We start from the raw sequence: 67,128 nt of genomic DNA on the forward strand, positions 1-67,128 counted from the left end.
GAAGGGGAGGGTTTCAGATTCCTGGGACCGGTTCTGGGGGAGGTGGGACCAGTACAAACTGGATGGGTTACACCTGGGCAAGACCGGGACTGATGTCCTAGGGGGAACATTTGCTGGAGTGGTTGGGGAGGGTTTAAACTAAAATGGCAGGGGGATGGGAACCTATGCAAGGAGTCAGAGGAAGGGGAATCAAGGACGAGAACAAAAGACAGAAAGCGGAATAAGAAAAGTGATAGTCAGAGAAATCAAAGGCAAGAATCAAACAGGGCCTCAGTAAAAAATAGTGGGAACGGGACAAGTAATGTTAAAAAGACAAGCCTTAAGTCTTTGTGCCTTAACGCGAGGAGCATTTGCAATAAAGTGGGTGAATTAACCATGCAAATAGATGTAAACAGGTATGATATAGTCAGGATTACAGAGACATGGCTGCAGGGTGACCAGGGATGGGAACTGAACATCCAGGTGTATTCAATATTTAGGAAGGACAGACAAAAGGGAAAAGGCGGTGGAGTTGCATTGCTGGTTAAAGAGGAAATTAACGCAATCGTGAGGAAAGATATGAACTCCGACGATGTGGAATCTGTATGGGTAGAGCTGAGAAACACTAAGGGGCAAAAAATGTTAGTGGGGGTTGTATATAGACCCCCAAACTGTAGTGGTGATGTTGGGAATGGCATTAAACAGGAAATTAGAGATGCATGAAATAAAGGAACATCTGTAATTATGGGTGACTTTAATATGCATATGGATTGGGCAAATCAAATTAGTAACAATACCGTAGAGGAGGAATTCCTGGAGTGTATACGGAATGCTTTTCTGGACCAATACATTGAGGAACCAACGAGAGAACAGGCCATCCTCAACTGGGTATTGTGTAATGAATAATTGGCAATCTAGTTGTGCGAGGCCCCTTGGGGATGAGTGACCATAATATGATAGAATTCTTCGTCAAGATGGAGAGTGACCTGGTTAATTCTGAGACTTGGGTCCTGAATCTTAATAAAGGAAACTATGATGGTATGAGGCGCGAGTTAGCTACGATGGATTGGGAAACGTTACTTAAAGGGATGACGGTGGATAGGCAATGGCAAACATTCAAAGAGCGCATGGGTGAACTGCAACAATTGTTTATTCCTGTCTGGCGCAAAAGTAAAACAGGAAAGGTGGCCAAACCATGGCTTACAAGGGAAATTAGAGATAATATTAGATGCAAGGAAGAAGCATACAAATTGGCCAGAAAAAACAACAGACCTGAAGATTGGGAGCAGTTTAGAATTCAGCAAAGGAGGACCAAGGGATTGATTAAGAAGGGGAAAATAGAGTACGAGAGTAAGCTTGCAGGGAAATAAAAACTGACTGTAAAAGTTTCTAGAGGTATGTGAAAAGAAAAAGATTGGTGAAGACAAATGTAGGTCCCTTACAGTCAGAAACAGGGGAATTTATAACGGGGAACAAAGAAATGGCTGACCAACTATATACATACTTTGGTTCTGTCTTCACAAAGGAGGACACTAATAACATACCAGAAATGTTGGGGAACACATGGTTTAGTGAGAGGGAGGAACTGAAAGAAATCAGTATTAGTAGGGAAATGGTGTTGGGGAAATTGATGGGATTGAAGGCCGATAAATCCCCGGGGTCTGATAATCTACATCCCAGAGTACTTAAGGAAGTGGCCGTAGAAATAGTGGATGCATTGGTGGTCAGATTCTGAGATTCTATAGACTCTGGAACAGTTCCTACGGATTGGAGGGTAGCTAATGTAACCCCACTATTTAAAAAGGGAGGCAGAGAGAAAACAGGGAATTATAGACCAGTCAGCCTGATGTCGGTAGTGGGGAAAATTCTAGAGTCCATTATAAAAGATTTAATAGCTGAGCATGTGGAAAACAGTGGCCGAATCGGACAGAGTCAGCATGGATTTATGAAAGGAAAATCATGCTTGACAAATCTACTGGAATTTTTCGAGGATGTAACTAGAAGAGTTGATGAGGGGGAGCCAGTGGATGTGGTTTATTTGGACTTTCAGAAGGCTTTCGACAAAGTCCCACATAAGAAATTGGCGTGTAAAATTCAAGCACATGGATTGAGATGGATAGAAAACTGGTTGGCAGACAGGAAACAAAGAGTAGGAATAAACGGGTCTTTTTCCAAATGGCAGGCAGTGACTAGTGGGGTACCGCAGGGATCGGTCCTGGGACCCCAGTTATTCACAATATATATTAATGATTTAGATGAGGGAATTAAATGTAATATCTCCAATTTGCAGATGACACAAAGCTGGGTGGGAGGGTGAGCTGTGAAGAGGATGCAGAGATGCTTCAGTGTGATTTGGACAAGCTGAGTGAGTGGACAAATGCATAGCAGATGCAGTATAATGTGGATAAATGTGAGGTTATCCATTTTGGTAGCAAAAACAGGAAGGCAGATTATTATCTGAATGGCTATAAATTGAGAGAAAGGAATGTGCAACGAGACCTGGGTGTCCACGTACACCAGTCGCTGAATGTAAGCATGCAGGTGCAGCAGGCGGTAAAGAAGGCAAATGGTATGTTGGCCTCCATAGCCAGAGGATTCGAGTACAGGAACAGGGATGCCTTGCTGCAATTGTACAGGGCCTTGGTGAGACCACACCTGGAATATTGTGTGCAGTTTTGGTCTCCTTACCTGAGGAAGGATATACTTGCTAAACAGGGAGTGCAGTGAAGGTTTACCCGACTGATTCCTGGGATGGCGGGACTGACATATGAGGAAATGACTGAGTCGATTAGGATTATATTTGCTGGAGCTCAGAAGAATGAGGGGGGATCTCATAGAAACCTATAAAATTCTAACAGGACTAGACAGGGTAGATGCAGGAAGGATGTTCCCGATGGTGGGGGAGTCCAGAACCAGGGGTCACAGTCTGAGGGTATGGGGTGGACCATTTAGGACTGAGATGAGGAGAAATTTCTTCACCCAGAGAGTGGTGAGCCTGTGGAACTCGTTACCACAGAAAGTAGTTGAGGCCAAAACATTGTATGTTTTCAAGAAGGAGTTAGATATAGCTCTTGGGGTGAAAAGGATCAAAGGGTATGGGGGGAAAGTGGGAGCAGGCTATTGAGTTAGATGATCAGCCATGATCATAATGAATGGTGGAGCAGGCTCGAAGGGCCGAATGGCCTACTCCTGCTCCTAGTTTCTATGTTTCAAAATTTCTCCATCTCTGTAATCTTCCCCAGCACTAAAACTGTTTCCCATCCCAAACTGTCCATTCCTCTGAGGCAGCTGTTTGTATATACTCATCTCCCTTCACCTATCCATTAATAGCCTTTAACCAGCTGGGCCCATACTCTAGAATTCCCTTCCTAATACCTTCTGCTTCTCCACCTCCTCTTCCTAATATCTCCTTGTGAGTCAGCCTTAATCCACTTGACAGCACTCACATCTGAGTCAGGTAGCAAATGATTGAAGCAAGCACCTACCTTTAATTCATTAATTTGTGTCTTCTTTAATATCTCTATCTCCTTTTTCTTTCTCTGTTCAGCCTCAAGCAAAGCCATTTTCACTGCCTCTTCTTTCTCCTTTTTGGCCTGGACAAGCATTTACACAAAAAAAAGAGTAAAAAGTGCTAATCACTCTGTTTATTTCTTATGAAAAATCATTATATTGATTTTAAATCTTTATGAGTAGAGATCTTTGGCAGCCATCATTAACTATTCACACTCATCTTTCCTCACTGGGTAAGATTCACTAGGTCTTGGCCATATTCCGAGACAGAGAGACAGTGGCTTGTCCATAAAGAACATCTATTATGGTGCAACACTGATAACAGCCAGGGTTAGTCTGTGGCTCGGATTATTTTGCCTTCTGTCTGAAGGGGTAAGCGTGCAGCAGTGTGGAGAACTAGATAGGAAAGTAAAGACATATCCACACGTTACTTACCACTGACAATACAAAGTGAAAGCCGATCAAAATTATGACTTATAGGCAAAATCCATCCATCAGGAGAATCGCTTTTCCAAAAAGAAAATTTGTTAATAGGTTTATATGTGCAGTATACCTTAACTTTACAGTGCTTTAGGGTTAGAAGGGTATATCTTTTTGTTGCCATGATAGGTGGCTCAGAAAACTGGGTGGTGATCAATCCTGATAAGTCTCTTTTTGCTCTGCACTACACTTTAAGTTGTGGTCGGGGCTTGAGGTCTAAAGCACGCTACTTCAGTTTAATGTTTAAATCCATTTAATTGATGCATTTTAAGTTTGCACAATTTCCTGCAATTTTCATTCAGATTGTGTTGTGTGTTGAGCAAAATTTATGATGGGGCCTGGCATGTTTTGGGCACATGGGAAAGCAGGGACTTGCAATGTTTTCAGAAGAATTTCAGCGAATGGGATTTCTCTCCAACAATGTGTTGGGTGTTATTTTCAGTACTATTTTCTCTTGGTTTATTTTTTGAAGTTTTGGCCAAGAATTTTACCTGTTGCAATTATAATTTAGAAAATAGGAACTCTAATAGGGATCCCTCATTTTGCAGGAGGAAGAATGACAAAAAGGTGTGTTAGGCAGGTGAGATTGTCCTTAACGATACTGAGGGGATAGGTGAGCAACAGTAAGGAGAGCACTGCAAGAGGGATCCTCAGTGGAGTGGCCATTTTCTAAACTATAATTGCAGCAGCTAAAATGCTACTTACCAAGGGAGACACATCTACAAGTAGAGGCACACCCCCGTCAAAATGCTATGGGACGAAAGTCTTTGCCAGTTCTGCTTCACTATGGAGACTGTGACAGAGTTGTACTGCCTCCTGGAACGTGACCACCACCACAAAGATAATCAGTCACCACAGCCTTGTACTTTTAAAAATCTGATTTATCCTAAACGGCCCAGGAGACATCAGAATTACTGATCAACAGATGCATCAAAGCAGGAGACTGATGTGTTATTTGCCATGGCAAAGAGCTTCGTCACAGATTGAGAGGCTATTCAATTTGTTTCTCATGACTGAGTTCTTGAAAATCTAGAAATTCACTGAAGGCACCCACACGCTGCTATCATAAAACACTATTGGATCCTTCTCTCCTCTGCCAAAACTGCTCACTATTCCAGGGTCATCTCAGAATGCAAAGTCAACCTCCAGCTTCTCTTCTCCACTACAAGCTATCTTGAGTATTGCTGAAAAAAGACATGTTGTCGAAACTTTTCGTCTTACACACATCAGGACAATTTGCAAGAATATCAACTGTAAAGGGAACGGCAATTTATACTTCATGAGAAGAGAGCGCTGGTTGGTTTGCAAGTGGACTCTGATTGCTTGAGGTGTTGCCATGGAGAATGTGCCAGTTAACTGATGACTGATATCTGCAAAGCTTTGTTTAAATTTAAACCAGGCAGGTTGACTCTGATTGGTCAAAACATTGCCCTGGGGAATGAACCAGAGAATGGCTGTAGTCTATTTTGTTTAGTTGAAACAGGTGCTATGTGTCTTTTTTCAGCAAGACTCCAATTCTGTACTACCAAGCAACTATATACAAACCATCTTCTTAAATTCCATTCCCATGCCACCTTCTCTATCAGCAAAATTGAGACCGTCCATTCAGCTATCCTGGCTGCTTTCCTCCTTCCTCTAACTCACATGGCCAAACATCCTCTAGGGTTGTCTCCTGTCCTAGCCTGAATTTTCATCTTTCTCTAGTTTTTCTTCAGTTGTTCTACATGCTATTTCTGACATTATCATTCCCATGAGACACATCTCCTGCTCTCTCAACCCACCAAAATGCTGACCACCTAACTTCCTTTTCAGCCCCATGTTAGCTGATATTGTAATTAGTTTTCTCTGCTCAGGTGCGGTTCCCTCAAATTTGCCATCATCATTCCCTCCTCAAATGACTTCACCCCTCTGGCCTTGCAAACTAACACCCCAGCTCCAGCCTCCCTCTCTTCTCCAAAGTCCTTGAACATGCTGTCACTTCCCAAATCTGTGCCCATCTATCCCACACCTCCTTATTTGGACTACTTTAATCAGGTTTCCACCTCTGTCACAACATGAAAAAAATCACAAATGACATTCAATGTGACTATGACCAAGGTAGACCATTCCTTTTCACCCTTCACTACATGCAGTCTTTGATATGGTTAAACACACCATCCTTCTCCATCGCCACCATGGTCCAGTTGAGTGTAACTGCTTCCATTCCTACCTATCCAGCTATGGCCAAAAAATCACCCGTAACAGCTTCTCTTCCCACTCCTGCATTACCTCTGGGGACACCCCAAGGATCTATCCTTGGCCCCTTTCTATTTCTCATCCACATAGTGCCCCATGGGAACATCATCTGAAAATACAACATCAGGTACTATAGGTGCGCCGATGATACCCAGTTCTACCTCACCACCTTCTCTCTCAACCTCTTTGTTACATTGCTTGTCTGACATCTAATATTGGATTACCAAATGTTTTTTCCAATGAAATGTTGGGAAGACCAAAGCCATGTCTTAAGCCCCCATCACAACTCTATTCCCGAGTCACTGACTCCACTCCCCTCCCTGGCCACTGTGTGAACATGTGTTTGTACGTTTGAATCAGACCATCTGCGACTTTAGCACCCATTTGACCCTGAGCTGAGCTTTTGACCTAATACGTGTTCCATCACCAAGGGCAGAATTTCGCCCATGTTGGGCGGGCTTGACGGGGGCGGGCAGGGGGCGGTTGGGAAGCCGACCACTGCCTGCGATCGGGCTGGAAGGCAATTTCATGCTGGCGGGCCAATTAAAGCCCACCCATCGTGAAATGTGAGTGGCAGTGCTGAGCGCTGCCTCTGCGGCTAGGGGAGGAGTGTGAGCCGGCCGAGCATGACCTTGGCGCATGTGCGCAAGTGCGCGCGTCATAATGCCTCAGGGAGATGAAGAGTTATATAAAAAAATAATGAAAATAACAATGTAATGAAACATGTCCCCTCATGTGACCCTGTCACATGAGCAGGGACATGTTATTAATTAAGTTTTAAAGTTTTTATTGTATTTTTATTTGCTTTAGGAAACCTCATCCCGCCCGTGGATGAGGTTTCCTAAAAAGTGCAAAGGTCGCTTGGCCGTTTTGCCTGCCCGCCAACCATAAGTTTGGGCGAGCAGCGAAAAGTTTAAGTTAATTGATAATTTAATGGCCTCAACAGACCTTTTAATTGTCGGCGGGCGCACTGTCGACTTCGGTGTGTGCACGCCGAATGAAATATTGCGCAACTGCATGTTGACGTCGAGATGCTCGCCCGACATCAACGCGCATCATTTGATGCTTGAGTGGGTCAGGCGCACGCCCGCCCACCAAACTAAAAATTTTACCCGTAGTCTGCAAACTGACACTTTCATAACATAGCCCATCTCTACCCTGCATCTGCCCATCTGCTCCTGAAATTCTCAGCCATACATTTGTTACCTCCAGACTTGACTATTCCAAGGCTCTGAAGGCTGGCCTCGCACTTTGTACCCTCCATAAACTTGACATTCAAAACTCTGCTCCCATATCATGCACCAAACTCCATTCTACCAAAACCCATATGCTCACTGGCCTACAGTGGCCCCTGGTCTGGCACTGCCTCGACTATAAAATTCTCATTATTGTTTTCAAATCCATCCATGGCCTTGCTTGTCCCTTACCTCTGTAACCTCCTCCAGCCCAAAGCTCCACCAGAATCCTGCGTTTCTCCAATTCTGGCCTCTTGCATTTCCTGACTTTAATTTCCCCATCGCTAAAGTGCTTTCAACTGCCTAAGCCCAAAACTCTGGAATTCCCTCCCAAAACATCTCTGCCTCTTTATCTCTGTTGCTTTGATGTATCAGGTGGGAAAATAGGGTTGAAATGCTAAATAGGTAAACATGGGTGAAGTTTTAGAATGTGCAGTGTAAAAGGAACATTTACATTTTAAAATAAACCAGAATAGCTTGAATTCTAAAAAGAGGGTGAAACGTTACACCTAGCCAGAAGAAGTTAAGAAACAGTGGGCAGAATTTTACCCTTGGCGTGCGGGATCGGCGGGGGCGGGCGGGCGGGCTTCCCGATCACCGCCCACGAACAGCAATGCTCCCTGATTTTACGCGGGCAAGCCAATTAAGGCCCGCCCAGCGTGATAAGCAGCCTGGAATGTGCGCGAAAGGGCAGGCGGGGGTGGGGACATGATGTCCACCAGGTCCAATGGTGGCCCGGCAGCCGACTCAAATGTGGTCTGGAAGCTGCCACCACAGGACGCGGAAGTGTTGCGAATGGAAACCGTAGTGGGTGGACACGGTAGGCGGAAGGGCAAGTCGGCCCCGTGTTTGTCGGACGAGTGCTTGACAGCCGTCCTGGAGGAGGTGGCAGCACGGAGAGAAACCCTTGACCCCAGGAACAGGAGGAGGAGGCCCCCCACCGCCCCCCGCCGCCGCCATCCCAACCTCACGATAAAGACCTGGGAGGAGGTGGCATCCAGGGTCAGCAGCCACGACGTGGTGAGGCGCACATGGGTCCAGCGCCAGAAGCACTTCAACGATCTGCTGTGATCGGGAAGGGTGAGTATCATGTTGGCATGGGTCATTTTGCAGAACAGTTAAGAGCTGCCCATCCTCCCCATGGACCTACCCATCCCCCCTTGTTAGAGTGTGCGTGCCAAATGTCAGTGAGGCAGGAGCTGGCCAAGGGGGTGAGAGCTGGCTGCTTTGACTGAGTGCCTTGTGGCTTCAGGGTCATGAATTGGCTGATCCCTGCAAGGTGTTCCTCAGCTGGGGTTGGCCAGGCTGCAATGGCGCTGCAGGTAGAGAGTGGACTAATCAATGCTCCTCTGTCCTTTCAGGAGAAAACATCCTATAACAATGGTGAGAGGTCGCAGACTGGTGGGGGACCCTCACACCTCCTAATCCTCTCACAATATGAGCAGGAGGCCCTGGAGCTGGAGAGGCCCATGCACCTTGGTCAAGTAGCCGTGGTGAGGTTGGGGCGCCAGAGGAAGGTAAGAGTGCAGTGCACTGAGATGAGAATGTCAGTTATTGCAACCATTCCAGTGTAGTCCCTATACTGATGTGAGCCTGGAATCTGGAATCCCTATTGATAATCAAAAGACGAGGGCAACATGATGCAAATCTCTGTCTCACCAGGGTGCCAGGCATGCACAGTGACAGGTTCATGACTTAAAGTAATGACATGTCCTTCTTCTCCCTTTTAGGTTCACCAGCAGGCGGTCATCATGAGGACCCTGAAGGCCCACCTCTGACCCCTGAGGACCACCATGCTCACCATGCACCTGTGTCACACTCTCTCTGTCAAGCAGGCATCAGCACAGATACCAGTAACTCGGTGGGCACATCGCCGTCTAGTCTACTGGTGCACATTGGAGAGGGCACTTCACCTTTGCTTGAGGTGCAGGTGGAGGCAGAGAGTGCCCAGGGCACTGGCAGTCGGAGGACTGCTGGAGACCAGGACAATGCTCAGTCAATGGCTGATGATGGGCCTCTGGAGTCGTCTGTCAGGCACCAGATGCTGGAAGTCCAGCAGGGTGTGCGGGAGGATCTGGCGGAGATACATGAAGGAATGCGTGCCATGGTTTCCATTGTGGCAGAGTCCCTGCGGAGCATGAGCAATGCAGTAGCCCTCATGGCCAAGTGCACTGCCTTCTCCAGGGAAAGAGTGGCGACTCTCATGGAGAGGCTCCGCCAAGGATTCAATCAGGGGTTTCTGGGGTTGCGCTCGGAGCTGCAAACCCTCACACTGGCAATGGCCTCAGCTGGTCAGTGTGGGAGATGGATTGGGCACCCAGCATCCCAGCTGGGTGCCCGTCCATCAATGGTGAACAGGGAGGTCCAAAGTGACCTCACGTTGGCGCACGAGCTGCCTGTCATCTCTGCGGGCTCCTCTCATGGGGGTTCCGGATGATGGTAGCAGCTCCTCCGCCCCTCTGCCAGTGACCGTGGCATCTGATGAGGCTGCGGCAACTAGGGAGATGCCAGCCATGACACTGGCCGCTCCCTCCCGGGCGGGGCCAGCATAGGATCCACAGGCCAGAGGACGCCCGCCAAGGTCATCGAGGCCAACAAGACAGCAGAGTGAGCAGGCTGTCTCCAATGCCGGTGCCAGCAAGGGGGAAGCACCTAAACGTAACGCTTGCAAGCAAAAACTTAAAGCACCTTAAGCACAACATGGCCTGATCACGTGTGATATTTGGTGCCCCCATTTTTCTATTTTTTAATGCTGTGTTGGAAAACACCGGACAATGCTAATTTCTGCAACGATTAACATTAACAAGTAAATGATATGTTACTTTGTGCAACTGGCCTTTGTGTGCAGGTTAGGCCATGATGTTATGATGAACGTGTGTCTCCTGAAACTTTATTGCAAAGGCACATAGTTTATACTGTTGACCAAGGAACTGGTCCTGTCAGGGATCAAGTCTGGAGTCTGCAGCCCTGGCATATGGTAGTGGTTTTTATTTGATAGATTAGCTGAAGGAGTGTAGGATCAAAGTATCCCGGGTGTCCCTGCCTCCTTGGAGATTACCCAGGTCAGCGTCTATGCCCTCAGCATTCTCCTCACCGTACTCATCCTCAGACTCACGACTGGACTCATCATCTGTTGCCTGTGCAGCTGCGTCAAGATCTTCTTCCTCCACTGCGCCGCCCCTTTCCAGCGCCAGGTTTTGCAGAGCGCAGCATGCAACCACTATTAGTGACACATGATCTGGGGGGTATTGGAGTGCACCCCCTGAATGGTCCAGGCATTGGAAGCGCATCTTGAGAGGACCGATGGTTCTCTCTACCACAGCCCTTGTGGTGCCGTGGCTCCTGTTGTATCATTACTCAGCCCCTGTTCTTGGGTGGTGGAGAGGCATCATGTGCCACCTTCTGAGGGGATAGCCCTTGTCACCCAGCAGCCATCCATCCAGCCGGGCTGGAGCACTGAAGAGCCCCGGCACCTGGGAGTGCCTCAGGATGTAAGCATAATGGAAGCTGCCTGGGTACCTTGCACAGACTTGCAGAATCTGCATCCTGTGATCACACACTATCTGCACATTCACGGAGTGGAATCCCTTCATGTTGATGAAGGCATCGGGCTCACTCACTGGCACCTTGATGGCCACATGTGTGCAGTTCGTTGCACCCTGGATGTGGGGGAGCCGAGCAACCACTGCAAAGCCTCTGGCTCGCTCAGCCTGGCCGGCCTCATCCGTATGGAAATGAATGAAAGTCAATGCATGCCTGAATAGAGCTTCTGTCACCAGTTTGTCGCAACTATGGACAGCTGAAAGGTCCCCCACTGACCCCTGGAAAAAGCTGGAGACATAGAAGTTGAGGGCCACCATGACCTCCAGCGCCATTGGCATGGGGTGTCCACCCACACAGTTGGAGCTGATCTCAGGGCCGATCCTCAGACAGATGGAGGTCACTGTGAGCCTCCTTCGGCGTTGCACCTCAGACATATTGAGGCCGCCTGTAAACCCTGCCAGCAGGATATTGGCATCTTCTGCAGCCCCTTTGGCCTTGGACTTCCTTTTGGCCCTGCGCCCCTTGTGCCTGTGCCTCTCCTCCCACAGATTGCTCCCCTGGAAGTTGCAAAGGGACACCTGGCCTCCTCTCCCTTCTGTTCCTCTCTTCCTCCTCAGAGGAGGTGCCTCCTGGAGACCACAATCCCCATTCCCAGAGTAAGGGAAGGCTGTCTGATACCTGGAAGGGTCCACGCGGTGTGAATCCTCTGGGGGCCTAGAAAACAACACTGAGTCCTCAACTGAAGCTTCTAAATTCTCTGAATTCAGCTCTGAAGCGAAATGAAGCTGTCCTGTTCACAGAAGCAACCAGCAGCGAGTGATATCCTAAACTCCACACTAATCACTTTGACAAGGCCACTGAGCCCTCTTATCCTGCCCATGGATGAGGTTCTGAAAATTGTGGCCTATCCACCTGCCCGTTTTGCCCGTGCAACAGCCTAAAAATCGCACGGGCTATGTAAAGTTGGAGACAATTAGTGTCTCAAGGGCCTTAACTGGCCACTTAATTAATGGCGGGAGCGTCTCCGTCTCCTTCGTGTGCCCGCCTAGTGAAATATCACGAGAGTGCGCGTTGACTTTGGCACGCTCGGCCGACGTCAACACGCTTTATTTAACGCTCAAGTGGGTCGGGCGCTTGCCTGCTCGCCAAGCTAAAAATTCTGCCCAGTGTGTTTATTTTTCCCAGAGATTACTGGTAAAATTAGTACTATGATAGATTTTTATTATTGGAGTTAATTTTTATTATTAGAGAGGTAAAGTCCAAAGACATAGTGAAACAATCGGAATTTGCATTCAAAGGGGAAAATATGTATAAAGGAAAGAAGGCTTTGTGTAAGGGCAGGCGTTTTAGGATCTATACACATGTGAAAAGCCTCTGGCATCTAAGCCTCAAGCTGCTGTCTGCAAGAATTGAAGTTAAGAAAACTCACTTTGAATTTGACTGTTCAGGGTATCATGTTATTTTGCCTGGGTCTTTTAAAAATCTATGTGTTTTTACTGTTGCCTTAACGGAGGTGTAACTGGGAGTTAGATTAATCAGAGGAGCTAGGAGTTATCATAGTAGTAATTTGTAGACATATGCCTGTGCTTAAAATTATTTCTTTTATTAATAAATATTTAATTTAGTTTTGTAAAAACCCTCTAAGAATCGGTGGACTTACCACTGAATTCAGGCACGCATTTCGAAATAAATATACAAATTGCAAAAAAGTTGTGGCAGTTGTTTCAAGTTTCCCTTTGGGATTTGAGCAGCTCAGCATTTACCATCAGCTGTGCCTTAACACCCTCATATGTTTGTCTAGCTTCTCCTTAAATGTGTCTATACTTTTCGCTTCAAACACTGCTCCTTTGAATTCTATAAGCTCTTCCACACAGTTCCACAGCATTCATGAATCACAAAGCCTTCTACTACATTGACAGGCATGTCATCTGTGACAACATCATGTTTCCAAGGCAGCAGTCACACTGCCTTCATTTTAAGGAAACCCACTTGGTGTCTGATAGAGCAAGAAGACTTCAAGGATAGATCGTAAGAAACCTAAGGTGCCTTCTTCAGGCCTGGCTTCTGAAATCTGTGAAACTCCCATGGACAGCAGCAGAATGCCAACACAATGAAACCCATGCAACCCAGGATCATAATCAAACACACAAGAGGCACAATAATATACCAAAGTAGCTTTTTAGATTAGGTGAAGAGTATACAATTTAAACCATGAGTAGACCCATTTGTAGGGGCCGCAAATTGCACTACGAAGGTTGCCACATTTCTTTCATATACTCTGTGCTGACACCATGGAGCAACATTGCCACTGATAGCTGTAACTTGAAATCAAAGTAGAAACATGTGGTAAGACTGTGCTGACACAAAGTAAAGTACATTAAAGTAAAGAAGGTGTGGATACCCCCTTCACATGTAAATGCTAAAGCTTTGAAATTAAATTAAAGGATCTCTGAAGCCTTCCAATTTGTAAATACAACATGGTGGGACACAGTTTACTCAACACTACCTTACATAAACATACCTACACATTGATTTTACCGGGATATATTTCCCCTCTGGCACTCCCCGCAAGAAATCAATCTTTATTATCTGTGCCTAAGCTGCAATTGGCAGCATTCTGATTGACCCTGGCAGGAAAAAGAAGGATGATGTTAAGTCTAATCCTCCCTCACCACTAATAATTTATACCCTCTTCCAGACAGGCCTTCTGGATGCCAATCAGGAATAGGAACCCTTTCAAACCATGGACACAGTTCAATTGTAGTTAATTACTGTCTGAGGTAAATAATAGCAGCTCAGAACAGAGATCAAACCTGGGATCTTTCTGGTCTGCTTGTCTCAATTTCTCACTGCCTTTACCCACTGAGTAAAGCTCTATACATATTAAGATTAATAGTGATTCATATGCTTATTTTTTACACAGACAATTGAGAAAGATATATCACGTAAATCTATTATTAAAGAATCTTCTTTCAGTTTGATCCAATCTCCTTCCCCCTCCTTTCTCTTCTTTTTTCAGTGTCAAATCTCAAATCTTAAATCTGTGCTGTTTCATCCTTCAGAAGTGATGTTTGGTCATTTCTACTGGAAATATGTGTGTTGGGTGGGGATGAAATTGAACTCAGCTGTGATGCCCCTCTTGATGGAATAGCTCCGCAATACTCCATGTGCTGCCAAGCTATTCCAGCAAGAGATGTTTCACAGTTGAGCTCATAACATAAGCACACAGATGAATAGAGGACATTTGGGTAAGGTATCAGACAGTAAGCAGCGCTAATGCTTTTAGAAAAGGAGGGGACGAGAGAAAATTGGGAATGGAAAAAGATGTAACTTTTATACCCAATATAAAATTGCTGCTCTTGTTTCCTCCACATGCTGCCTCTGTTCACCAACAGCTTCTTCCATGTATCGTTGATGAATCTGTGATCCCAGTTCTGTAGTTGTAGAAAAACAATATTTTAATGAACGAATCTATGAAATTATATTAGATATGAGCACCAAACATATTCATGAAGCAATAAACAGGATATTGTTTGTGCCTAATGGAGAGGTGTGGAAAATGCGTGAATGGTTTACTGTCACCTGCTCTATGCTACTGTTCAAGACATATTTATACCCAGAATATCTTAGCACAACCAGCGGAAATTGAACAAATGCAACAAGAGGAGGAATGCTAAAGGATACCGGGAAAAGCTGGAGTGCTGTAATCAATTTGAAGTAGATATTGCCAATGCAGAGATAATGCAGGCACGGTGGGCTGAATGACCTCCTTCTCTAGTGTAATTTTGGTCTGAATTTTACCCTTGGCGTGTGCGTGCGATCGGTGGGCCCACGACCCGATTTCATGCTGGCTGGATATTTAAGGCCCGCCCAGTGTGAAACGTGTCTTCCCAATGGTCAGAAAGGGCGGGGGGGGGGAACAGGAGGTTGGGGGGCCCAGTCCAATGGCGACCAAGAGGTTTAAAAACGTCACAGGCAGCTCCTTGAAGGCTGCTAGGGAAGAACATATCTTCTGTGTTCTGGACAGTGAAGCAATGGCTTGAACAGCAGCTGGAGATGCCAGGCAGGAGGGCAGGTTGGGTGGGCACTCAGCCCCCCCATTTTTCAGACGGGTGCCTCACGGTGCTGTTGGGGGAGGTGGCTGCCAGGATGCAAACATTCTTGTGTAGTCTCTTCATTGATGGGAAGCTCAAAACTGGATTCCCCATTGATCATTGAAAGACGATGGCACCATGATGCAGATCTCCATTGTCTCAGCAGGGTGCCTGGCATGCACAGTGACAGGGTGGTGGCTTTAACTAATGACATGTCTTTGTTCTCCCTTAGATTCACCAGCGCGCACTCATTCGCAGGACCCCGAAGAGCCACTCCTGACACCAGAGGACCACTGGGCTTCAGCTGCATCTGTGTCACGCCCACTCTCTGAACCAGGCACCAGCGCAGATACCAGCACCTCAGTGGGTGTTAGATCTTTGACTAGAATGTCAGTGGACAGCAGTGAGGGCACTTCACACTCGCTTGAGGTGCAGGCAGAGGCAGAGAGTGCCCAGGGTGCAGGCAGTCGGAAGACTGCTGGAGACCAGGACGATGCTGGGTCTAAGGCAGGTAATGAGCCTCTGGAGTCATCTATCAGGCGTCAGATGCTGGATGTCCAGCAGGATGTGCGGGAGGATCTGGCGGAGATCCATGAGGGTATGTGTGCCATGGTCTCTGTTGTGGAGGAGTCCGTGCGGAGCTTAAGCACTGCATTGGCCCTCATGGCCGAGTGCACAGCTTCCTCCATTGAGAGAGTGGCGACTCTCATGGAGAGGCAACTCCAGGGACAGAATCAGGGGTTCCTGGGGTTGCACTCGGACCTGCAAGCCCTCACACAGGCAATGACCTCAGGCGGTCAGTGCTAGTGTGGGAGATGGATGAGGCATCCAGTATCCCAGCTAGGTGCCCGTCCATCAATGGTGAGGAGGGAGGTCCAGAGCGACCTCACGTTGGCACATGACCTGCTTGTCATCTCTGCGGGCTCCACTCAGGGTGCTCTGGATGATGGCAGCAGCTCCCTTGCCCCTCTGTCAGTGACCGTAGCACCTGATGAGGCTTTGATGACTGGGGAGATGCCAGCTGTGGCACTGGCTGCTCCCTCACAGGCTCCACTGGCCAGAGGACGATCGCCAGGGCCAACAAGACAGCAGAGTCAGCAGGCTGTCCTCAATGCTGCTGCCAGCCAGGTGGGGGCACCAAGATGTAACACACGCAAACGTTAAGTTTAAGGCACCATGAGCACAAGAGGGACTGGTCACGGGTGATCTTCTGTTCTGTAATGTTTTGTTTATGCTCATTGGTGTGGAAGTGAACACCAGAGATGGTAATGTTATTTTGTTTTGATTGTGAAAATTACATAAATTTTGTTTTTGTCATGATGGCCTGAGTATGTTTCACCTTATTTGTTGGTGCAGGGTACGCCAGTATGTAATGCTGGACGTGAATGGCTCTAAACTTTATTGCACAGGCACTGAATGGACTTTGGGGTCAAAGGAAAGGGTCATTTCAGACACCCGGGATGGAGGCGGCAGCCCTGACGTGAGGTGGAAGATCTTTGGCAGCCTAGCTGAATGAGCATTGGATCAAGGTGTCCTTGGTGTCCTTGCCTCCCTGAAGGATACAGAGGTCTGCCTCCACATCCTCAATTTTCTCCTCACTGTGCTCCTCTTCTGACTCACCACTGGATTCATCCACTGTGGCCTGTGGAGCTGCCTCAAGATCTTCTTCCTCCAGTGGGTCCCCCCTTGCCAGTGCCAGATTGTGGAGAGTGCAGCATGCAACCACTATCAGTGACACACAATCTGGGGGGTATTGTAGTGATCCCCTTGAACATTCCAGGCATCGGAAGCGCATCTTCAGAAGACCTATGGTCCTCTCTATCACAGCCCTGTGGAGGCATGACTCCGATTATAATGCTGCTCTGCCTCTGTTCTTGGGTGGCAGAGAGGTGTCATAAGCTACCTTTTTATTGGATAGACCTTATCACCCAGCAGCCATCCATCCAGTCGGGCTGGAGCACTGAATATCCTCGGCACCTGGGAGTGACTCAGGATGTAAGCATCATGGGAGCTGCCAAAGTCCCTGCACAGACTTAAAGAATCTGCATCCTGAGGTCACATAACTATCTGGATGTTCATTGAGTGGAAGCCCTTCCTATTGACGAAGGCACCGGGCTGACCCGCTGGCACCTTGATGACCACATGTGTGCAGTCGATTGCACCCTGAACACGGGGAAGCCCAGCAATCGCTGCAAACCCTCTGGCTCGCTCAGCCTGGCTGGCCTCGTCCGTATGGAAATGAATGCATGTCATTACCTGCCTGAACAGAGCTTCTGTCACCAGCTTGATACAACTATGCACAGCTGATTGGGAGACTCCACAAAGATCCCCTGGAAAGAGTGGGAGGCATATAAGTTAAGGGCCACTGTGACCTTCAGAACCACTGGCTTGGGGTGTCCACCAACGCAGTTGGAGGTGATCTCAGGCTCAATCATATGACAAATGGAGGTCGCTGTCTCCCTGGCATTGCACCTTGGATATATTGAGGGAGCTGCACTGCAGCCTGTAAACCCTGACAGCAGGGTAGTGGTGTCTTCTGCGACCCCTTCTGACTTGGACCCTGCGCCCCTTGTGCCTGTGCCTCTCCCCTGGAAGCTGCATAGGGACACCTGGCCTCTTCTCCCTTCTGCTCCTCTCTTCCTCCTCAGAGGGGGTGGGTGCCTCCAGCGGAGAGCACAATGCCCATTACCAGGGTTACAGAAGGCTGTCTGATATCTGGAAGGGTCCACACAGTCAAAATTCTCCGGGGGCCTTGGAGACACCAATGAGTCCTGAAATAAAGCCTGGAAATGCTAAGAATGAAGCTCAGAACAGAGATGAAGCTGTCAAGTTCAAATAAGTAACCAGCAGCAAACTATCTCCTAAACTCCTCACTACTCACAATGGCAATGCTGCTGATCCTTTTTATCCTGCCCTTGGATGAGGTTTTGCAAAATGTGGGCTGCCCACCTGCCCATTTTGCTTGTGCGACGAGTGTGAAATCTCACGGGCAATGTAAAATCTGGATCAATTGGCTTTCTAATGGCCTTAAGTGACCTTTTAATTATTGGTGGTCGTGGCTCTGACACCCACGTGTGTCCACCGATCTGAAGATTGTGCGCATACGAGATGATGTTGGGACGCTCGCCCGATGCCTTCTCGCACTATTTTATGCGCGATCGGGTCAGGTGCGCACCCGCCCGTGAGTCGTAAAATTCTGTCCTATGTAATACGTGCATCAAACTGCAACTAAAAGAGAATGTCAACTGATTAGAGTGAATTTCAAATTTGAAAGCTATGAGTACAGAACAACATATCTACTAACATAGACAAACTAGGAGCAGGAATAGGCCACTTGGCCCCTCAAGCCTGCTCTGCCATTCAATAAGATCTTGGCTGATCTGAATGTAACCTCAGCCTCAGTTTCCTGCCTACTCCCGATAACCTTTCACCCCCTTGTTAATCAAGAATCTAGCTAGCTCTGCCTTAAAAATATTCGAAGACTCTGCTTCCACCACCTTTTGAGGAAGAGAGTTCCAACTCACAACCCTCAGGGAAAAAAATTCTCCTCATCTCTGTCTTAAATGAGCAACCCCTTATTTTTAAACAGTGATTCCTTTTCTAGATTCTCCCACAGGAGGAAACATCCTCTCCACATCCACCCTGTCAAGACCCCTCAGGATCTTAAAGGTTTCAATTAAGTCGCCTCTTACTCTTTTAAATTCCAGTGGATACAAGCCTAACCTGTCCAGCTTATCCTCATAAAACAACCTGCCCATTCCTGGTATTTGTCTAGTAAACATTCTCTAAACTGCTTCTAATGCATTTACATCTTTCTTTAAATAAGGAGCCCAGTACTGTGCACAATACTCCAGATGTGGTCTCACCAATGCTCTGTACAACTGAAACATAACCTCCCTATTTGTGAAATCAATTCCCCTCACAATAAATTATAACATTCTATTAGCTTTCCTAATTACCTGCTGTACTTGCATACTAACCTTTTGTGATTCATGCGCTAGGACACCCAGATCCCTCTGAATCTCAGAGCTCTGCAATCCCTCACCATTTAAACAATAAGCTTCTTTTTTATTCTTCCTGCCAAAATTAACGATTTCACATTTGCTCACATTATACTCCATTTGCCAGACCTTTACCCACTTACTTAACCTATCTATGTCACTTTGTAGTCTCCTTCGCCCTCTTCACAATTTACTTTCCTACCTATCTTTCTGTCGTCAGCAAATTTAGCCATCATTCCTCAGGACCCTTCATCCAAGTCATTTATATAAATTGTTAGAAGTTGAGTCCCCAGCACTGATCCCTGTGGCACACCACTCATCACATCCTGCCAACCAGATAAAGACCCATTTATGCCAACTCTCTGCTTTCTGTTAGCTAGCCAATCTTCTATCCATGCCAATGTTACACCTACACCATGAGCTTTTATTTTCTGCAATAACCTTTGATGTGGCACTTTATCAAATGCCTTCTGGAAATCTAAATACAGTACATCCACTGGTTCCCCTTTATCCAGAGCACATGTGACTCCTTCAATGAACTCCAATAAATTGGTTAAACACGATTTTCCTTTTACAAAACCATGTTGACTCTGCCCTATTGGCTTGAATTTTTCTAAGTGCCTTGCTATAACATCTTTAATAATAGCTTCTAACATTTTGCCAATAACAGGTGTTAGGCTAACTGGCCTATAGTTTCCTGCTTCCTGTCTCCCTCCCTTTTTGAATAAAGGAGTTATATTTGCTATTTTCCAATCTAATGGAACTTTCCCCGAATCTAGGGAATTTTGGAAAATTAAAACCAGTGTATCAACTATCTCACTAGCCACTTCTTTCAAGATCTTAGGGTGAAGTGCATCTGGACCTGGGGATCTGTCAGCCTGCAGCCCCAACAATTTGCTCAATACCACTTCCCTGGAGATTGTAATTTTCCCGTGTTCCTCCCTCCCATCCATTTCCTGATTTACAGCTATTTCCAGGATGTTACTTGTGTCCTCTATAGTGAAGATAGAAGCAAAATACCTGTTTAATTCATCCGCCATCTCTCTGCTTTCCATTATCAATTCCCCAGATGCACTCTCTATAGAATCAAAGCTCACTTTGTAAACACTTTTCTTACTTAAATTTCTATAGAAACTTATACTATCCGTCTTTATGTTACTAGCTAGCTTTCTCTCATACTCTAATTTTTCCCTCCTTTTTAATCTTTTAGTCATTCTTTGCTTTTCTTTATATTCTTTCCAATCTTCTGACCTGCAACCCATCTTTACATAATTATATGCTTTTTCTTTAAGTTTGATACTGTCTTTAACTTTTTTAGTTAACCACAGATGGTGAGCCCTCCCCATGGAATTTTTCTTTCTCATTGCAATGTACATATTGTGTGTATTCTGAAATATCCTTTCAAATGTCTGCCACTAAACTTGTATTGACATATCCCTTAACCTCATTTGCCAGTTCATTTTAGCTAGCTCTGCTTTCATGCCCTCATAATTGCCCTTATATAAGTTTAAAATACTAGTCTTATGCACATTAGTTTCTCCCTCTAAATGAATGCAAAATTCTATCATATTCTGATCGCTGCTACCTAGGGGTGCCTTCATTAGGAGGTTATCAATTAATCCTATCTCGTTGTTCAATAGCAGGTCTAGTATAGCCTGTTCTCTGGTTGAATATGCTGTTCTAGGAAACTATCCCGAAAACATTCTATGAAGTCGTCATCTACGCTACCTTTGCCCATCTGATTTTTCCAGTCTATATGTAAATTAAAATCCCCCATGATTATTGCTGTACCTTTGTGGCAAGCTCCCATCATCTCTTCTTTTATACTTTGTCCTACTGTGTAGTTACAATTAGGGGTCCTGTATACCGCTCCCACAAATACTTTCTTGCCTTTATCATTCCTCATCTCAACCCAAACCGCTTCTACATCCTTGTTTCCTGAACTTAGGTCATCCTTTTCTAATGTGCTAATACCATCATTAATTAACAGAGCTACCCCTCCACCTTTTCCTAACTTCCTGTCCTTCCTAAATGTCACATACCCTTCAATATTCAGGTCCCATTCTATGTCATCCTGTAGCCATGTCTCTGTAATGGCTATCAGATCGTATTTATTTATTTCTATTTGCACTATCAGTTCATCTGTTTTGTTTTGAATACTACATGCATTTAGATACAGAGCCTTTAGTTTTGTTCTTTTATTATTTTTGTAGCATCTAGCCTTATCTGCTGATTTATTCTTAGATTTGTACTCTCTGTCCCTTCCTGTCACAGTCTGTTTATCATTTCCCATATTAATACTTGTCTCTACTCTTTGGTTGACCACATCTTCCCAAATTTGATCCCTTGCCCCCACTATTCAGTTTAAAACCCTCTCTACTTTCCTAGTTAGGTGGCCCACGAGGACACCAGCCCCAGCACGGTTCATGTAGACTGTCTCAACAGTACAGATCCCACTTTCCCCTATACTGGTGCCAGTGCCCCACAAATCAGCACTCACTTCTCCCACTTTGAGCCACACATTCAATTCTATAATCTTATCTTTCCTATGCCAATTTGCACGAGGCTCAGGTAATAATTATTACGTTTGAGGTTCTGCTTCTTAACTTGGTTCTTAGCTTGTCATACTGACTATGCAGAGCCCTCTTCCTCATCCTGCCTTTGTAGTTGGTATGTACATGGACCATGACCACTGGATCCTCCCCCCCTCACTGCAAGTTCCTCTCCAGCCCTGAGCAGATGTCCCGAACCCTGGCACCAGGCAGGCAACACAGCCATCTGGACTCTCGCTCTTTGCTACAGAGAAGTGTCAATACCCCTTACTACACGGTCCCCTACTACCACTATGTTTCTTTTTGCTCCCCCCACTTGGATGGCTTCCTATACCATGGTGCCATGGTCAGTTTGCTCATTCATCCTGCAGCCCCCACTCTCATCCAAACTAGCTGAGAGAGCCTCAAACCTGTTGGACAATTGCAGTGGCTCACATTCCTGCACTCCTGCCCTCTGGGTCCCCTTACCTGCCTCACTCACAGTCAGACCCTCCTGTCCCTGGCCACTGACCAAATCAGAAGACCCTATCCTAAGTAGTGTCTGCCTCCTGGTATAAAGCATCCAGGTAACTTTGCCCCTCCCTGATATGTTGCAGAGTCTGCAGCTCAGCCTCCAGCTCAATGACTCTGAGCCGAGTTCCTCAAGCCGCAATCACTTACTGCGGACGTGTTTGCCCTGGATCACAATGTTATCCAGGAGCTCCCACATGCTGCAGCCTTGACACATCACCTGTCCTGCCATTCTTAATGTGTTTTAAATAATTACTTAATTATATTAATCAGTTATTTATGTTGCATTCTTATATATTTTATTAACTTTACCACCAAATTATGTACTATTTTAAACCTTAGGGATAGAATAGAACTTACCCACTTACCAGATACTTACCAAACAGCTAGCTCCTCTCCCTGTAGTAGAGCAAGAACCAATTTCTATGGGGTTAGAAAGGTAGAAAGAGGAAACGAACAAGTCCTTCCCCTTTTTCACCAAATCCCCCCTCTCACCAAACTCCAAACCTTCACTCAGTTAGTTGGCTGCACTTGGTTTGCCCATAAAGGCAATTGTTTGTGATACTTAATAAAAAAGTTGAATTATACCAGAATTTATATTTTTATTTGCTCTTTTCAAAACACCTCTTTGTGATGTCACCATGGACAAGGCCTGGTAGATCACATAAAATTGTACATCACAGACTGTTCTGATAAAAGAGTGATTCCCTTTTTGAATTTATATGCCACGTATGAATTTGAGAAAAGTATTATTGATGGACCAAAAAATGCCGCATCAGTAGAATAAAATTCTGCAGAAGTTGTTCTAAGGCCATGTGAAATCTACTGGTCAAGCACACGTGGGCAATATGTTCAGTTTTAGTTATATCATCATGAAAAGGATGTACTTACAAAAGAGAGGAACAGAATAGGCCTATGTGATTTCTTCCAAGTGTAGGAAGGATGAGCTCTGAGCAAAAATGAAAGACGTTGAAGATTTTTAGAAAGAACGCAGTTAAAAGAGGCTGTTGACAAATCATGTAAAATATTAAATGGTGTAAAGTAAATCTAGATTGTTTCTTAAAAGTTTGTCAAGAAAATGATATCCAGACTTGGGCTAACTAGTGGCAAGCGACATTCACGCCAGACAAGTGCCAGGCAATGACCATTTCCAACAATAGAGAATCTAACCATCGCCCCTTTTGACGTTCAATGGCATTGCCATCACTGAATCCCCCACTATCAACATCCTGGGGTTACCACTGACCAGTAACTGAACTGGGTTAGCCATATAAATCCTGGGACAAGTAACTCACTTCCTGATTCCCCAAAGCCTGTCCACCATCTACAAGGCACAAGTCAGGAGTCTGATGGAATCCTCTCCACTTGCCTGGATGAGTGCAGCTCCCACAACACTCAAGAAGCTCGACACCGTCCAGGACAAAGCAGCCCAGCTTGATTGGCACCACATCCACAAACATTCACTCCCTCCACCACCGATGCACAGTAGCAGCAGCAGTGTGTACCATCTACAAGATGCACTGCAGGAATTCACTAAGGCTCCTTAGACAGCACCTCCCAAACCTACCATCTAGAAGGACAAGGGCAGCAGATGGGAATACCACCACCTGGAAGTTCCCCTCCAAGTCACTCACCATCCTGACTTGGAAATGTATTGCAGTTCACTGTCGCTGGGTCAAAATCCTGAAACTCCCTTCCTAACAGCACTGAGGGTGTATCTACATCACATGGACTGCAGCAGTTCAAGAAGGCAGCTCACCACCACCTTCTCAAGAGCAACTAGGGATGGGCAAAAAATACTGGCCCAGCCAGTGAAGCCCACATCCCGTAAATGAATAAAACAAAACTTTAAGGCAAGAAATATTCCCTGGGTCTTCATAGGTAGATGTAAGGAAATAGACATTGTGAAAGTTAGAGGAGGCAACCTAAAGCTTGATTGAAGAGGTGGATGTGGAGGAGGATTCTAAAGATGAAGAGGAAAGTGGATCGATAAAGAGGGAGTTCCATAGAGTAGGACTGAAGTGACTACATGCTCCCCCACAGATGCTAGAGCAAAGGGTGGTGGTGTTGTTTTACAGTTCACTCAGGGAGTCCAAGTTGCTTTGGCCTCATGCACTTATGCATGTTGTAGTCTGGAGCTATGGATCATGATGGTAGAGGCTCCAACTTTCTTTCCACCTCATGGCTGACAGAAATCTATTCAACCTACTTGGCTGCATTATAGATGCATCTTCCTTGGTCTTCAAGTCCTGGGTTGGGACTCAAACCCAGCTCTTCAAGCTTAGAGGCAGGGATGCTACCCACAGCACCACAAGACTTCCTCAGAGCAAAGGGAGACAGATGCAATAAAAGCCAGAGTCAGCGAAACAGAGTTTTTGACAGATGATAAAGAGCTGAAGGATATATGATGTGACCAAATTATGTGCACATTTATAGACAGTACAAAGATTTTAAATGTGATGTGTTAGGGAATTAGGAATCAGGCCATCAAGATCTGACCTTCAAGTAAGGTAGGCTATATTGTTAAATGGAGAACTACCCAGATTGGCACTTATCTGTCAATCACCTGAAAGCTGTTGGTTTATGTGATGTTAATGACTGTAGCAGGAAGTTAAACTAGCTAATGAATCATCAGAGGGGCTATAAAAGAGACAGCCTTTTCAAATTGCATGATCAGTAAGGGGCAAGTGAGGAGACAGTTCACTATGCCAAAGTGAGATGGAGATTGAATAAGTAGCAAAATACGTTCATGTGGAAATTCAGTGCATGGGATAAAGAGGTGTGGTATACATAGGAATTATTCTAGGTTAATTAAGAGACTAAATTAAGTTAATTAAATAACATAAGTAACAATGACAGGTCAGATGTTATATTGCAGCTGTGGAATGCGGGAGCTTTTGGATGCCATGGTGATCCATGACAAACACGTCTGCAGGATGTGTAAGCAGCTTGAGGAATCCCAGATCAGGATTATTGATCTGGAAGCTGAACTGCAGACACTGCAACATAAGGGAGGGGGAGAAATACCTGGACACTTTGTTCAAGAAGATGGTCACACCTCGTAAAATAGGGTTGTCTCTTTTAGTCAGTGGTCAGAGACAGGAAGATGTGACTGTGAGTGAGGCAGGTAAAGGGACCGAGCACACAGTAGTGGAGGAGCCTCAGATTTTGGACTCTTGCTCTTTGCTTGAACACAGGCAATTAGGGATGGGCAATAAATGCTGGCCCAGCCAGTGATACACACATCCCATGAATGAATTTTTTAAAAGTCACCTGAGTGCCAGCTGAAGATGATTTCTCTCACTGTTTACACTTACATCTGTTCATGTTTGGATAAGCATCCTGTCCAGGCAATACCATCATGCCACAGCCTATGGTGGCGTAGCGGTAATATTACTAGACTAGTAATCCAGAGATTGTAACTAATACTGTGGGACAAGGGTACAAGTCCTACTATGGCAGCTGGTGGAATTTAATTCAATTAATAAAATCTGGAATTGATACTATCATTGATTGCTATAAAAAAAACAGCAGCTTCACTTATGCCCTTTAGGGAAGAAAATCTACTGTTCATACCTGATCTGGCTTATTGCCCTCTGAAATGGCTTAGTAAGGGCAACTTGGGACAGGCAACAAATGCTGGCCTTGCCAGTGATGCCCACATCCCATAAAAGAATAAAGAAAACCTAAGTTACTATGGTATGTATTGTTGTATTTATTAAATTTAATTATTTAATAATTTAATTATATCATTATTATATAAATTGATTAGTACAAATGTGAAGTACAGCCATGACATTTAATAGCCCCATCAGTTACATATACTTTGCTTTCCCCCGTAATCATTTGACTGGCACGGTTTTTTCGAATTAACTCTTCCGAGTCTGGGTGGAATTTGCCAGCACGAAGTAAATGAAGTGAAGGAGCCTGTGAAGTGCCCAGTTTCTAATGAATGCAGGACTTTTCAAACAATGAATGGTGTTCACCCACTTTGAGAAAACAAGACAAGTTCAGGCAACCTGCGTTTACCTTTTTCGAAGGAGCCAGCCGTGCGTGAGCTCCTATTGCACAAGTCTCAAATCCCGGTAGCTTGTTCGGGATGCCGGGATTTGCGGGTCTGCATGGCCATCAAAGTGGTTATCGGGGTTTGGAAACCTTTCACTTGGAGGAGGCACTCGCCTGGAGCAGGGGGGCGACACAATGGTGGGGGGCCAGGACATGAGAAAGCTCAGCTTTCAACTCTGCAACTAACCTCAAATAACCAGTGTAGAAAACCCCTGGAACCCACACCCCGCCCCCCCCCCCCACTCTCCCTCCACCTCCACTCACTCCCCCACCGGCATTTAGACTGGAAACATTTAGGGCTGATATATATGACAGGCTCTCACCGAGAATACACTTGTGAGCGTTTTGTTGAATCAAAGCATGAGTTGGTTCCTTACACCAGGTGGGCAGTCCTGAGGTTCCTTCATCTGGTGTCACCAGCAGCGACTTTCTGGATTTGATATTGAAACACCAAGTGTCCATCAGAGCTCAGATTAAAAACAATAAACAAGTAAATAAAGGGGGTGGGTTGGGGGGTGACAATGATCTTCCTTCCAATTAAACGCCTCTTGTCCAAATCTACAGATCGGGTACAGTGCAGGATGCAAACCAAAAGCTCATCTCATCTCGGTGTTACTTTAATGTTAATGCACGGTGCATGTGAACAGCTGGGTCATCGTTACCAAGGAAACGGGTTCAAGTTAAAGTCCAGCAGCTGTCACAGTGACGCTGCTACCGTGAGCTGGACAGTAACAAATGACAGCAGAGAGAGAGAGGGTTAGGGTGAGAGAGAAGTAAGGGAGAGAGAGTGAGTGAGGAGCAGTGCAATAGAGAATGACATGGATTCGAAGAGGCAGAAAGGGGAGGAAATGCGGGAAGGAGGTAGGAAAAGACTGGGAGGAGAGAGAGGGGACAGAAGGGAGGAGGGAATAGGGAGAGAGAGAGAGGGCAGGGAAGAGGGGAAAGATTGAGGGAGGGAGAGAAATGGGGAAGGGGAGGGGAGGGAAGAAGCGACAGGGAGGGTGGGGAGGGAAAGAAAGAGGGAGAGGGAGCAAGGGAGGGACTGAAATTGAGGGAGGGGGGGAGGAATGCTAACATAAGAAATAGGAGCAGTAGACGACCATAGGGCCTCTCAAGCCTGCTTCCCTATTTCATAAGATCATGGTTGAACTTCCATATCTACTGCACCTTCCGGCCCTATCCTCATTAACCCTTGATTCTCTTAGTGCTCAAAAATATATCAATCTCAGTCATGAATATACTTAGAGGCTGGAGTATAAAAGGTTCACAACCCTCTGAATGAACAAATTTCTCATCTCAGTCCTAAATAGCTGACCCTTTATCCTGAAACTATGCTGACTAGTTCTAGACCCTCCAAACATGGGAAACAACATCTCAGCACCCACGCCGTAAAGCCCTAGGAGACTTTATACATTGCTGAGGTCACCTTTCATTCTTTTTGACTCGATAGCCAACAGGCCATTCACAAAATCTCTCCTCATTGGACAACCCTCCTTCTAGCCATCCTCCTTTCTCTGTCTGCCCAATTCCATGTCATTCTCTTTTCTCTTTCTCGCTCAATTTGTCCCTACTTTCTTATACCTTCTCTTTTTCTGTCTAGCTCACGCTGGCAGTATCACTGTGATAAATTGCTGGACTTTAACTTTGGACCCGTTTCCTTGGTAACCATGACCCCCCCTGTATGTCATCTTGCGAATCAGTCCAGCAAGCCTTTACTGCACCTTCCTCCATAGGTAAGGAGACCAAAAATGTACACAGGCCTCCATGTCTGGTCTCACCAAAGCCACATATAATTGCAGCAATCCTTCCTTCCTTACGTATTCAGATCCCTATACAATAAAGGCTAACACACCATTTTCCTAATGATTGTAATAGCTGAATGTTAACTTTCTGTGATTCTTGTACAAGCATACCAGGCCCCTCCAAATGACATTTTCCAGTCTCTCACCATTTAAAGAATATTCTGCTTTAATTTTTTTCTCTACTTTGATGTAGATTGTAAATAGCTGGGACCCAAGCACTGATCCTTGCAGCAGCCCAATGGTTATACTTTGCCATCCTGAAAATGACCTGTTTATTCCTAATTTGATTTTTCTGTTAGGCTAAATATCAATCTATGCTAATACCGTATATTACCCCCAAGTTTTGAGCCATAGTTTTGTGTAATAACATCTTGTGTGACACTTTATTGAAAGCCTGCACAAAATCCAAATAAAGTACATCCACTGGTTCCCTCTTATCTACCTGCTGGTTATGCTCTCAAAAAAATGCTATTAAATTTGTCAAGGAGGATTTCCCTTAAAAAACTACAGTGACTCAGCAAGGACAGGAAGGGGGTGGGGGGTGCGAGAGAGCGAGATAGACAAAAGGAAGGAAGGAAGGAGAGGAAAGAGCTGCAGTGATCACAATACAAGAGTTTTGGAAATTACCCAATGGTCTTATGTCAGGCCCACTGTTGCAGGTGCCGTATTTTCCATTAAGTATCAGAATATCATTCTTTATAATAACAGAAAATGCTGGAAACACTCAGCAGGTCAAGAAGTGCCCGTGAAAGAAGAGAATTAATGAAATATCAGGTGTGTTTTCTCCCCCTATGCATGTTTTCTGACTTGCTGAGCATTTCCAGCATTTTATTTCAGATTTTCAGCATCTGTTGTATTTTACATCTTCTCCATCCTTCGTATGAAGGTAACTTTTAAAAAATAAAGTTAACACTTTTACTCCCTCTAGTGGCCATAGTATGCAGAATGGCTTCACTTATCTCCAAAAGTTTTAAAACATTCAGGTTGAAGCTTCATACTGATACTGGTGCGTAAATTTCATGCAGCTAAAAATACGTATGTTTTAGCTTAATGGGTAAAACCAGCAATGTTTGTGGTACTGAGTCAAAGAGACGAGAAAGACTCCAGATTGAAGGCCTGGTTGGCATTAAGATCAGCCAAGATAGTAGAGGGCCCCACTGAGAGGTGTGATGTCCCCAATGTATTAGCACTATCTTTGGAGGCATCTATGTAAATCCAGTACTCTTGCCATCAAAGCCACCAAAACCCTCCTGTAGCAACTCTTCACTTACTGTCTCCTATTTAAAGTGTAAGCAGCAACACCGATAAACAAATTGTGCCAGCAGCTTACATATGTACAAAGATATGAATTAGGAGCAGGAATAGGCCACTCGGTCCCTTGAGCCTGCTTTGCCATTCAATAAGATCATGGCTGATTTGAATGTAATCTCAACCCCACGTTCCTGCCTGCTCCCCATAACCTTTCACCCCTTTGTTAATCAAAAATCTACCTGCCTCTGCCTTAAAAATATTCAAAGACTCTGCTTCCACTGCCTTTTAAGAGTTCCAAAGACTCTCAACCCTCAGAGAAAAGAATTCTCATCTTTGTCTTAAATGAGCGACCTCTTATTTTTAAACAGTGACCCCTAGTTCTAGATTCTCCCACAAGAGGTAACATTCTCTCCACATTCACCCTGTCAAGATTTCAATCGAGTTGCCTCTTACTCTTCAAAACTTCAGTGGATACAAGCTTAACCTGTCCAACCTTTGCTCATAAGACAACCCACCCATTCCTGGTATTAGTCCAGTAAACCGTCCCTGAACTGCTTCAATGCATTTACATTTTTTCTTAAATGAGCCCAATACTATCACTTGGGTGTAAAGCCTGCCAATTTGACCCGGGTACAGGCAGGGTGATGTCTCAGCCCTTCTTGTCCTGTCAGGGAAGATCTCAGTCAGATTCCCAAACTTTATATTCACTACACATTGTGCTTTTTCTCACTGTCATTGATTAATAACCGCAGTATTTTACAGGGTGATATTGGTACCAACCAGAAATGGCAACATTTTCTGAGCTATTTTCAGGGAAATTATGAACAATTTGTATTTATGTAAAATCTTAACATATCTTCAGGGCACCAAAGAAGCTTTACAACCAATACATGAATTTTGGAATGGCAGTTACCATTACAAAGGCAAATGTCATCAACAATTTGGGCATAGCAGGGTCTGACAAACAGCAAATTAATAATTGGATCATTTGTTTCTGTAACACTAGTCAGAGGAGAAATTTTGGCCTGGGAATCAGGAAAACTCTCAAGTATTCTTCTAATAGGGCCATGGAATATTTTTAAATGGTTTGACATCTTGTACAAACAACAGCAACCCCAACAATACAGCATACCTTCACTACTGAAGTATCAGTCAGTCTAAATTGTAGGCGCAAACTAAAAGCTGACAAATCTCCTGGACCTGATCGCCTCCATCCTGAGGTATAAATAAGTGACGAAACAGATAGCGGGTGCAAAGGCTTTGATTTTCCAGAATTCCCTAGAGTTTAGAACAAACCCCATGGATTGGAAGGTAGTAAACTATTTGAGAAGGGAGGAAGAGATGAAACTGGGAACTATAGGTTAATCATCAGTAGTAAGCAAAATGGTGGAACCTATTATTAGGGATGTGGTAACAGGGCACTTAGAAAATCATAATATGATTTGGTGAGTCAACACAGGTTTATGAAAGGGAAATTGTGTTTGACAAATCTGTTAAGAGCTTTTAGAGGATGTAACCAGTAATATGGATAAGGGGGATGCAGTGGACATAATATTATTTGGATTTTCAAAAAGCATTCGCAAAGGTGTCATGCAAGAGGCTATTACACAAAATTGAGACTCATGGGATTGTGGGATAATATATTAGGAAGGTTTGAGGATTGGTGAACGTTAGAAAATACAGTAGGAATGCACAGATAATTTTCAGGATGGCAGAGTATAGTGAGGTCCTACAAGGATCAGTGCTTGGGCCTCAGCTATTTACAATCTATATCAGTGACTTAGTGATGAGGAGGCTGAGTGTAATATATCCAAGATTGCTGACGATACAATGTTGAATTGGAACATAAATATGATCAGGGTGCAAAAGGATATAGACAAGTTAAGAGCGTGGGCGAGAATGTGGCAGATGGAATACAGTGTGAAGAAGTGTGAAGTTATCCACTTTGGTAGGCAAATTAGAAAAGCAGAATATGTTTCAATGAAGACTGGGAAATGTTTGCGTTCAGAGGGATCAGGGTGTCCTTTAGTCAGAAAAAGTAATTTGGCATTGGATGCCCTCAGTGAATAATCAATTGTTTTACTGTCACCTAATAAGAATTCTTCCGTGTCTTTCATTTTAAACCCTTCAGACCTGTTGACCACCATACTGAAATTCCCACTGGGCAAAGCTCTGTGCCAGGAGTGCAAATTTGTACAAACTGCCCGTATAATACATGGCATGAAAGAACAAACCTGTGAATTTGAGTCCTTTGGCCAGTCAGGTAGAAATCCAAGTGAGTAAGCAGTGGATATTGTGTTCTTATGTCCAGTATATCCTGCTTCATATTCACAATTTCACATAATTCTTTAGAACAGCACAGAAGCAATTTCAAGAAATCCAGAACTTTGAAAGAAACCACAATTGTGAAACAAAACATAATTTTTATTTTACACTATTTTCAGCATAAACATCCCAAGGCAGGCAGCTTCAGTTAGTTCAGAACTTGACCAAGTCTACCAAAGGGGGTCTAACTGAAGTGTTAAACTATGTTTTCTCTCTTCAGATGCTGATGGGCCTGTTGTGTATTTTCAAAATTTTGTATTTATTTGCAGCAAGTGCGAATTTCTTGATTTGAACTTGACTATCTTTCTCTTTATTGTCACATTTGGCACGAGCATGGATTTAAGCAACAGAAGAAAAATATTAGTTGTCAACAAATTTCACAGAAAATAAACAAGACAGAAGTCTCAGAAAAATAACGAATGGAAACTGGGATTAAAACTTTCATTACTACAGGATTACTGTTCAGGAGCAAGTCTTTACCAGTCTGTCACCTGCCTATTAGATGGAGCTTTTCATAATGGCAGGATTGAAATAGACTGCTCAAATGCTAAAAGCACCACTCCTGTTTGATCAGAGTGTCACAGACTATAAAACAGTCATTGTTCCTGTGGGTAGCCTCTCTCATATCCAAACCTTCGCCATAAAATAATGATACATTCTACTACTTTGATGACAGGGAAGAAGAATTCACACACTGGGTAGAAGATACATTGGGTAAGTGGCATCACATGCATGGAGCCGAGGAAGCTTATTAAATGCTAAGGTTCAAATGCTATTATTGTATAACGTAGTAATTTGTACACGACCCCCTAGATGGTGCTATGGCTGAAGGTTGAATTCACTTTGCATTCCTTGGGAAGGAAAAATATTTATTTGGGAATCTAAAATAAGTACTCAAGAGTTAACTATCAAGGTAAATTATGCTCAACATGACAGGGATATTGAGGTCTCTATCTTACTCCATACATTCTCAGCGGTGTTGTAACTACATAATATTAATAACAAAAATTGTTACAAATACTTCTGTAGTTTCTTGGTTGCAATATTGCTCATCTGGTTTCATTGGGTATTTCATTCCCACTTTGATGTTTTTCGTCTTGTGTATCTTGTTCCTTCACTATCAATTGCTTCATACAACTCTGCCTTGTTTTCTGCTGTGGCGTTCAAATAAGCAATGTAACTCACACACAGTGTTATGGTCAGTAGTCCAAAAGCCATCACAGGTTTATTCTGTTGCAGGAACACAAAGGCAAAAATTAGATTTTACAAATAAATTTGAAATCTCTTGAAGAACCATTGCTATTTTGACAACTTTCCCTTATCTGAGCATTTTATAGAATGACTTGCAGAATGTGATGTCTCAAATTGTTTTCCGTGGAAATAATTTCTTCTTTTTAAATAGACAAATTTTGTGCTCATAAAATAATAGGAAAATAGAACACTCCAGGGCTAGATTTTCAGCTCATGGCAGGAAGCAGGAATCCGGACAGTTTCTGGGTCCTGAATTTACCCCCAGGGAGGAAACAGGCACCCTTTGGGATCTTCACAGAGAAGCCCCTTAACTGGCATGGAGACAGGTTCCCTGTCCAATTAAAGGCAGTATGTGAGCTCTCAAAGCTGCAGGGCCAATGAGAGGGCTTCCCACATGAGGGGAGCAGCAGGCTGCAGTATAGGGTTAGTAACTGAGAGGGTGCTTCAAGATAGGAGGCGCCCTCTCATCAACTTCTTTCAAAGCTCCAGGCCAACTTATATGCAAGATCCCAGTCAACCTCCCTTAACCATGGGTAACAAGGCTCTTAATGAGCCTAATTTGCTGACTCCAAGCCCACTTCCACAAAAATGCTGGCGATGGTATTTTTGGGTTCCATCTGCCTCCATTCCCAACCTCAGCGGGACCCAAAGATTCAGTCCGCAGTGTCAGAAGCGGCACAAGTTAGAAGGACCTCAAGTGAGGTCCTTCTGCTCTGTCCCAACAATGTCCCTCAATCCCAACTTTAGAAGACTAAACATTGTCATTGACATTGACAAATAGAGTGGCTTTGTGCTGTGAAGCTGTAGTCATCCAGAATCTCAGAAATTTAACGGCACAGGAGGCGGCCATTCGGCCCATCGTGTCTGCACCAGCTCTCCAAATGAGCATTATGACCTAGTGCCATTGCCCTGCCTTTTCCCCATCCCCTGCACATAGTTTCTATTCAAATAATCATCTAATGCCCTCTTAAATGCCTTGATTGAACCTGCCTCCACCACACTTCCAGGCAGTGCATTCCAAACCCTAACTACTCGCTGTGTGAACAAGTTTTTTCTCACGTCACATTTGCTTCTTTTACAAATCACTTTAAATCTGTGCCCTCTCGTTCTTGGTACTTTTACGAGTGGGAAAAGTTTCTCCCTATCTGCTCTGTCCAGACCTCTCATGATTTTGAACATCTCTATCAAATCTCCTCTTAGCCTTCTTCTCTCCAAGGAGAACATTCCCAAACTCTCCAATCTATCTTCGTAACTGAAGTTTCTCATCCCTGGAACCATTCTTGTAAACCTCTTCTGCACTCTCTCCAATGTGTTCACATCCTTCCTATAGTGTGGCACCCAAAATTGTACACAATACTCCAGCTGAAGTCTTCTGAGTGTCTTGTATAAATTCAGCATAACCTCCCTGCTCTTGTACTCTATGTCCCTATTAATAAAGCCCAAGATATTGTATGCTTTATTAACTGCTCTCTCCACCTGTCCTGCTACCTTCAATGATCTATGCACTATACACCCAAGTCTTTATGCTCCTGCACCTCTATGTTCTTCCTACAAAAATGCCTCACCTCACACTTCTCCGCATTCAACTTCATCTGCCACCTCTCTGCCCACTCCACCAACTTGTCTTTGTCCTTTAGAAGTTCTACACTGTCCTCCTCGCAGTTTACAACACTCCCAAGCTTTGTATCATCTGCAAACTTTCAAATTGTCTCCTGCACATCAAGATCCAGATCATTAATATTCATAAGGAAAAGCAAGGGTCCCAATACCTACCCCTGGGAAACTCCACTACAACCCTTCCTCCAGCCTGAAAAATAGCCATTGACCATTACTCTCTGCTTCCTATTTTTCAGCCTATTTTGTATCCATGTTGCTACTGTCCCTTTTATTCCGTGAGCAATAACTTTTCTCACAAGTCTATTATGTGGCACTGTATCAAATGCCTTTTCAAAATCCATGTACACCACATCAACAGCATTACCCTCATTGAACTTTTCTGCTGCCTCTTCAAAAAAACTCCAGCAAGTTAGTTAAACATAATTTCCCCTTTAGAAATCCATGCTGGCTCTTCCTTATCAACACGTATTTTTCCGTGTGGCTACTAATTCTATCCCGAATAATTGTTTCTAGAATCTTGCCCACCACTGAAGTTAAACTGACTGGTCTGTAATTGCGGGGCTTATCCTTATAACCTTTTTTGAACAATGGCATGTTTGCAATTCTCCAGTCCTCTGGGACCTCCCGAGTCTAGGGAAGACTGAAAAATTATGGTCCATGCCCCTGCAATTTCTACTCCCATTTCCTTCAATATCCTTGGATTCATCTCCTCCAGTCCTGTCATCTTGTCAACTTTAAGTACCGACAGTCTATTCAACGCTTCCTCCTTACCAATTTTGAACCCATCTAGTGACAGTTTCCTCGTCTGTCCCCATCACCATGGCCTGGGTAGCATCTACCTCCTTGGTAAGGACGGATGCAAAGTATTCACTTAATACCTCAGCCATGACCCCTTCGTCAATGTGTAAATTCCCTTTTAGGTCCCTAAGCGGCCCTATTCCTCCTTTTACTATTTACATGTCTATAGAAGACTTTGGGATTCCCCTTTATGTTGGCTGTGGTTTTATCGCATAATCCCTCTTCGCTTCTCTAATAGGCTTTTTCACCTCCACTCTGAACCTTCTGCATTCCTCTTGGTTGTCAATTGTACTTTCTACCTGTCATAAGCACACTTTCTTTTCTTTATCTTAATTTCTATCTGCTTTTTCATGTAGGGAACTCTGGATTTGTTTGCCCTACCTTTCCCTTTCAACAGAATATATCTTGACTGTGCCCAAACCAATTCTTTTTTGAAGAAAGCCCATTGTTCAGCTACAGATTTTCCCGCCAATCTTCTGTTCCAGTCTATCTGGTCCAGCTCCGTTCTTGCCCCATCGAAGTTGGCTCTCCTCCAGTTAATTATTCTTACTCTGGATTGCCTATCAGCCTTTTCTATCATCATCCTAAAATGTACAATATAATGATCACTGTCGCCTAAATGTTCCCCACTTACACTTGATCTACTTGGCCCACGTTATTTCTAAGAACCAGGTCCAACAGTGTGTCCTTTCTTGTTGGATTGGCCACATACTGCTGTAGAAAATTTTCCTGAACACAATCTAGGAACTTTTGCCCCTCTCCACCCTTTACACTACCACTGTCCCAGTATACAATCGGGTGATTAAAGTCCCCCATTATGACTACTCTATAATGCTTGCATCTCTCTGCAATTTCCCTGCAGATTTATTCTTCTACATTCTTCTCACTAGTTGGCGGTCTATACATGACACCGAGCAATATAATTTCACCCTTTTTATTCCTTAGCTCTAGCCAAATTGATTCTGTCCTTGAAACCTCTGGGACATCCTCTTTCTCCAGTACTGCAATGCTCCCCATAACCAATATCGCCACCCCGCCCTCCTTTCCTGAACACTTTGTACCTGGGAACATTTAACACCCAATTATTTTTTTTACTCATTCATAGGGTGTGGGCTTTGCTGGCTGGGCCAGCATTTATTGCCCATCCCTAGTTGCCCCTGAAGTGGTGGTGGTCCATGTGGTGTAGGTACACGCACAGTACTTTTAGAAAGGGAGTTCCAGGATTTTGACCCAGTGACAGTGAAGGAACGGCGATATATTTCCAAGTCAGGATGGTGAGTGACTTGGAGGGGAACGTCCAGGTGGTGGTGTTCCCATCTATCTGCTCTTGTCCTTCTAAATGGTCATGGGATTGGAAGGTGCTGTCGAAGGAGCCCTGGTGAATTCCTGCAGTGCATCTTGTAGATGGTACACACCGCGCTACTGTGCGTCAGTGGTGGAGGGAGTGAATGTTTGTGGATGTGGTGCCAATTAAGCGGGCTGCTCTGTCCTGGACGATGTCAAGCTTCTTGAGTGGTGTGGGAGCTGGACCCATTCAGGCAAGTGGGGAGTATTCCATCACACTCCCGACTTGTGCATTGCAGATGGTGGACAGGCTTTGGGGAGTCAGGAAGCTAGTTACTCGTCGCACGATTCCTAGTCTCTGACCTGCTCTTGTAGCCACGGTATTTATATGGCTAGTCCAGTTCAGTTTTTGGTCAATGCTAACCTCCAGGATGTTGATAGTTGGGGATTCGGTGATGGTAATGCCATTGAATGTCAAGGGGTGCTGGTTGGATTCTCTCTTGTTGGAGGTGGTCATCACTTGACACTTGTCAGCCCAAGCCTGGATATTGTCCAGGTTTTGCTGAGTTTGGACATGAACTACTTCAGTATCTGAGGAGTCGTGAATGGTGCTGAACATTGTGCAATCATCAGCGAACATCCCCGCTTCTGACCTTATGGTGGAAGGAAGGTCATTGCTAAAGCAACTGAAGATGGTTGGGCTGAGGACACTACCCTGAGGAACTCCTGAAGTGATGTCCTGGAGCTGAGATAACTGACCTCCAACTACCACAACCATCTTCCTTTGTGCTAGGTATGACGCCAACCAGTGGAGAGTTTTTCCCCTGATTCCCATTGACTCCAGTTTTGCTGGGGCTCCTTGATGCCACACTCTGTCAAATGCTGCCCTGATGTCAAGGGCAGTCACTCTCACCTCACCTCTGGAGCTCAGCTCTTTTGTTCATGTTTGACCCAAGGCTGTAACGAGGTCAGGAGCTGAGTGGCCCTGGCGGAACCCAAACTGGGCGTCAGTGAGCAGGTTATTGCTAAGCAAGTATCGCTTGATAGCACTGTTGATAACCCCTTCCATTACTTAACTGATGATGGAGAGTAGAATGATGGGGCGGTAATTGGCCGAGTTGGATTTGTCCTGATTTTTGTGCACAGGACATACCTGGGCAATTTTCCACATGGCCGGGTAGATGCCAGTGTTGTAGCTGTACTGAAACAGCTTGAATAGGGGCGCGGCAAGTTCTGGAGCGTGAGTCTTCAGTACTTTTGCCAGAGTATTGTCAGGGCTCATTGCCTTTGCAGTATGCAGTGCCTTCAGCCATTTCTTGATATCATGTGGAGTGAATCGAATTGGCTGACGGCTGGCATCTGTGATGCTGGGGAATTCCGGAGGAGGCCGAGATGGATCATCCACTCGGCACTTCTGGCTGAAGATTGTAGCAAATACTTCATCCTCATCTTTTACTGTGCTGGGCTCCTCCATCATTGGGGATGGGGATATTTTAGATCTGATCTGTTGGTTGTGGGATCACTTAGCCCTGTCTATCACTTGCTGCTTATGCTGTTTGGCACATAGTGTTATAGCTTCATCAGGGTGACACCTCATGTTTAGGTATGCCTGGTGCTGCTCTTGGCATGCCCTCCTGCACTCTTCATTGAACCAGGGTTGATCCCCTGGCCTGATGGTAATGGTAGAGTGGGAGATGTGCCAGGCCATGAGGTTACAGATTGTGTTTGAGTACAATTCTGCTGCTGCTGATGGCACACAGCGTCTCATGGGTGCCCAGTCTTGAGTTGGTAGATCTGTTCGAAATCCATCCCATTTAGCACGGTGGTACTGCCACACAACACGATGGAGGGTATCCTCAATGAGCAGGCGGGACTTTGATTTAACAACAACTGTGCGGTGGTCACTCCTACCGATACTGTCATGGACAGATGCATCTGTGGCAGGCAGGTTGGTGAGGATGTCAAGTATGTTTTTCTATCTTGTTGGTTCCCTCACCACCTGCTGCAGACCCAGTCTAGCAGCTATGTCCTTTAGGACTCAGCCAGCTCGGTCAGTAGTGGTGCTACCAAGCCACTCTTGGTGATGGACATTGAAGTCCCCCACCCAGAGTACATTCTGCACCCTTGCCACCGTCAGTGCTTCCTCCAAGTGGTGTTCAACATGGAGGAACACTGATTCATCAGCTGAGGGAGGGCGATACATGGTAATCAGCAGGAGGTTTCCTTGAGCATGTTTAACCTGATGCCATGAGACTTCAAGGGGTCCAGAGTCAATGTTGAGGACTCCCAGGGCAACTCCCTCCTGACTATATACCACTGTGCTGCCACCTCTGCTGGGCCTGTCCTGCCGTTGGGACAGAACATACTTAGGGATGGTGATGGAGGAGGCTGGGACATTATCTGTAAGGTATGATTCCGTGAGGATGACTGTGTCAGGCTATTGCTTGACTAGTCTGTGAGACAGCTCTCCCAATTTTGGCACTAGTCCCCAGTTGTTAGTCAGGGGGACATTGCAGGGTCAACAGGGCTGAGTATGCCGTTGTCGTTTACGGTGCCTAGGTCGATGCCCAGTGGTCTGTCCACTTTCATTCCTTTTTTGTGACAGTAGCGGTTTGATACAACTGAGTGGCTTGCTCGGCCATTTCAGAGGGCATTTAAGAGTCAACCACATTGCTGTGGGTCTGGAGTCACGTGTAGGCCAGGCCAGAGAGGACGACAGATTTCCTTCCCTAAAGGACATGAGTGAACCAGATGGGTTTTTACAACAATCGACAATGGCTTCATGGTCATCATTCGATTTTAATTCCAGATTTTTATTAAATTCAAATTCCACCATCTAACGTGGTGGGATTCAAACCCGGGTACCCAGAGCATTGCCCTGGGTCTCTGGATTACTAGTCCTTCCTTGAGCCAGGTCTCTGTTATCGTCACAGCATCACATTGGTTTGAAGCGGTTTAACTTTTGTCATACTCATTTCAAGCTGTCTCTCACAACCAACACTGCGAGAAGGTTCAAGCATCTCACTTGGTTAGATTGGAATCCAGGACATAGAAGTGAAATGGCAATGTATCAACCTGTTACACTCTTTCATTAAAGGTTGTATAAAGGCCTGACAACCTGCCAATACCATTCTGATTCGCCAACAGGAGATATATTTGTAATAGAGGATAATCGTGTTCACTGTCCAACAACGTTGAAAGTGGTTGAAACTGGACAAAGTGCCACGTGTTGGAATTCTGGTGCTGGTGGAGTTGGGTTAGGAAGAAGGTTGCAAATATAGAAGCCTCCACTTCAAATTCCCTTGAACCCACAATGCGAGAGTCAGGTGTTCCATTGCCTTTCCTTCTCAGTCATCCCTCCAGAATATCATAACTGCTTTTAAAAACAGCACTGTCCAAATTGAAGTGGCAATTCCCTTACAGGTTTAATGAAGAGCTCCGGGTTAACTGCTCGGAAAAGGCTGGTGGATCGGATTCCTCTCAGTCCCGGACTTTTATAACCAGCACTCTTGGGAGGCTCTGTCTTTGCATCAGTAGGGTCGGGTGAAGATGACATAGCTGACAACCGTCCAACTTACGAACCTGCGCACAATATGGTCAACACCATTTTAACAACAACTTATATAGTGCCTTTAACAAAATAAAACATCCCAAGGTGCTTCAAAGGAGAATTAAAAAACAAAATATGACACTGAGCCACATAAAATGGTATTAGGACAGATGACCAAAAGCTGGATCAAAGGGAAAAGTTTTAAGGAGCGTTTTAAAGGAGGAAAGCGAGGTAGAAAGGCATAGGGAGAGAATTCCAAAGCTTAGAGCCTAGGCAGCTGAAGGCACAACCACCATTGATGGAGTGATTAATATCAGGGATGTACAAAGGCCAGAATTAGAGGAGCACAGATATCTTAGAGGGTTATGGGGTCAGAGGAAATTACCAGAGGTGGGGATCGGCAAGGTCAGGGAGGGAGTTGAAGACAAGGGTGAGAATTTTAAAATCAAAATGTTGTACAACTCCCAGCCAATGTAGGTCAGCGAGCACAGGGATGATAGAACAAGACTTGGTTGAATTAAGACACAGGCAGCAGAGTTTTGGGTGGCCTCAAAGGTTACAAATGGTAGAATGTGGGAGGTCAACCAGGAACGTGTTAGGATAGTTGAGTCTAGAGGTAATAAAAGCATGAATGAGGGTTTCACTGGCAGATAAACTGAGACTAGGGTAAAGTCAGGTGATGTCACGGAGGTGAAAAAATGTGGTTTTGGTGATGGTGCGAATACGAGATCAGAAGTTCATCTTGGAGTGAAATTTGACACCAAAGTTGCAAATAGACTGGTTTAATCACAGACTGCTGCAGGAAGAGGGGTGAAATCAGTGACTAGGGAAAAGAGTTTTGAGCAGGGACCGAAAATGATGGCTTCAGTCTTGCCAATAATTAAATGGAGGAAATTTCAGCTCATCCAGTACTGGATAAGCAGTCTGATAATTTAGCAATGGTGGAGGAGTCGAGAGAGGTGGTGGTGAGATAGAGCTGAGTGTTGTCAGTATACATTAAAACTAACGCTGTGCCTTTGGATGATGTTGCTGAGGGGCATGTAGATGTAGAAATATGGGGACACCATAAGTAATTAATAGGGAGAATGTTTCTTAAAAAGTGACTGCTTTTGTGCTATTTTTTCCCTTTATTGTACTTTTTTTAAGATTGGAAAAATAGACGTACTCATTTTGCCCATATTGTGACTACAGAAAGACTATTATATTTGATAGGGCAGTCAGTGACAAGGGGTCATTAATTTAAAATTGTTACAGAGAACAAGAAGAGCATCTATCCTGTCAAGCCCCTTGAGAATGTTGTGTGTTTCAATTAGATGATCGATCTTATTCTTCTAGACTTCAGGATATATAGGTCTAGTCTACTCCATCTCTTCCCATAGGACAATCCTTTCATTCCCTGAATCAGTCCAGTGAATCTTGGTTGACTCCCTCTCATGCAAATATATGCTTCCTTAGGAAAGGAGATCAAAACTGTATACAGTACTCCAGGCATGGTCTTACCAAGGTCCTATATAATTGCAGTATGACGTCTTTACTCTTATACTCCAATCCCTTTGTAATTAATGCTTTTACCCTCTGTTTTCCTAGTTGATTGTGATAACTGCATGTTAATTTTCTGTGATTCATGTACAAGGACACCCAGGTTTCTCTGAATACCAACATTTCCCAGCCCCTCACCATTTAAAAAATATTTGAGTATTGCTGAAAACACACATGTTGTCAAAGCTTTTTGTCTTGCACTTATCAGGACAATTCACAAGAATATCAAATGTAAAGGGAACAACAATTTATACTTCATGAGAAGAGAGTGCTGACTAGTTGGCAAGTGGACCCTGATTGGCAAATACCAAACAACTATAAAAAATATTTGTTTTCTCTGTTTAAGGGAAAGGAAAAATGCACAGAATTAAAAGGAGAGAGAAAGAAGGAGTATAGAGGAAATAAGGCAAACAAGAGAAAAAAAGTGTATGGAATGAGAGGAGAAAAGAAAAAGTAAAGAGTAGAAAAGCATCAGAGAAAAGAAAAATGATGGAGAATAATAGAAGTGCCAAGAGAAACTTAAGTGAAGGAAAAATTGAAAAATTATGGAGGAGGAGAGCAAAAAACAAGAGGGGCTTCATCAGTTCTTTTCAGATGGAGGGAGGGAGGGTGATTACAGCATTTTGGAAAATGCTAACTGGTGTGGCTGAAGCTGCCCAGCAGAAATCTTTCGCCAGTGATCCCACCACTGCCCAGTCCAGACATTCAAATAAAGGTCAAATCAATAACACACACAGAAATAGCTGGAGAAACACAGTCGTCAACATCTTGTGGTGCCAATGGCTGGAAAACAGCCCTTCGAAAGTCATGTACTTTGAAGAGACCGTATAAAAGTATTTTAAGTGCCTTTTTAAGATACATTTAAATAAAGCGATTTCTTTGTGGCGCTGCAAAACTCACAACGGAATAATTCACCTCTATATTTTCAGGGTCAATGCTCCCTATGATGCTTGTTCCCCGTTTCCGTACTTACTCATCACCCTGGCAGCCAGGACTGGAAGCTTCACTCCGCCTCCAGCGTCTCTCCAGAGCTTCCTTCCCAACAAGAAGCTCTAGAAAAATCAAGCTGAACCTTCACTCTGTAGATCCAGACATGGATCAGCGCCACCAGATGGCTGGCGGACAACACAACTCTTTTCACCACTCAAAATACAGCACATCACTTCATCCTCAAGAGGACCTGCAACTTGAGGGAAATCTCTTCTCGGATGGCCCAGCCAGCTTGTTTTCACCTCACACTTCACAGCCAGCTTCACAGTTTTCACCTTCACACTCGCACTGAAAGAAAGATGATAATATATCACAGTAGTCAAGCCATTTAAACACCCTTATCACTGGAATAGTAACTGTCAAAATAGTCACTGAAACAATTTTCACTCTGGATGCAGTTATGCCACAACTTTCAAGCTGATCTGAAGCCATTTCAGGTTGATCTGTACACTTTAATGTCACGTAACACAAGCTATCACCACTCACACTAATGCTGTAAGATCTGAAACCCCCACCAGGAGGTCATCCCGCCACAGTTTGGGTTCACAAATAGTACAATGTTAAAGTAAAAATTCAGACATCCAGTTCATCTCTCATTACACCCAGGTTTCTCCTCAATCCCTCTTCTTTCAAACTCTAAAATAATACAGGTGTACTTTTTAAAATTAGTTTTACTTTTTTCTATCTGCCCAGATCCTATTTTTAAAAATTCATTCATTGGATATGGCGTCGTTGGCTAGGCCATCATTTATTGCCCATCTCTAATTGCCCTTGGCCATGAGCTACCTTCTTGAACAGCTGCAGTCCATGTGGTGTAGGTACACCCACAGTGCTGTTAGGAAGGGAGTTCCAGGATTTTGACCCAGCAACAGTGAAGGAACCGTGATATATTTCCAAATCAGGATGTTGAGTGGCTTGGAAGAGAACTTCCAGGTGGTGGCGTTCCCATCTATCTGCTGCCCTTGTCCTTCTAAATGGTAGTTATCGTGGTTTTGGAAGGTGCTGTCTAAGGAAACTTGGTGAGTTCCTGCAGTGCGTCTTGTAGATGGTACAGACTGCTGCTACTGTGCGTCGGTGGTGGAGGGAGTGAATGTTTGTGGATGGGGTGCAAATCAAGCGGATTGCTTTGTCCTGGATGAGTGTTGTGGGAGCTGCACTCATCCAGGCAAGCGGAGAGTTATCCATCACACTCCTGGCCTGAGTCTTGCAGATGGTGGGCAGGCTTTGGAGAGTCAGGAGGTGAGTTACTCACCACAGGATTCCTAGCCTCTGACCTGCTTTTGTATCCACAGTATTTATATGGCTAGTCCAGTTCAGTTTCTGGTCAACGGTAACCCCCAGGATGTTGATAGTGGGGGATTCAGCGATGGTAATGCCATTGAACATCAAAAGGCGATGGTTAGATTCTCTCTTATTGGCAAAGTCATTGCCTGGCACTTGTGTGGCACGAATGTTACTTGCCACTTGTCAGCCCAAGCCTGGATATTGTCCAGGTCTTGCTGCATTTGGACAGGGACTGATTCAGTATCTGAGGAGTCGCGAATGGTGCTGAACATTGTGCAATAATCAGTGAACATCCCCACTTCTGACCTTATGATGGAAGGAAGGTCATTGATGAAGCAGCTGAAGATGGTTGGGCCTAGGACACTACCCTGAGGAACTCCTGCAGTGATGTCCTGGAGCTGAGATGATTGACCTCCAACAACCACAGAGGCCATGAAGGGAAGGCTATGTAAAATGCTCATACACATTTATACACCATCCTGACTTGGACATATATTTCCATTCTTTGTTGTTGCTGGTTGAAAATCATGCATCTTCCTAGCTAACAGCACCGTGGGTGCACATCTGCATACAGACTGCAGCAGTTTAAGAAGTACCACCTTCTCAAGAGCAAAACTAGGCATAGACCATGGCCGCAATGCTCACATCCCAAGAATGATTTTAAAAATTGCATAAGAGAGCGAAACAGGGTACCCGAGCTATTTCTGGTGGTCAAAGCTAAAAATAAATCATATTAGGTGCAAAAAATAGTCTGTAAAGACAGTTAACAATATTTTGCAAACAACAACTTGTTTTTATATTGTGTCTTTAATATAGGAAGATGTCCTGAGGCACGTCAGAGGAATATTATCAAACAAGATTAGACACCGAACCAGATAAGGAGATATTAGGGCAGATGACTGAAAGCTTGGTCAAAGAGGTAGATTTTAATGAGTACCTTAAAGGAGGAAAGAGAGGTAGAGAGGCGGAGGGGCTTAGGGCCTCAGAACCTTAATGCACAGGGGAGAGAATAATATTGGAGAATCACAGATATCCCAGAGGATTGCAGGGCTGCAGGAGGTTACAGAGAGAGGGGTGAGACACCAAGGAATTAGAAAGCAAGGATGAACATTTTAAAATTGAGATGTTACTCAAATCCAGGAGTCAACGTAGCTCAGTGAGCACAGGGGTGATGGGTGAACGAGACTTGGTCCAAGTTAGGAAATGGGCAGCAGAGCTTTGAATGACCTTAAGTTCATGGAGAGTGGAAAATGGGAGGCTGGCTAAGGGGGCATTGGACTAGTCGAGTCTACAGGTAACAGAGGAATGAATGTGGGTTTCAGCAGCAGATGAGCTGAGGCGGGGCGGAGTCGGAGGATGTTACGGAGGTAGAAGTAGGTGGTTGTGGATACGTGGCCAGAAGCTTACCTCAGGGTCAATTATAATATCAGGGTTGCTAAAAGTCTGGTTCAGCCTCAGAAGATTGGAGACCTGGGCAGGGAAAGATCCTCATGACATGCAGCTCTTTTAAATTTTTCCACCCCTCAAGTATATTCCAGCAATTTACTGAATTCCCAAGCACTGAGTATTACATTCCATATCATAATATTATTAACTAACAAGAGGTTTGTAGCTTAAGGACTAATTGACAGCCTGTCAAACAATTACACCTTTATTGCATGCAAACTGCTTTTATCTTGTTATGCATCAGCAAGCACAGAATGTAATGGTCAATGAAGTAAGTGTCAGTGTGCTGCTAAGATGTCGAAGTAAGTCGAGAGAGAAATATCAGGTTAGACCTCTCCTGGGTGAGTCACTTAAGGGAGGAACATTCTTGGAAAACATGTTCCTGAAGACTGCACAGCCTTTTACCAGCCAAACCAGTTTGTTCTGTTTGTATGCCAGTACTGACATATAATATTAAGTTTACTTTTGACTACAGAGTGAAATGAAAGGAAAATTCTAGGCATGAATAAAATACAAATGAATGTAAGAATATGCATGATAGTGTCAGTAGCCAAAAAGTGTAAACTAATGTAAAAAATGTAAACTGTGAAGAAAGTGCACACAGGGATTAATTAAGACAGGATTGTCATCCTACAAATTTCTGCCTGTCACTAGCAGTGTAATTTTCTACCTAACTTCAGTAAAACATCCCCAAACCAGTGAAAGTGCCATCTTCCATGATGTTATTCTACAATCCTGTCCTTTGCTGGTAAAATAGCTTTTTAGGGGAGCCCCAATCAACGAGTTCGCAAAGAATTTCTAGATACAGCTTCCTTGGTAGATAAATACAGAACGTGACTTTATACTAAAACATACAGACCAGATTTCAGTTTCAATTCTTGGTCTGTTGGGAGGTACCCGATCTTAGCCAACATTCCTGTACCCTGATCCAGTGATGCAAAGTCTGTAAGTGCTGCAATAATGGCAATAGTCGGATAGCACACTAACACTTACAGGCTTAACCATGGACAGTGACCACCTGAGGAAAGTAAGTAGTTGTTTCTTGATGCTATCAGTCATTATGTTATCCAAGATAATTGGAGATAGAAAAAGAGCATAAAAATTTCCCCTTTTTCCAATAATTTATAATTTAAAAAAATATATTTTTCTTTTCCCACCTATTTCCATTATTTTTAAGTTTATTTCCATCCAATGTTTTGTCTCTGCCTTTTAGCCTATTTCGATCCCTTCCCCCCCACCCCACCCCCACTAGGGCTATCTGTCACTTGCTTGTCCTGCTTTCTACCCTTAATGTCACCATTAGCACATTCCTTAGGTAATATCACCACCGTCAACAGCCCTTTGTCCTTTTGTCTATGACATCATTGGCAATCTCTTCTTTGCCTCCATCTATCACTGGCCCTCTATCCAGCTCTACCTGTCCCACCCCCCTCAACCAGCTTATATTTCACCTTATTTCTATATTTCCTTAGTTCTGATGAAGAGTCATACGGACTCGAAATGTTAACTGTATCCTTTCCAGCTATTTTTGTTTTTGTTTCAGATTTCCTGCATCCGCAGTATTCTGCTTTTAGCATAAAAATTTCTTCTGATTTCAAAATCCGCACTGGAACTACCAGTTTCCTGAAGGTTTTTTTTTTGCATATGCTGTCCAAGACTACTATCTTAGCATAATGCTCCAATCATGTACAATGATACTGAAGACTGGTGATAGTTGATTCATACTTAATTTACCCCATCAACAGAATTTCTTTTCATCTTGAAAGGTGAGTTGTTGCTGTAAGAGCAAATGGTCCATGTGTGTTTTAAAATGAAAAAGAATTCAATCGACACACATCATTGCACCATTATTTCACACATTAAACTTACCATTTGTCTTTTGAATAGGCATTCACAAAGAATAAAGCTAAACAGTATCATTGTAAATTTGGCGGAATTGATAACAATTACACATTTTGCAATCATTCTGACTGGAACATAATGCAACGTATCGAAAATATAATAGGTATATTCCACGAGAAGGAGTTGTTTGTTTGTTTTGAATTGCAAAATACTTTAATGAGTGAAAAGCTGGAAGACAAAAAGGCAATCACATGGCAGAGGCAAACCTTAAGTTTGAACCTGTGGTTTTGCTTTCAGTCTTGTTGGGGAACAAGCTGAAAAAGGGAGGCTACCCTAGCTGGCTCCCTCTCTCTACCCTGTCTAAAATTGTGTGTGGCTATCACCCTGTAAGTCAGAGAACCTTCACCTGAGTGTAACCAGTCTGCATTTGGACCTACAAAGCTGAGACCAGTTGGTGAGAACTTCTACATATCCACCGGGACTTCACATGAGGGAACTCCAGGTCGACAATGTAGAGACCCTGCGGACTTTATCCTTTATTTTGTAAAGCCCATCCTCTAAAGCCCATCTCTGCAGACAGACTCTATCTATTTGTCCTTTGTTTGTCTGCGTGCGTGTGTCTGTGTGTGTGCTGGGGGAATTCTTTAGGAAGGGATCGATGGTTACACTTCCCGATTAAACTGAGTGTGAACCAGTACTGCAGCTTGTTAAAAGAAGTTTTGTTTTAAAATAAACTAATCATTCTGAGTTTTTGGAAGAAGCCTGCTCAGAGCCTCTTTTCTTCTGGGTACTAGAAGTATAGGCACACAATTGGCCATTTCGGTGAGAAAATTAAACATTTAAATGAATGGTATGACCTGCGGAGCAGTGGGGTTTGGTAATTCGAGCACTCCTCTCATCCCAGTCATAACATTTGCCATTCAACCTCCATGATTTAGAGCTATGAACCTTGTTGATATATGGTCAGCCTTGCGATTCCTGCTAGATGGTTAAAACTGTGACCTAGGAGTTGTGTACAGAAGCCCCAGATGCCTGACTTGGACATAGGAGGATGCAATGCTGGCCAGAAGGTCTGGCTAGCGTCTGTTACATTTACCTTCTGTCAGCACTGAGATGGTCAATCAACATGGTGATGTGTAAGTTACTATCGTATTGGCGTGGTGGGTTCTGTGTGCATATGCCAGGCTGTTGGAATGAAAATGTGGAGGTTTCAAATGGGATCAGAGCCAGGCTCTAAGACATCTGATGTGTGCTCTTTATTATCAATGATTGGGTCCTTATGGCCTAGATGGAGTGTCAGCATTTTCTTTCAGGTCCACAATGCCACGGCTAGGCAGCACAAGACATTGGGAGACTCCAACCAGAGGCACAGTCACGAGTGCTTGGCAGTTATCAGACTACGCTGCTTCTGAAACTTTCATGGTCCACTGAAAGGTCAGTTGAAGTGCAGCCTTGCATCCATTACTGAGAGTTACAGATGACTGCATCCTGAAGATATATCTAATGCTGGGGACTGAGTATGATGATGAAGCCTGAAAACTTGCCTTGCATGAATAATTGCCTGTGCGGGCTAAACACAATATGGATTCAGAATCAAACTCACACATGAAGGCAAGCACCACTGAGTGATGATTGTCCTCCTTGAGGTGCCTTGCCAAACTGCAGGCATACTTCCACGACAGCCCTGAAGATTGCGGCGCTGCTCCTGCCTCTTGAAGGCTGCTGTAGACAGTGGAATGTTGGCGAGATACTTGAAGAGGCTGCACCGTCTCAACTCTGCGCACAAACACTCTGTTGCTGTTATTATCCAGTAACAGAAAGACCACATGCTCCTAAGGCTATTGTACCTTTTCAAGGATGAGGACATCATGACTCCTCATTTAGAGATGAATGTGCTGTGTTGAGAGAGTAGGATTGCAACCAAGGTGGTAAGGTTATGGAGGATACTGGTCAAAGAGGCTCATGTGAGTTATTTGTCATCATCCTCCTGGAACATGGTGGCTATAAGCATGTCATGTGCATGCCTGCCTTGTCTGGCCCAAGCTATTGGGTCTTCCTTTGGGGCATCAGCTAGCTCACCCTCTATGAGCTCAACCCTCTTGTGAGAATGGATGTTATTTTTAAAAATATTTTTAGGGAATATTGTGTTATTCTGTGAAGAAGGTTTGTTGTCTGTGTTTATGTGTGTGTTTGTGTGTAAATGATTTAATTAACCTGGGGAAAGGTTATTAGAGACAGATTGTCTGGGAGGCTTAAGAAACGGAAGGATAGAGGTGTTTGGTTTGTGCATTTGTAAAGAGATATTATGGGGGTTTGAGATACAAGCAAATGGGTTGGATCTAACATGTGAATTTTTAGATAAGTTGAGAGTTCGTCTGAATATCAAAGGGAAGTCAGAGGTGAAAAGAAACATTTTTGCATCTTACAGGAGTTCCATGGGTAAACAGAAGAGGGTATATTACATTTTATTGACCCGAAAACAGAGACAAAATAGAAACATGAAAGATTTTATATTTGACAAGATTTGAGGTTCAAAGAGGTGTGAGAGCAATGGAACCTGAGATGAAAGAGGGGAAAAAGGTATTTTGGAGTTACTGTGGACAGCTTAGGTATTAGGTGTTGGCTGTTGGTGTTTGGCTGTTGGTTACTGGCTGTGTGAGGAAGATCTCCTGAAAACAGCTTTAGGCTGGGAGAAGATGCTATTTATTCAACCACCCAATCAAACCAGAAAAGTCTTGGGCTGCAAAAAGCAGTCTTGTTCTGAAGTCTTGGGTTTCCATAGCAAAGTGGAAGACAGTTTAAGAGATAAAAACAAAAAGAGGTTGTGTGGTATGTCTTTATTAAAGCTACAGCAGTTTGCCTTGGGTAATATTACTGGATTTTTATAGTTAAACATCTATAAGTGAGTGTTGCCTGGAAGGTGTTTACTTGTGGGTCTGACCAAGTTGCAAGTCTTTTGGGGGAATGTTTTGTAAGACTAATTTTAACTGCGTAACTGTAATATTGTGTGCATAAGTTTTCTTTTCTTCTTGTTAATAAAACTTTTACTTTTAATTTTAAAAATCCCCAAAGTGTTACTGATTTCTTGCTGCTGAGATCACTACATTTTCTTCACATTTTCAGAATATTAAAAAAGAGCATGGCTATAAGGCAAGTTTCCCTCTGGGATTTGGTTTGCTCAGTTATTAACATCTGATGTGGTCACAATACTCTCAGACATCCTCATCATTGGCGGAGAGGTGCAGCTCCCCCATCACTCGCTCTGGCAAGACATCTCCCCTTTGGAGCACCAGGTTGTGTAGAGAGCAGAAAGCCATGATGATGTGTGAGATGCCCCGGGGGAGAGTACTGGAGTGTACTAATGATGCTAATAGTCTGCTCAAGTAATGAGCGTGTTGCAAAATGATCAGAGCTATACTTCTCCTTTGAGGCACTTTGTGGCTGCCGAACGGGCGTCATCAACCACGTCTTTTCCGGGTAACCTTTGACACTGAGGAGCCAACCCTGAATGCATTGAGGGCCCTGGAAGATTGGTGGCACCTGCAAATGGTTCAAGATGTAGAAGTCGTGGGAGTTTAGGGTATCTCACACATGCCTGCGTAATCTGCTTCTGGTTGCAGAGCAGCTGCACATTGAGAGAGTGGGGCCTCTTCCTGTGGATGAATTGTAATGGCTGTTTCCAGGGGGCTCTTAAAGCCATGTGAGGACTGTCGATGTCACCCTGCACCTGTGAGAATCCAGAGATTGCTGTAAATCACAGTGCTCTGGCAGCCTGGCTGGCTTCATCTAGGGGGAACTGGACATAATTGTGCACCTTGCTAAGTAGGGTGTCCCTAACCTCTCGAATGCTTTTGTGAGCAGATATTTGAGAAATTCCGCTGAGATCCCCAGTGGAGCCTTAGAATGAGCTGCTCGTGAAGAAGTCCAGAGTGGCAGTCACTTTCAGAGCCACTGGCAATGGATGATCTCCCAGTTCCTGTGGTGTCAATTCCTCCTTCAGAATGTGACAGATGTGAGACACCACACCCCTAGACAAATGAAAGTTTCTACGGCACTGTCTCTCTCTCATCTGCAGGTATGAGAGGCATCTTCTGTACACCCTTGGTCTTGCAAGACGCCTCTGCTCAATGACTTTTGTCATCCTCAGCTTCTGGGTCTTGAGGGGGCTCTGCTGGCCCTTATTCATCCTGGTGAGGTTCTTCCTTTAGCTCAGTCTGGCAGCGATGGGCTGTTCTCCTTTTTAGTTGCCTGAATGTCAGGATGAACTGCTGCTTCCATGAGGCATTCACGCTTGGCTCTGCGGAAACATTGAACAGAAACATGAATGAACATAAGCCTGCAATGTCACATGTTGCTAACTAGGGAGTCATTGTGGAGCTCAAGGGTCACTTTCATCCCAGACATTACATCCCACTGAGTCCCTTGGAGCGTTATTACAGCCTTCTGGATCACTGGTAGGGCACACAACCCCAACCCCCAACCCCCAACCTCTGTCCCCCACAACAAATGACAAAGGCATGACAGAGCTTTGACACAGCGGCTTTGATCTGACTGTGTTCTGCCAAGTGACAGAAGCCTTAGTCAGGGCACTGTCAGACTGAATCCTTTGGATTACACAGCAGCCCTAACTTGCACTCATGTCATGAGAGTATTATGGGGGAGGGGGCCTTAAAAATCTCAAACTGCCAGCTGCAAAGTTTAGAGTCCTTAGGGCCTTTAGGCATATGCATTTTGACACTTGGGATTTCCTATGAAAGGGACAGAGGGTCTTTAGAAGCCAATCCTAAAATAGCCCCAGTTGGGTTTATAATTTTGCAAGAATGCGCAACATGACTTAAGGTGCTACATTCCCTTCACTGGCATTTGACTGTTCCTAACATGTCTCAGTTGTGCCTTCCTCTCACAGAATGTACTCTGGGTGGGGGACTTCAATATTCATCACCAAGAGTGGCTCAGTAGCACCACTGAGCTAGCCGAGTCCTAAAGGACATAGCTGCTAGACTGAGACCACGCAGGTGGTGAGAGAACCAACAAGAGGGAAAAATCTACTTGACCTCGTCCTCACCAACCTGCCTTTCGCAGATGCATCTGTCCAGGTCAGTATTGGTAGGAGTGACCACTGCACAGTCATTGTAGAGACAAAGTCCTACCTTCACACTGAGGATACCCCCCTATTGTGTTGTGTGGCACTACTACCGTGCTAAATGGGATAAATTTCAAACAGACCCAGCAACTTAGAACTGGGCATCTATGAGGTGCTGTGGGCCATCAGCAGCAGCAGAATTGTATACAACCTCAATCATAACTTCATTGCCTGGCATATCACCCACTCTACCATTACCATTGGTATGAAAAGCCTATTACAGCCATGAATTACTTACAGACATATTGAACTTTTTAAGGAAGACTTGTGTGTTTTTAAAGAAATACAAGCAAGAACACTGAGCAAAAGATGGCTGATAATGTAAAGTGAACACTTTCTAGAAAATTCCTATATGGATTATACTGACAGACCTGTCCTGAGAGAACATGGAATGTCGCACCTGAAAAGGAGTCATGGCATTCTACAAGCAGAGACACTTGAAAGGGAGACAGGAAAGATGCAAAAGACTGAACTTTAATCTCCTGTGGCTGCAGAGACAAAAAACTGATTACTGTGCCTCAGCAGTCACCTAAAATCTATCTCCTGTTGATCATCTCTCAGAATGTGTAAAATGGTCAGAGATCAAAGAAAACAGACTCTGGGCGCAACACGTGTTTTTTTTTCCTTTACAGGAATACCCAGGGAAAAATGGATTAAAAAACTAGCTGCGGAGCAGTGCAGTGTGCTGGTGTGCTAGTGTGCTGTGAGAGTGACGGCACAAGAAGACCAACGTCACCCATGCAGTTGCAGGCAAAATCTCTCTCTCTCTCTTTCTCCCTCTCTCTGTTGCTGGAGGCAAGGCTCAGCAAAGCCACAATCAAAATGGAAATAGGATAGTTTCTTCAGCTATCCTGCAGAACCAAGTGTCTCCAAACCAACAACGAAACTACAAAGTCAGCTCCACTGGAATCACCCAACTTAACAGCCGCAACATTTCGCCATCCATGCCATATAGACAAGCAAAAGACTGATTTGAATATCTTTTTTTAACTTATATTTGGACTCCTAACTTCTCATTTCTGATTTTTGTGTATGTGTTGTGTTTTTAATATTTTTCTCAGATTTTTAGTAACCAATAGATTTACTCTTTCTTTGACTCAAGAAAGCCTGGTTAAATTGGCTCCTTCTAAAAAGTGAATACATTTGGACTAGGAAAAGGTATCCATGACCAATCAAAGGTGGGCTTGAATAAAGAAGGGGAGCCAGCTCATGCCTCCTCACCTGGGAGCGTAACAAAACTGGGGTCCCGTTCGGGAAGTTAACAAATTGGGTGACCTCGTCCGGGGCCGGTCGTAACACCAACAAGCCGGGGGATCAACCCTGGTTCAATGAAGAGTGCAGGAGGGCATGGCAGGAGCTGCACCAGGCATACCTAAAGATGAGGTGTCAACCTGGTGAAGCTACAACACAGGACTACTTGCATGCCAAACAGTGAAAGCAGCATCCAATAGAAAGAGCTAAATGATCCCACAAACAAAGGATCAGATATAAGCTCTGCAGTCCTGCCACATTCAGCCGTGAATAGTGATGGACAATTAAACAACAGGAGGAGGTTCCACAAATATCCCCGTCCTCAATGTTGGAGAAGCCCAGCACATCAATGCAAAAAAAAAACAAGGCTGAAGCATTTGGAACCATCTTCAGCCAGAAGAGCCGAGTGGATGATCTACCTCTGCCTCCTCCTGAGGTCCCCAGCATCACAGATGCCAGTCTTCAGCCAATTTTATTCACTCCATGTGATATCAAGAAACAGCTTAAGGCACTGGATAATGCAAAGGCTATCTGTCCTCACAACATTCTGGCAATAGTATTGAAGGAACTTTAGCCAAGTTGTTCCAGTACAGCTGCAACATTTACCCGACAATATGCAAAACTGCCCAGTAAGGCATTTGACAAGGTCCCACATGGCAGACTGGTCAGGAAAATGAGATCCCATGGGACACAGGGGAAGGTGGTGAGTTGGATCCAAAATTGGATCAGCAACAGGAAACAAAGGGTCATGGCTGATAGATGTTTTTGCGAATGGAAAACGGTTTCCAGTGGCATTCCACGGGGCTCAGTGTTTGGCCCCTTGTTGTTTGTCATATATATTAATGATTTGGACTTAAATGTGGGAGGCACGATTGGGAAGTTTGCAGTTGGCACAAAAATTAGCTGCATAGTTGATAATGAAGAGGATAGCTGTTGTCTCCAGAATGATATCAATGGTTTGGTTGAGTGAGTGTAAAAGTGGTAAATGGAACTCAATATGGTAAAGTGTGAGGAAATGCATTTGGGGAGGGCAAACAAAGCAAGGGAATACTCAATAAATGGGAGGATATTGAGAGGGTTTGAGGAAGCGAGAGACCTCGGAGTGCATGTCCACTGGCCCCTGAAGGTGGCAAGACAGGTGGATAAGGTGGTAAAGAAAGCATATGGAATGCTTTCCTTTATTGGACAAGGTACTGAATACAAAAGCAGGGATGTAATGCTGAAACTATATAAAACACTAGCTAGGCCACTGCTGGAATTTTATGTACAGTTCTGCCCACAACATTACAAGAAGGACATAATTGTTCTGGACAGAGTACAGAGGAGATTTAATTGTTGCCAGGATCTGAAAATTGCAGCTATGAAGAAAGATTGGATAGGCTAGGGCTGTTTTCCTTAGAACAGAGGAGGTTGAGGGGTGACCTAATTGAGGTGTACAAGATTATGAGGGGCCTAGATAGGATAGACAGGGAAGACCTGTTTCCTCCAGTTGAGGGTTCAATTACCAGGGGGCATAGATTTAAAGTGATTGGTAGAAGGATTAGGGGGAACATAAGGAAAAACTTTTTCACCAGTGGGGTGGGTGGTGGCCGTCTGGAATTCACTGCCAAAGTTGGTGGTTCAGGCTGAAACACTCAACTCATTTAAAAGGTACCTGGATCTGTACCTGAAGTGCAGTAACCTGCAAGGCTATGGACCAGGTGCTGGAAAGTGGGATTAAAAATAAGTGGCTAGCCTCTTTTTCTCCTTTTTATGGCCGGCGCTGACACGATGGGCTGAATGGCCCCTTTCTGTGCTGTAACTTTTCTATGGTTCTGTGGTTCTGTATGAATACTGTGGCTACAAGAGCAGGTCAGAGGCTGGGAATTCTGCAGAGAGTAACTCACCTCCTGACTCCCCAGAGCCTGTGCATCATCTACAATATATAAGTCAGGAGTTTGATGGCATAGTTTCCAGTTGCCTGGTTGAGTGCAGCTTCAACATCACCAAAGAAGCTCGATACCATCCAGGACAAAGAAGCCCGTTTGATTGGCACCCCATCTACCACCTTCAATATTCATTCCCTCCACCACCAACGCACAGTAGCAGCAGTGTGTGCCATCTACAAGATGCACTGCAGCAACTCACCAAGGCTCCTTCAATAGTACCTTCCAAACCTGTGACCCCTAAGACCCAGAAGGACGAGGGCAGCAGGTGCATGGGAACACCACCACCTGCGAGTTCCCCTCCAAGCCACACACCATCCTGACTTAGAGCTATATTGCCGTTCCTCCACTGTCGCTGGGTCAATCAGCTCTAAATTCTCTTCAACTTGTATAAAAAACCCTGGAACCCACTCCCTAACAGCACAGTGGGTGTACCTACACCACATGGTCGCAGCAGTTCAAGAAGGCAGCTCACCACCACCTGCTGAAGGGCAACTAGGGATGGACAATAAATGCTGGTCTAGCCAGCGATACCCACATCCCGTGAAAGATTTTAAAAAATTGGAAAAGCGGCAATTAGTAGGGCACATGTTCAATTGGCCCACAAGCCCTACCGGCACTCCCCTGGCAACTTTTTTCAATGCCTGTTTTTGTACTGCGTCATTAGATCAGCTTGAAAAATGGTGGTGCTAAGCTTTCACTAACAGACCTGCTTTGACCCGCTATGACTGTAAAAATCCCTCCCATCATTCTAGAGGAGAATCATGTGCAGGTTTCCCTCTCTCCAATCACTCTCCTCCCTCCCCCTTTAATCCCTGATCTCCTCGTTGTAGTCATTGATATCCCTGTACCTACCTCCCCGAACTGTTTGATATTGACGTCCCGATGCGCCATGTAGACCTGACCCCTCCCCATCTTGAGGTCCATTGTACTGTGGCTTACAGGGACTCTCCCCATGAGACCATCAAATGCCGCACCCCCCCCCCTCTCCCCACACACATTACCTATTCGCCACCTACAGGCTGCAGATGCCTCCCCTGGCTGTGGCTATGCCATCTGTGGCCCAGTATCAACCCCCAGGATCGACATGTGTGAGGGACTGACCATGCCCTGCGCATCATGCTGGGTACAACTGACACAGGACTGACAGGCCCTCTCCCTCCCTGTACTGGCACAAGGTCAGGCATGCCATATGCCATAGCACAGCCCACTAAATTGTGGCCCAGATCCACAGGACTGACTTTGCTTTGTGGCCTTAACTACCCGTGTCTCTATTGCCCAAGACTGTCTACACTTTCTCTCCCCTTTTATTTCCACCCAACACCCCCCCACCTCCGCCACAGTCATGTGTATGAGTGCTCTCTTCCCCAAACATCACCCCGCCACAGTCATTTGTCTGTTTGATCTCATCTCCAATCATTCCCCCGCTCAGTCAAGCCTTTGCATTCCAGCCCCTTCTCTAGCCTCTGTCGTGTCTAACCCCCACCCGCCATCAGTCAAGCCTTTGCGTTCCAGCCTCTTTCTTAGCCTCTGCCTTGTCTAACCCCCTTCCCAACTCAATCAAACCTTTGCCCTCCATCCCCTTCCACTCCCTGCCTTCCCGCAGGTCTTGCATGGTAAGCCTTGGCTCTGACCCCCCCAGCCCCTTGAGTTTCTGTGCAGCCTTGGCATGGAGTTGGAGCAGCCACAAGTGCAGTGCGACAAAAGGTAGGCGACCATTCCTCGAGGTCATGAATGAATTGGTGCTTGCCAGGTGCAGTTCACTGATATCTGGTTGTGAATCACGCTGGTCTAGTCTTCAAATGTGACCATTTGACATGGAGTTGGGGGCATGATTCTGGTGAGTTGCCTTCTTAATGACTATTCATGATATTCAAATGAATACAAACGCAGTTCTCGACATGGCACAGCAGGCTACCTGTTCCGGCATGAAAGTCAGGAGCAGAAAACTACTGACTTTTTGCCATTCTCCACATTTTCCTATCCCGCTCACCATGACGCCTGCCGCTGACGGGACCAGAAAATCCCGCCCTACGTAACTTCCAGTATGCAGTTTATTGCAATTGGTAGACCCTGTTGACATGACCTCTTTAAAGTAAATTACATAGAATCTACAGCTTCCAGATTATAAAGGACCAGCATCCACTTACATCGGCTGCTGTGATATCATTAGAAGAGATAAATGCACTTAAAAAAACAAAATTGTAATGCTCTCTTTGATGATCTAACAGTTCTTAAATGTTTATATCTCTTTATGCCCTCACACCTCCTTATCACTGTAACCTACTTTAGGCCTTTCCTTGAACTCTTTGCTGTTTCGGAATTATTGTGTCTTTACCTTTGCTTTTGTCTCATCGTTGACAGCCGTGCCTTCAGCTATCTCAGACGCACATTAGAAATTTGCTCCCTAAATCCCTTTCATTCATCCCTCTCTTCCTCATCGACTAAACATTTGATCATCGTTCCTAAAGTTCCTTCCTTGGCTGGGCACCTATTTTTTTTAATGACACCCCTGTGTAGTATGCTTAGCCAATTTTCTAAGTTAAAGGTGCCATGTAATGCAAGTTGTTGCTAAAGTGGATTTTACCAGCAATAAAACCTGTGCATGGGGAAGGAACTTTAAACTCATGAAATATTGATTATGGAAGACAGATGGATAAGCAGCGCCTGCTATCCACAGATCTATTTATTTAATTGTGTATTTAATTATTTATTCTTCTTTCATGGGATGTGAGCATTTCTGGTAAGACCAGCATTTGTTATCCATCCTTAATTGCCCTTGAGAAGGTGGTGGTGAGCTGCCATCTTGAACCGCTGCGGTCCACCTGGAGTAGGCACACACACAGAAGGAAGTTAGGAAGGGAGTTCCAGGTTTTTGACCCAGCGACAGTGAGAGGATAAACACATATTAGGTCTAAAGATCAAACGCTATTTTGTTGCTTCTCTGGGACATGATACGAAGCAGAGAGGAATCCATAGTTAACTGGTTTGGATGCTTTCTGAAAAACTGGAAATGCTCAGAGTGGAATAGAAACTAGACATACCACTGTCAATGTGAAATATTTAAACTATCCATACACTACTTCCTTTCAGAACTCACCAATTGGCTCACTGTCCAGACATCCTGGAGTAACTTTTAATCCATCCTACCCCCTCCCACCAGAATGGTACGGCTGGGGGGGATTGCCATCTGATTTGGTCCCCGCACCATTGATTCCTGCCCTGAATTAAAGCCAACTTCAACTTTACTGAGGCAAAATAACTGAGGTAAAAAGTTTGCAAAAGGCCATTAATTAGCCATTGGTTTTAGAATTATATAAAACATAATTGCCCATTATACCCGTGTGGTACACTTTTTGTCAACTCACTTCACAAGAATCAGTCTTCAGCAAATGTTTAAAACTGATCACTTTGCATTGTATCTGATGTAGGGGTAAGATCAAAGAAAATTCCATTCTCTTGTGTGTAATATTTGATGAGAGTTGACAGTCATTAATAAACATTGTTTATATAAAAGAACGAGTAGGGTAACAAACAATCAAACACAACACTTATGGAAACATAATTTCTTAATCATGGAAACCATCTATGAATAAAACCTAGTTCATGTGCTGAAAGTGAAATATGATTAGTATTTAACCATCACAAAATAAATGCCACACTTCTCAACATATTGCAGATGATGTGAGTTAGTACAATGTATTATTCTGTGAAATCTACCTGATTGGAGCGTGCAGGTCGTCACAGTTCTGCATGCGGTTGATGAATTTGGAAAATCAGCACAAATTCTGGATTTTGTTTGGTAAGTCTGTGCTACATAAAGTAATTGTTTGGCAAGAACACATTTTCACATAAAAAATTGCTTCATTATGAAGGATGAAAATATCTGAGTTTGTCTGAACATAAATTCTGCAGTATTAATGATGATGAAACTATAAGTGTTTGTCATTGGCAATGTTTGCTGCCAGTGTCGTGCATGCACAGTTGCATGCTGATAACAGGTCCAGGTTAATGGCCATCATAGGGGTCAATGTGCCAATGTGCAGCAGGGCGTATGGGTGGTCATCACTGGCAGCAGGAAGAGAGAATGTTGTGAATTTTTATCTTGGACTGACAGTGATGGGTTTTGGAAACTCCTTTTACAGGGGGTTAGAAGAGAAGGATTTGTGCAGCGGAAACTAAAACCTTTTCCTTGTGGAATATTTTACTGCAGTCATATTGGTCATTGTTTCTAAACTCTGGGCGGAATCATCCCAGATTTGTATTAAGTGTGGTAGCTGGTGAGAAAAAGGATGTTTTACCCGCTGGCCGCACTGGTGGGTTTTCGCGCTGTATCGTCCTAATCCTGCCTCATTAATCATGCATTCCTGGGAAACACACCATTTCGCTAGCAGGCGGCCTTTGATTCACCTGCAATGCCGTCACCTCGCCGCTTCCTCATGCCAGGTTCCATTTTTAAAGTGCAGCTGCGCACACACCTCTCAGCGCTTCCAGCCCAGGACTGTACCACACAAGACATGGCTCCGAAAAGCACGAGGACTGCGGCCCCCTGATTGAGGGATGCATCTCTGGAATGCCTTTTGGACGCCGTGGAGGCCTGCCACGATGTCCTCTATCCCAGTCTGGGCGAAAGCCAGCAAGCAAGGTCTCCGATCCTGCATGGGAGGCAGTGACAGCGGTGGTCAGCACCAATGTCCTGCAGTGCAGAAAGAGGATGAATGGTCTCATCTGTTCCAGCAGGGTAAGTCGCTCTTCTCATCACTCTCAACTCTCACACTCACAAACCCATCACACATCCACAGGGATCTCACACTTCAAGGGACAACACCACTAACTCTCACACATACCCACACATCTCCATCAGGCTCATATCCTCTGGAGCTCACATCCTCATCCTGTCCATGGCTCCACTCACCACACAAACATTCCACGCAGTGCCATGTGTCTTGCTCACACTCTCTCCATCTGTTTTCATGCAGGAGAAGCTGGCTGACAACAGCAGGGAGAGATCCCAGACTGGGGGTGGAGTGGCCCACATTAGGCTCCTCATTCACTTTGAGGAGCATGCCATCGTGCTGACCAGTGAGCACATGGGCCGTGCCTGTGGCGATGGTGAGGTCAGCGGCGAACACCCTCATGAGGATCCTGCACCCCATCATCCCTCTCTCAACACAGCTATGTGTGCTCTCTCTCTCCTACTCTTGACTCTGCTGCCATGCACTACTTATCTCTACTTTGGTTCACAGGGAGCTCTGCCAAGTGGCCAACCCTCAGCCAGCCAGTCCCTCAGCTCCATCCATGTCCTCACCTCCAGCCAAGAGGACACCTCCTCCATTGAAAAGTTGGAAATAAGCAGCCTGGGAGGCCTGTCAAAGCCCTTAACCACAACGTGCACCAGCACAGAGACACACACCTCGGTGGGACCTAGATCTAGAGCAGGCTCGGGTTCACAATCTGGTGGTCACAGGCATCTGTGAGGTTCTGAGTCTGATGACAAGCCTCTGGATTCAGCCTTCCAACTCATCGTGGAGAGTTAGCAGAAGGCGGGAGAACATCATGCAGAGCTGTTGGAAGCCCTGAATAATGCCGGAGGAGTGCATCCACCTGCTCTCTGATGAAGTGGTGCCCACATGTGTGTGTATGGAGGTCTCCACGGGAAGGATGGTGGACACAGTGGAGACCCTGGTCCAGCAGAATGCAGAAATGTACACAAACCTGCACTCCATCGTGATAGCCATGGGTAAGTTCAAGCAATGGCAACAGAAGAGGGAAATGTGGCTCCTTGACATCCCTCCAGGCACTCCTTCCCTCAAGGAGTCAAGCTGGGACCCTCAGGCACCCAAAGGGAGGAGGAGAAGGAGCTGGACACCCCTGGGTAATCCATTCAGGAATCTCAGAGACTGTCCTCTCCCTCCAAGTACCCTTTGCCTATGACCCCCTCAACCTTGTCCTCTGTCACCACAGAGGGAGCAGCTGATCCACAGGAGGACAGACAAAGCAAGCCGGGGCCCTCACGGCCTCGGCTCTCCAGAGGACCCACGCCAAAGTCATCAGAGGCAACAGGGCCAATCATTGCACAGGCTGTCTCCACCCCTGCTGCAGATGTCAGGGCAGCACCTAGAAGTGGTAAGACTAGGAAAGTTAAGAATTTCTGATCACAAGTGGTTGCGCAGGTGAACACGTGTTGTCACTTTATAATCTGAAAATATATTCATTTTCACTGAATAATGTGTAACAGTGTCTTTCAGTTTCATTTACAGGCTTCGCGAGTCCTCCACCTGCATTCTCCCTCACTAGCAGTTCAGTTGCACGCAGCTAGCCCACGAGTGATTCTGGAGGGAGAAGTGTGTGCGCGGCAGGGCCTTTTAGAGCCTTGTGTAAGCACTCTCCCACGCACGCGGATCCTTCCACCATCACACACGCCTCCGTGTCCCGATCATTTTCAATGTTGCCTGCTGGGGTTCTCTTTCAGTTGTCCATCTGAGCCGACCTGCATCTCTGCCCACCCACTGATCACACTCCTGTGCAGCAGCTGTGCCCGCCCAACATGAAGCTCCGCCCACTTTCGATTTTGCAAGATGGCACTGGTGAAGTACGTGTTTATCTCCCCCGTCCTTTTCCTTCCCCCAGTCACTCATGTCTTTCCCCCATCACTGTTGATCCCCTGGCATCACCTTCCACCTCCCCACTGCCACCTGCCTGCCAAAACACTTTTCTTTCCAGGATGTCCACGTTCCCTACCTTCCTGAGAATCCCACCCCCATCCACACTGACCTCCCCGACCTCCTCCTTCCCACCCCCAGGGTCTGTGTCTGCCCCTGAGTCCCCGCCAACCACCCTCATCATGCCTTCTACGGTTACCTTCGCACACTCACCCTCCCACCCTACTGGCTCACTCTGACCTCTCTCATTCTCACCATTCCCTCTGACCACGCCCACCCTCAGTTCACGCCATGAGGCAGTCATTGGCTCCACAGACCCCTCTCTTGTACGTTCACCTGGACATTCCCCCCTCGGACTCCTTCCTCCCCCGAACTTCTTCCTCCCCACAAACTCCTTCCTCCCCCGGACTCCCTCCCCACTTCAAACTCCTTCAGACAACCATGTGGTGAGTCAGTTCTCCTGTTCCGCAGTCCCCGGCCATGTGCTAATTATCTCTCCTTGCTTTCACAGGCCCAACTGGGAAGCAGCTGAGGGGGTCCATGACCCAGGTCCTTGACTCAAGCCCCGAAGGCACCTTGAAAGAAGAATGTGATGACACCCTAATTGAAGACCTGTCACAGCGCTCACCCACACCCTCCACCAGCGCAGACACACACACCTTTGTGGGACCTAGCTCTGGAGTAGCCTTGGGGTCACAATCTGGTGAGCACATCAGACTGTCTGATCCACAGCAGGGCTGCTGAAGGCCAGAAATTTGCTGAGTCCGAGTCAGATGATGAGCCTTGGGACTCGGTCATGTCTCAGTTGTTGGAGCTGCAAAGGCAAGTTTGGGAACATCAGGGAAGGATGTCCGCTGCGCTCCTCAGATTGCAAAGCATGGTGGAGGAGCCCTTCCACCTTTAGGTTGAGGTGATAGCGCTGGGGTGACAATGCACTGAGGTCAAGACTGGGAGGATGGTGGCTGCCATGGAGACCTTGGTCCATGACATCAGTCCTGCACTGCTGCACGGGCTGAATTTCATCGCTGACGCCATAGTTGGCCTCCAGCAGTGTCAATGCAAGAGGGGTCCAGGGCAGCTCGATCTCTTGCCAGCTTCTCCTTCGCCTCAAGGTGTCAGCCAGGGCCCTGGGGCACCCATAGTGAGGAGGATCAACAGGGGCACACCCGGCACCATCCACCTAGGTGACTCCGGGAGTGTCCATCTGAAACCTCTCTTCCTGTGACCCCAGCAGCTCCAGCCCCACAGCTCGAGCAGGGTGTCACTGCCACACAGCAGGACTCCGAATGCAGGCCGAGGCCCTCCAGGTCTCTCGAGGACGCCTGCCAGGATCATCACAGGCAGAGCATAACAGGCAGCAGGCTGCCTCCACCTCCGCTGTGGATGTCCGGGGAGCACCAAGACAGGGTTAGGAAAGTTAAGAAGATGTAGTTGCACAGCCTGGGCATGGGTGTTAATCACTTGTACATAATGTTCACTATTGTAAATAAACTCCCAAGAATGTCTCCTTGCCCATGGCTCCTTGTTCTGATGTTGCAGTGTTCGTGTCACTCAGACTTGAAACCTTGGTTCCTGCACAAGATAAAGGCAGGTGTCTCAGTCCAGGGCCTCTTCCCTGTGCAGTGCATAACCTTCAGATCAAAGTGATGGTCCAGCCTCACACTCCCTGGACACATTAGTGATGCCTGAACCTCGATGGTTCTGGCCATTACTGCCAGAATGTCGTGGGCAGGTGTCCCAGAGTTCCGTCATTCTCTCCATGTGCTCTCAGCATGCTTGAGGTGGGGCTGACCCCCCATCTCTTCAGCATCTGTAACCAGTGATGCTGTGCTCCTGAAGGGGTCAGGTGCTGAAGGCTGACAAAGGATCAGGTGCATTTAAAGTTTTACAACTGCGTCTCTATGATATGACCCTGATCACAGAGCGCAAGGGAGCTGCCCTCAGCCAGACAGGAGTCAGATACTCACAGAGGCCATGTGAAGATCTATGGAGTGTCCTTACTGTATGTTGTCATCATCCTCCTGGAATCTAGCGAGTATTAGGGCCTCCACTGCACCTCCATGACATGAGTCTAAGCACTGAGGGTATGTGCGCTGCATTCAGCCACACAGCAGTCAAACATTCACAGATGCAATGTGAGGATGTCAGGATTGTCCTCACTGCATCTCGTCATCATCCTTCATGAATCTTGCTGCTATGAGGGCCTCCCGAATGCGTCTGCCTCATCTGGCCAGTGTGACGGCCTCATCGCCGGCATCCTCGCCTTCGAGGACCTCATCACCATCGTCGCCTTCGACGTCTTCCTCATTGGAGTAAACGTGCAGCTCTTCCATGTCCTCCTCAGCTACGTCCTCCCCACTTTGTAGCGCCAGGTTGTGGAGTGTGCTGCAAGCAACGATGATGCTCAACACCCTCCCGGGACTGTATTGCAGTGCTCCACTGGACCTGTTGGGGCACCTGAACCTCTTTTTTAAAGTGCCTATTGTTTACTCCACCAAAGCCCAGGTCGCGGCATGAGCCTCGTTGTACTATCGCTCTGCTGCAGTCTGAGGCCGCCGCACGGGTGTCATCAGCCATGTCCTCTGTGCATAGCCCTTGTCCTGAGGAGCTGACCCTGCAGCCTCTGTGGACCCTCAAAGGTGTCAGGAATCTGAGACCCTGCCTGACTGGGCCGAGTGCCCACAGTCTCCACTTACCTGAGTTTGAGCGCACAGGTCCATTGATGCCCTCTTCCACCAGATGCTGCTCCAGATGTGGCCCCTGCAGGTAATCCTGCCATCTCTGAAAAATCCCAGCCATGGAGTTCAAAACAAGGAAGTTATGATGAAGCTTTATAAAACACTAGTTTGGCCTCAACTGGAATACTGTGTCCAAATCTGGGCATTACACTTTAGGAAGGATGTGAAATCGTAAGAGAGGGTGCAGAAAAGATTTAAAGAATGAATCCAGGGATGAGGGACTTCAGTTATATGGGTAGATTGGAGAAGCTGGGGTTGTTCTCCTTAGGGAAGAGAAGGTTGAGAGAAGATTTGATAAAGGCATGCAAAATGAGGGATGTAAATAGGGAGAAACTTCCCATTGTCAGAAGGGTTGAGAATCAAAGGACACAGATTTAAGGTGATTAACAAAAGAACTGGTGCTAAAAGGAAAAACCTTTTGATGCAGTGAGTGGTTAGGATGTGAAATGCACTGCCTGAGAGTGTGGTGGAGGCAGATTCAATTATGGTGTTCAAAAGAAGATCGGATAAGCACCTAAAGAGAATAATATAGCAGGGCTACAGGGAAAAGGGAGCAGAGTGGGACCAGCTGAATTTCTCTTGCAGTGAGCCAGCCAAGTGGCCTCCTTCTCTACAATAACCGTTGTATGATTATATGATCTATATTTGCTTCTAACATTAAATAATGAAAGTTTTATCATGGTTGAATTCAGGTCACCTTGCTGTGGGTCTAGTTCCTTCTGCCCCCATTCAGATCAGGATTGTAGGTCCTAGTTAAAACATGCTTACATAGTGATATTTTGTGGGCGGAGAAAATGAAGTGGAGACTTCAGTTAGACTGCTTATGCCAGTTGTAAACCTTTTGGTGTAAACTAGTTAATCTGCCTCTGAGTATCCAGTGTTCAGAGAATCTCCTCTTAAACTCAGCAGTTTCATATAAGCTATTTTGTCACAGCTCAGCATCACCACACTTTAGGAAGGATGTGAGGGTCCTTGAGAGGTTGCAGAGGAGATTTATCAGAATGGTTCTGGGGATGAGGGACTTTAACTACCAAGTTAGGTTGGAGAAGCTGGGGTTATTCTTTATGAAACAAAAGAGATTGAAGAGAGATTTGATAGAGGTGTACTAGATTGACAGGTTTAGATAAGGTAGACAACAAAAAAAAGCTGTTTCCTGATCATACAAGGAGTAGGGGATGCAGATTTAAGCTTTTGGGCAGCAGATGGAGGGGGAAAGAGCATAAGGAAGAACTTTTCTTGATGCAGCGAATGGAGCTCACTGCCCACAAGGGTGTGGAAGTCGAGGTGGTCAACAAATTCAAAAGGAAATTGGATGGACAGTTGAGGGAAATAAATTTGAAGGGCTATAGAGCAAGGGAATGGGACTGATTGGATTGCTATACAGCGAGCCAGCCAAATGGCTTCATTCTGTGCCTTATTGACTCTATGATTCTGTAAAGGATTATGGCAATAAAAGCAGAGAGCTTGATCAATAAGATACTAATGGAGGTTTTCCTAGAAGCACCCATGTAAGCACTTAGCCCTCAACCTATTGGGCTTAAATCTCACCCCCTGATTTATATTTTGTTGAGATGATGGCTATAATGAGCCTTGCACAAAGTCTGTATGAGGGCTCCAAGAGTCCATGTACCTGCTGCATTTTGAGACTTGAGGTGCATCAGATGTACTGCAGCAGGCCCAGGGTCTTTGTGCCTAGAAGATGGGATAGTTGTATGTGAGCTGCTGTTTGTAAGGCTGGGTGAGATGACTGCTATAAACTACTAGCCAGGTATGTGCCACTTGACCCTTGTACAGTTTCTGGTGGCACACCTAGAGAAGGTGAAAAGGAATATAAGTTACAAATGCTTTCATCATCATAAACATGAAGCACAGTTTACAGCAGATTCATTCACATAGTATTGTGCTTTCTTGGATGCTTTGGTGCTGGTAAGTAAATAGGATTCTTTAGAGCAATAATCTGGAGAGTGGCCTCCTCAGTCATTTAATATCTACAAGTTATGAGGCCCCTTCCTTTGCAGGTTTGCTCCCATCTACGATGTGCAGCCTTCTCCTGCAAGCACCAGAGGTAAGAGGTTTTAATTGTCAGGAAGGTAGGTGAGAGGTTTTAATTGTCAGGATGTTATATAAATGTCATGGTGCCCATTACAATAGGTGTGATTGCATGTTTAGCACATTTTCTACATTATAACAATGACTACATTTTACAAGTATTTTGTTGGCTGTAAA

General features: G+C 45.2%; 1 protein-coding gene across 3 annotated transcripts; it reads right to left on the reverse strand.

Annotated features, from left to right (window-relative positions):
- Positions 1–3,482: 3,482 nt before the first annotated feature.
- smim8 (small integral membrane protein 8) lies at positions 3,483–42,596 on the reverse strand. 3 transcript variants are annotated; one of them, XR_013576643.1, is made up of 5 exons: positions 42,537–42,596; positions 39,954–40,114; positions 32,604–32,812; positions 14,322–14,416; positions 3,483–3,572 (listed from the first exon to the last, which is right to left on the reverse strand). XR_013576643.1 is itself a non-coding variant. In XM_078542445.1 (3 exons), the coding sequence occupies exons 2-3, from the start codon at positions 40,086–40,088 to the stop codon at positions 32,654–32,656; spliced, it is 294 nt and encodes a 97-aa protein (XP_078398571.1). In that variant the 5' UTR covers positions 40,089–40,114; positions 42,537–42,596; the 3' UTR covers positions 31,255–32,653. The 3 variants fall into 3 exon arrangements, 1 of the variants encoding a protein (XP_078398571.1); XR_013576642.1 differs by lacking the exons at positions 3,483–3,572; positions 14,322–14,416 and adding an exon at positions 31,255–31,890; XM_078542445.1 differs by lacking the exons at positions 3,483–3,572; positions 14,322–14,416 and having other exon boundaries at positions 31,255–32,812.
- Between the last annotated feature and the right edge of the window lie 24,532 nt (positions 42,597–67,128).

The sequence above is a fragment of the Cetorhinus maximus genome, chromosome 5 (genome assembly GCF_964194155.1).
Source record: "Cetorhinus maximus chromosome 5, sCetMax3.hap1.1, whole genome shotgun sequence".
NCBI lineage: Eukaryota > Metazoa > Chordata > Chondrichthyes > Lamniformes > Cetorhinidae > Cetorhinus > Cetorhinus maximus.

Bases quoted from the DNA above. Each gene is read 5' to 3' on its own strand.
- smim8 (XM_078542445.1), bottom strand. From the start codon at position 40,088: ATGTCATCTTCACCCGACCCTACTGATGCAAAGACAGAGCCTCCCAAG. The intron at 32,813-39,953 runs GTAAGGGAATTG...TTCCTGCAACAG, and splicing joins CGGAGCTCTTCATTAAACCT to AATAAACCTGTGATGGCTTT.